Below are 72,089 nucleotides of genomic sequence, written 5' to 3' on the forward strand. Positions count from 1 at the left end.
CTATTCGAAGAAAAGCACAGAAGTTCTTCTGGCTGACATTTATCTATCGACCAACACTACCCAAACAGATTGAGTGCAAGTGCTGCCCCTCTAGAGAAGGTGGCAAAAACAATCGCCCACGGTTCCCACACCTGATTGCTACCCAGTGCCCCTGCCTGAAAGTGTATCTGTGACTGAGTCGACTGCGGTGCCCCTGAACCTTAAGAGACTGTCAACACTCAATGTCAACACTCAATGTCAGCACTCAATGTCAACACTTAATGTCAGTACTCAATGTCAACACTCAATGTCAACACTCAATGTCAGCACTCAATGCCAGCACTCAATGCCAGCACTCAATGTCAGCACTCAATGTCAGCACTCAATGTCAACACTCAATGTCAACACTCAATGTCAGCACTCAATCTCAACACTCAATGTCAGCACTCAATGTCAACACTCAATGTCAGCACTCAATGTCAACACTCAATGTCAGCACTCAATGTCAACACTCAATGTCAACACTCAATGTCAGCACTCAATGTCAGCACTCAATCTCAACACTCAATGTCAGCACTCAATGTCAACACTCAATGTCAACACTCAATGTCAACACTCAATGTCAACACTCAATGTCAGCACTCAATGTCAGCACTCAATCTCAACACTCAATGTCAGCACTCAATGTCAACACTCAATGTCAGCACTCAATGTCAACACTCAATGTCAGCACTCAATGTCAACACTCAATGTCAACACTCAATGTCAGCACTCAATGTCAACACTCAATGTCAACACTCAATGTCAGCACTCGATGTCAACACTCAATGTCAACAGTCAATGTCAACACTCAATGTCAACACTCAATGTCAGCACTCAATGTCAACACTCAATGTCAACACTCAATGTCAACAGTCAATGTCAGCACTCAATGTCAACACTCAATGTCAACACTCAATGTCAGCACTCAATGTCAACACTCAACACTCAATGTCAACACTCAATGTCAACACTCAATGTCAGCACTCAATGTCAGCACTCAATCTCAACACTCAATGTCAGCACTCAATGTCAACACTCAATGTCAGCACTCAATGTCAACACTCAATGTCAGCACTCAATGTCAACACTCAATGTCAACACTCAATGTCAGCACTCAATGTCAACACTCAATCTCAACACTCAATGTCAGCACTCAATGTCAACACTCAATGTCAACACTCAATGTCAACACTCAATGTCAGCACTCAATGTCAGCACTCAATCTCAACACTCGATGTCAGCACTCAATGTCAACACTCAATGTCAACACTCAATGTCAGCACTCAATGTCAACACTCAATGTCAACACTCAATGTCAGCACTCGATGTCAACACTCAATGTCAACAGTCAATGTCAACACTCAATGTCAACACTCAATGTCAGCACTCAATGTCAACACTCAATGTCAACACTCAATGTCAACAGTCAATGTCAGCACTCAATGTCAACACTCAATGTCAACACTCAATGTCAGCACTCAATGTCAACACTCAACACTCAATGTCAACACTCAATGTCAACACTCAATGTCAGCACTCAATGTCAGCACTCAATGTCAACACTCAATGTCAACACTCAATGTCAGCACTCAATGTCAACAGTCAATGTCAACACTCAATGTCAACACTCAATGTCAGCAGTCAATGTCAACACTCAATGTCAACACTCAATGTCAGCAGTCAATGTCAGCACTCAATGTCAACACTCAATGTCAACACTCAATGTCAACACTCAATGTCAACAGTCAATGTCAGCACTCAATGTCAACACTCAATGTCAACACTCAATGTCAGCACTCAATGTCAACACTCAACACTCAATGTCAACACTCAATGTCAGCACTCAATGTCAACAGTCAATGTCAACACTCAATGTCAACACTCAATGTCAGCAGTCAATGTCAACACTCAATGTCAACACTCAATGTCAACACTCAATGTCAGCACTCAATATCAACACTCAATGTCAACACTCAATGTCAGCACTCAATGTCAAGTCACACTTATGGCCACTTGGATGAGGAGTCAAAGGTCAGCCAGTTCTCATTGAAGCGTATCCCAGGAAGGAGCCAACATCTTCAGGAAAGTAAGGGGGAAATGAAGTTACATTGTAACATAGTCATGTTTTGGACAGGAGACGACCATTAATCCTCCCATTAGTTTCCTCATTGTGATGCAGGAACGAATAGCCTTGTATCTCCATTCCTTTTTAAAAATACCTGCCATGGTTTTCCGTACCGTCATTCCTGCTAATTAAGAAGATGAAAAAAAAAACAAAGGAAAATAAAGTTTGCATAATGTGCCGGGTGGTGGAGGTGCAATACACTGTACCACCGAGCACTCGGACAAGACATCCCGTTGATGATAGCCCACACTGCAAGCTCCGAATGCTGTCAGGAGGAGGCAGTGAGTGGAGGCCAGGCGTCCTCCCAGAAGGAGCGCAGCTGACATTCTCCAAAGGGTTCTCTCACACACAGTTCCCGGTGTATTGGTTACATCGCGGCACTGGCATGGGGTTGTGCATGGTGCAGACAGGGTTTGGAAAGTAGAAAGGGGGAAAGATGTGAGAAACAAGGTGTTGATGCAAGAAATAAAATGGATTTAACTGAATTCACCCGAGGAGGCAGCTGTGGGTTTTGTTTTATTTGTTCCTGGGATGTGGGCGTCGCTGGAAGGCCAGCATTTATTGCCCATCCCTAATTGCCCTCGAGAGGGCAAGCCACCATTTCAGAGGGCAGTTAAGAGTCAACCACATTGCTGTGGGTCTGGAGTCACATATAGGCCAGACCGGGTAAGGACAGCAGATTTCCTTCCCTAAAGTGAACCAGGTGAGTTTTTCCGACAATCCGATAGTTTCATGGTCACCATTACTGATACTAGCTTTCTATTCTAGATTTGTATTTAATTAACTGAATTTAAATTCCCCAGCTGCCGTGGTGGGATTGTGAACTCACATCTACCAGATCATTCGGTCCTACTGGATTCTTCTTCTTCTTCTCTTCTTCTTAGGCAGTCCCTCGGAACCGAGGATGACTTGCTTCCACATTAAAAATGAGCTCTCAGGTGACTGATGAGTCCAATGCGGGACCTACAGTCTCTGTCACAGGTGGGGCAGACGGTGGTTGAAGGGGCGGGTGGGTGGGGTTCTTGGGTTGACGTGCGCTCCTTCCACTGCTTGCGCTTGGCTTCCGCTTGCTCCCGGCGAAGAGACTCGAGGTATTCGGCGCCTTCCTGGATGCTTCTCCTCCACTTTGTGCGGTCTTGGGCCAGGGATTCCCAGGTGTCGGTGGGGATGTTGCACTTTTTCAAGGAGGCTTTGAGGGTGTCCTTGAAGCGTTTCCTCTGCCCACCTGGGGCTCTCTTGCCGTGTCAGAGCTCCGAGTAGAGCGCTTGTTTTGGGAGTCTCGTATCGGGCATGCGGACGATGTGACCCATCCATCGGAGCTGATCGAGCGTGGTCAAGGCTTCAATGCTGGGGATGTTGGCCTGAGCAAGAACACTGACGTTGGTGCACCTATCCTGCCAATGGATTTGCAGGATCTTGCGGAGGCAGCGTTGGTGGTACCTCTCCAGTGCTTTGAGGTGCCTGCTGTACATGGTCCATGTCTCTGTTCATTACTAGTTCAGTAACATAACCACTATGCTACCGTACCCTTTGCAGCAGTGAGCCTCACAGCCCCCAGATCTGGGGTGTGGAAAAAATAAGCACGGTTCCCAGTCGATACGACTATCCAGTGGCCTCTGCTGGAAGTGGGCGTGTGGCCATAGAGTGAGAACTGATTCGGGCCATGCTCGAATCGTCCTCAGACCCTCACTGCTGAGACTCAGCCTTGAAGAAGGGCCACTTGGGAAAAGTAGCGGCAGGCAAGCAAACAGTTCCAATGGAGCGGCACCCCGGCAAGGAGTTAATGCCTCCAGAAGATGAGGGAAGGAGGGAAGATTGGCGAGAAAGTAAAGAAAATTTAAGTATTGTGCAGCGTCAGGCCTGGTTGGCCATGTGATGACATCATTACATTGTTGACCAAGTCAACTTGACCTCCACTGTATTCAAATGCTACATAAAGAAAAAACAGCTCGCCTTTAATCAGAATCCAAGCTGGATTTTGGCCCACGGGTTTCTGGTTTTGGATATGGGAATCTCATGGTCCGCTTCCTTCGTACTGAAATTGTTCTTCAAACATAGCTGGAGATACTGGGCTTGCCATTTCCCCTTACGGTTGAGTTCCCAATCTTGGTCCCCGCAGTATAGGAATTGGAAAAAAATGGAAGGAACGTCACCTCTAGCCACTCTCCTGTGCGCCCTGGTTCAGTAGAAGAGTTGGCAGAGGCTGTGGGAGAGAATCGAAAACTGACCTTCTGCCTGCTCACTTGGCAAGAACGTGCTCTGTGGGAGGAAGGGAGAGGGAAAACCTTAAAAGTTAAGGAGAAAGTAATATTTAAAATGTCAGCGGGTAGGAGGGAAGCAAAAAAAAATATACAAGCAAATACATGTCACTTATAGTTTTGCATTACCTGTGCTGGTATAGGGACAAAAATCAAACCCATCCAAACTCGGCAATAACTGCACAATAGAAAATGTTAGCAATGGATAGCAGGCCCCTCAATATCTGAACGAGAGACCTAAGTATTTGTTCGGGGAGGGGGGTGGAATTGAAGATTTTTAAAGAGATATTAATAGAACTGCCTGCCTTTTTACAGGAAGTAAAGGAACTTGATTTGGAGATTTTCCATGTTGCTGCTTTCAACACATATCGGGACCAAATGTCGGGAAATTTTGCATCCTCAGTCTTTCAACAGATGGAAAATCAGGGGCTGGGGGTGTGGACTTAGCCTCTATGCGCTCCCGGCAAGTACTGGGAGTGCTGGAATGTAAAGTCTCTCCTTCAGTGGTGGTTAAAGTAGGAGATCACCAGTTGCGCAAAGTGTACGTTGAGTGGGGGAGTCTGCCGGTGAGGCTCAGTAGCATCGACCAGTGAATATCCAGATGCAAATGCAGCAAATGCCAGGATGGTGGAAAAACCCTTTCCCTGGTTCTGTATCACAATATATATTAATGATCTAGACAAGGGAATTAGATGTAATATCTCCAAGTTTGCAGACGACACAAAGCTGGGTGGGCGTGTGTGCTGTGAGGAGGATGCAGAGAAACTCCAGTACGATTTGGACAGGTTGGGCGATTGGGCAGATGCATGGCAGATGCAGTATAATGTGGATAAATGCGAGGTTATCCACTTTGGTGGCAAAAACAGGAAGGCGGATTATTATGATAGCAAAATACTGCAGATGTTGGAAATCCGAAATAACAACAGAAAATGCTGGAAAAACTCAGCAGGTCAGGCAACATCCGTGGAGAGAAATTTGAGTTGACGTTTCGGGTTTGACCCTTCTTCAAAACTGGAGAGAAAAGGAACTAGATCGAAGGCAGGGCTGCGATCGGACAAAAGAATAAAAGACCCAAAAGAAGTAAAAGAGATTAGAAGCTAGACAAGATGGTAATATGCTGGGATTAGGTGTAAAGTGTACTGGCAGGGCGAAAGATAGCTGCCAGGTGTGAGAGAGAAACAAAAGGAAAGGGGGGGGGGAGGAAAGGAGTGGAAAAATATAAGTAAAAATGAAATAGGGGCCGAGGTTATGATCTGAAATTGTTGAACTCGATATTGAGACCGGAAGGCTGCAGAGTGCCTAATCGGAAGATGAGGTGCTGTTCCTCGAGTTTACGTTGAGCTTCCGTGGAACAGTACAAGAGGCCAAGGGCGGTGAGGTCCGAGTGGGAATGGAGCGGTGAATTGAAATGACAGGCGACTGGAAGCTCGGGGTCACCCTTACGGACTGAACGGAGGTGTTCCGCAAAGCGGTCACCCAATCTGCGTTTGGTCTCCCCAATGTAGAGGAGACCGCATCGTGAGCAGCGAATACAGTATACTAGATTGCGAGAAGTACAAGTAAATCGCTGTTTCACCTGGAAGGGGTGTTTGGGGCCCTGGACAGTGGGGAGGAGGATTATTATCTGAACGGCAATAGATTGGGAAAAGGGGAAGTGCAACGAGACCTGGGTGTCCTTGTGCACCAGTCACTGAAGGTAAGCGTGCAGGTGCAGCAGGCGGTTAAGAAGGCAAGTAGTATGCTGGCCTTCATAGCGAGAGGATTTGAGTACAGGAGCAAGGATGTCTTGCTGCAGTAGTACAGGGCCTTGGTGAGACCACACCTTGAGTATTGTGTGCAGTTTTGGTCGCCTTATCTGAGGAAGGATGTTCTTGCCATGGAGGGAGTGCAGCGAAGATTCACCAGACTGATACCTGGGATGGCAGGAATGACGTATGAAGAGACATTGGGTCGATTAAGTTTATATTCGCTAGAGTTTAGAAGAATGAGAGGGGATCTCATTGAAACTTATAAAATTCTAACAGGACTAGACAGACTAGATGCAGGAAGGCTGTTCCTGATGGCGGGGGAGTCCAGAACCAGGGGTCACAATCTAAGGATAAGGGGTAAGCCATTTAGGACTGAGATGAGGAGGAATTTCTTCACCCAGAGAGTGGTGAACCTGTGGAATTCTCTACCACAGAAGGCAGTTGAGGCCAATTCATTAAATATATTCAAGAAGGAGTTAGAGATATTTCTTAAGGCTAAGGGGATCAAGGGATATGGGGAGAAGGCAGGGACAGGGTACTGAATTTGGATGATCAGCCATGATCGCATTGAATGGCGGAGCAGGCTCGAGGGGCCGAATGGCCTACTCCTGCTCCTATCTTCTATGTTTCTATGTGTCGAGAGGTTGGTTAGGATATTGCTGGAAAGTTTGCGGAGATGGCCAATGAACAGCGTTAGAGCATGGAGTTCCTCCACTAATACAGAGGGCAGCTGGGCTTGCAGCTCCTCATATGGATGGGCTGATTCTTCACTTAATCCTCTGGAAGGCTCCAGATATCTGAAAATAAACACTCTGATGCATTGGAGGTGGTAAACACACTGCTGTCTGATTTCATCTGCTTCAACACATACGCTGTTAGCATGTCCAAAGTCACGTGAACTAGTCTTTGCCAAGCCTTCTAAGCGGCTGATCTGCTGCCTGAGTGTGATGAAATATTCCATTCATCACTCATTGGTATTCTCTGCCTGTGACTGTGGTTGGTTTCAGTTTCATTTCCCTTACTTCAGTTCCATTTCCTCACCATTGTATTGTACTGTGTGTAGGGCTCCGCCCATACCTGGCCCCTATGTAAGCTGGCCCAGCCTGCATCACATCCAGTACGGCAGACCTCTGGATGGAAGATACCTCTCCTCTGTGTGTTACCTTCTAAGTCAGTAAAAGCCTTGTTTTGTTTCGCTAACATCGAGTCTCGGATTTATTGAGGCACATCACTGAGTAAGCCAAACAGAAGTTTAAGAGATTCGATGAGCGCCATTACAGTCACCCACTGAAAACCAGCAATATCCGCTGTGTCACCTTCATAGCCTCTTCCTTTCCCACTCCAGGTTTTGCTGGGTTCTGAGGCTAGTGTTCTGGAGTGGGACATTAACCCTCCTGATGTTGGGTAACCCAGACCCTTGCCAAATTGCAGGGATCGGGGTCAATCGCAAAGGCGGGTGCCTTTAAAAGTGTGCAACAGTGACGCCTTCCCTGAGCCACTGGCTCATGGCTGCTTCTCTCGGGGGTGGGGGCGGGGGGCGGTGCGAGCCTCTAGGCCTTTCCCAGACCAAAGTTAGAGATGTCTTCAGCTCCAAAGGGAGCCTACGGGGCCAATTACCCAAACCCAGATTGGGGTCTGGGGCTTTCCTGAAGCCTCCACGGAACTCACGGCACCTCTCAGTTAGCAAGAGTTCAGTTATGGCCCGAAAGGACGAACCAAGCAGCGTTCCCAGGGTAGCCTAGGAATTCAGCAGACTCGCCCCCCGCTTAATGTAGGATGGAGGGCACCCCCTGCTCTACCCCACACACTGGAACTTAAGATGGGACTTGAATCGGAGCAGAATCCCAGTGGAATCTGGTTCCATCCCCAAATCCCAGTGCCTCCCCACAGGTGTGTCCCCCCTCCACCAGTGGGCCCGATCGGAATTTCGAGCCAAGCCTGTTTTTATTTGGTTTTTTTTTCAGCATTCACAGTTTTACCTCTCGGAAAGGCTTTGAATTGGCCTGAGTTTGTCTCATTTAGATTTGCGATGAGATTTGGCACTTGACCTGAGCAAGACTAAGTTTCAATCATAAAATATCGACCGAAATTATATTCTGTGGAGCTCTAACGATTAAAGGAATGCTACAGGCTGCATCTTGAAATAAGAGATAATAATTCAAACAAATCTGCCAAGACCCATAAATGCTTATTGTTCTCTTTTGCTGCTAAAAACGGCACTTGAGGGTATAGCGTGTCTAGATTGCAACTGCAGTGGTTGTTAAATCCTACCGACACAACTTATCACACTTACCAGATGACAGGAAGGCTCCTAGTAATTGTTTGCTCTCCCTCCCCTGCTGAATTCCTGGTCCATGGCCTAATTTCTTCAAGGTCCATCTTCTCTCAAGCTCTCCTAGCTGTCCCCTCTGCCCCAACTATCCACAAGCTTCAACTCCTTCAAGGTTCTGCCGGCTGTGTCCTCACTCCTACAAGGTTCCATCCCCCCCTGTCCTCTATGAGCTCCCGTGCTCCAGCAAGTTGGCGTCAAGATTCTTGTCTTGGCTTTAGAATCCCTCCATTGCCTCACCCCACTATGAACCACCTCCAGCCTTCTGTCCCTGTACTTCACCGCCAAGGTCTGACCCACCATGGATCTCCTCCAGCCTTCTGTCCCTGTACTTCACCTCCAAGGTGTCACCCCACCATGGATCTCCTCCAGCCTTCTGTCCCTGTACTTCACCACCAAGGTCTGATCCATCATGGATCTCCTCCAGCCTTCTGTCCCTGTACTTCACCACTAAGGTCTGATCCATCATGGATCTCCTCCAGCCTTCTGTCCCTGTACTTCACCACTAAGGTCTGATCCATCATGGATCTCCTCCAGCCTTCTGTCCCTGTACTTCACCTCCAAGGTGTCACCCCACCATGGATCTCCTCCAGCCTTCTGTTTCTGTACTTCCTTCCAAGGTGTCACCCCACCATGGATCTCCTCCAGCCTTCTGTTTCTGTACTTCACCTCCAAGGTGTCACCCCACCATGAATCTCCTCCAGCCTTCTGTCCCTGTACTTCACCTCCAAGGTGTCACCCCACCATGGATCTCCTCCAGCCTTCTGTTTCTGTACTTCCTTCCAAGGTGTCACCCCACCATGGATCTCCTCCATCCTTCTGTCCCTGTACTTCACTTCCAAGGTGTCACCCCACCATGAATCTTCTCCAGCCTTCTGTTTCTGTACTTCCTTCCAAGGTGTCACCCCACCATGGATCTCCTCCAGCCTTCTGTTTCTGTACTTCACCTCCAAGGTGTCACCCCACCATGAATCTCCTCCCGCCTTCTGTCCCTGTACTTCACCTCCAAGGTGTCACCCCACCATGGATCTCCTCCAGCCTTCTGTTTCTGTACTTCACCTCCAAGGTGTCACCCCACCATGGATCTCCTCCAGCCTTCTGTTTCTGTACTTCACCTCCAAGGTGTCACCCCACCATGGATCTCCTCCAGCCTTCTGTTTCTGTACTTCACCTCCATGGCCTTGCCCTTCCATAGACCTCCTCCAACCTTACATCCCTGGACTTACCCTTTGCTCCTCTAGCATTGGGCTGATCTTGTCCCCTGCCAACTCCACTCGACCACTGGTGACTACTTGTTCACCAACAATGCCCCTGCCTTCTGGAACTTCCTGCCCAGTTTCCTCTGTCTTGCCACCTTCTTCCCTGCTTTTAAAAACCTCCTCAAAACCCTTCTCTTCAACCGTGCTCGTGAATCTCCCCGCTGCCCTGTAGTTTTCCACTAACCCCTTCGACTCGCCATCCATTGTTTTGCCCTCCTGAGCACTATAGGTATTCAAGTTGGCGGTGGATGAAAAAATCATTAAAATGCACTTAAAATAAAAACAATTCAATGGGCACTATGGATAATTCTTCATTCACAGCACTATCTGATTTTTCAGGGTCAAACACCGAGTTTTGTTAAATTGCAGCCCATTTACTTTTGGCAGAGCAGTTGATAGGCCCTTGGCCTCAATCCATGGCATTCCCTTAGTTCTAAGTATCCGTGTGCTGTGATGAACAAGCCGTTTGGAATTGCTGGGTGGTTTCGGAGAACAAATGCTTTGATTAGGTCTCTTTGATCTCAATGGAGCCACAAAACAGGACTCTTTGCCCTCAACCAACACCAGCTGTGAGTGAGCGTCGCTGATTCACACTTGGCTCTCGCAAGGGCTCGGATGGGCTGAATTCCATTGAAAGTTGGGGGTGGATGATCAGAACCGACAGAAATGCCGACTTTGCTTGGAAAATGCAAATTTTGCAGATCTTTTCGAGACTTCCTCATCTCCGTAGGATCTTCTTATGGCAGAAATGATGGAAAGAAAGACTTGCATTTTTACAGCGCCTTTCACAACCTCAGAACGTCCCAAAGCGCTTTACAGCCAATAAAATACTTTTTGAAGTGTAGTCACTGTTGTAATGCAGGAAATGCGGCAGCTAATTTGCGCACAGCAAGCTCCCACAGACAGCAATGTGATAATGACCAGATTATCTGTTTTAGTGATGTTGGTTGAGAACATTGTGATATAAAAAGACTACTAATCACTTGGTTTGAGTATAAAACAAGGCTTTAATCAACTGTTTCACAACCATGAGATTCTAGTTACATCACTAGTTCCTGGTTACAGAAACATCCTGAGCAAGCTGGGCCCACGCCCGAGTATTTATACTCCTTGGACGGCGCCACCAGCTGGCCGCCCAGTGTTATTTCATGAGTCATGATAAGATTCATGACACATTGGAGGTCAGGACACTGGGGAGAACTCCCCTACTTTGTCATGGGATCGTTTACCTCCACCTGCCAACACTCACTATGAAAGTTCACACGTAAAGAATCGCTTCTGGGTTGAGGTACTGGAGGATGAGCAGGGTCAGTGGAGTCGCAGCCCAGGACCAGTCAGCAGCCTCACAAGAGAAGGGGACAGGAACAAGAGAAAACAAGCACAACTGCGATATTACGCAGCATGCGATCAGATTCGTCCTAGCTCAGTGGACCACCAAGATGAGAAGACACACATACACAGCGTACACACATGCACAAGTGCACACTTACACACACACGCCCGCACACACATGTGCATATACACATACACCCGCACACACATACACACCCGCATAGTATAAAGATTTTTAAACTATTAATCAATCAATACAGTCCAGTTGCTGACACCAGTAGCCAATACCATGGACATAATCACTGCGACCAAATATCACCAGACTGATACCTGGGATGGCAGGAATGACGTATGAGGAGAGATTGGGTCGATTGGGCTTATATTCGCTGGAGTTTAGAAGGATGAGAGGGGATCTCATTGAAACTTATAAAATTCTAACAGGACTAGACAGACTAGATGCAGGAAGGATGTTCCCGATGGCGGGGGAGTCCAGAACCAGGGGTCACAGTCTAAGGATAAGGGGTAAGCCATTTAGGACTGAGATGAGGAGGAATTTCTTCACCCAGGGAGTGGTGAACCTGTGGAATTCTCTACCACAGAAGGACATTTAGGCCAATTCATTAAATATATTCAAGAAGGAGTTAGATATATTTCTTAAGGCTAAAGGGATCAAGGGATATGGGGAGAAAGCAGGGACAGGGTACTGAATTTGGATGATCAGCTATGATCTCATTGAATGGCGGAGCAGGCTCGAGGGGCCGAATGGCCTACTCCTGCTCCAATCTTCTATGTTTCTATGTTTCTATATCCCATTGTGCATGTGCCTTTAAGAAAAAAGGCCCAACCAGATTCCAGTCACAATCTGAACTCGAACAACAACCGAATTCGATATAAAAACTACCTGATTCAGATCCAAATTCCAACCGTAGCTCATTCCAAATCTTTCCTCTTTCACACGAGAGGTTGTGTAAAAAGGGAAAAAAAGTAACAATTTTTGTCAAAATTAATAAGTAACCAATATTGTAAAGAACAATATAATTGCATCAATGAGTTTTTCTCATAGAGAGCCAAACCCCATGAGCTGCCCCGTGATCTGGAGCAGTTTGAAATGTCAACAGCTGTAAAACTGATTTCTCTTGTTATCCTGGGCAGCGTAACCTTCCTCTGAGTCAGAAGGTTGTGGGTTCGAGTCCCACTCCAGGGACTTGAGCACAAAAATCCAGCTGACACACCAGTGCAGTGCTGAGGGAGCGTTGCCCTGTCGGAGGTGCCTTTCAGATGAGACGTTAAACCGAGGCCCCATCTGCCCTCTGAAGTGGATGTAAAAGATCCCATAGCACTATTTCGAAGAAGAGCAGGGGAGTTCTCCCCGCTGTCCTGGACAATATTTATCGTCAATCAACATCACTAAAAAACAGATTATCTGGTCATTATCACATTGCAGTTTGCAGGAGCTTGCTGTGCACAAATTGGCTGCCGCGTTTCCCACATTACAACAGTGACCACACTTCAAAAAGTATCTCATTGGCTGTAAAGCGCTTTGGGATGTCCTGAGGTCGTGAAAGCGCTGTAAAAATGCAAGTCTTTCTTTTCTTTCATTCGACCACCGATCAGTGGATGACACTAAAAAGGGACAAACAGCAAATGTTGGACTCCGAAATAAAAAGGGAAAAATGCTGGAACCACACAACAGGACGGACAGCGTCTGTGAAAAGAAAGGACAGATTGAGAAGTTTCTGATGTATCCTTTCATCAGAGGAGATTAGATGGGCATACATTTCTATTGTGGGAACTGGCTGTGTGCAAAACAACTGCTGTATTTACCATCATCGCAACTTCAAAGTAATTCATTGTATGTGACGCACTTTGAGACATTTCTCAGATGAGATAAGAGACTGTATAAATGCAAAGTTTTTTTTAAAACATGGTCCAGTTTTAATACGGATAATAGAGCACGGTGGCCATCGTACTAACCTTCGAGTCCGAGAGTTACAGGTTCGGCTGTGCAGATGGCAGAGCCCATTTTTCCCAACATTTGTGATCGTGAATATCCAATCCCAACAGGAGTGGATTGGGAAGGGATTTGGTCCACTGGAATTCTATACAATGGGAGTGAATGGGAAGGAGTCTAATCCGTTAGAATTCTACGCAATAGAAGCAAATAGGAAGCGGTTTGGTTCATTAGAATTTTGTACAATGGGAGTGAATGGGAAGGGCTTTGATCCATTGGGATCGTGTAAAATGGGAGTGAATGGGAAGGGCTTTGATCCATTGGGATTGTATACAATGGGAGTGAATGGGAAGGGCTTTGATCCATTGGGATCGTATACAATGGGAGTGAATGGGAAGGGCTTTGATCCATTGGGATCATGTACAATGGGAGTAAATGGGAAGGGCTTTGATCCATTGGGCTTGTGTACAATGGGAGTGAATGGGAAGGGCTTTGATCCATTGGGATTGTATACAATGGGAGTGAATGGGAAGGGCTTTGATCCATTGGGATCGTGTAAAATGGGAATGAATGAGAAGGGCTTTGATCCATTGGGCTTGTGTACAATGGGAGTGAATGGGAAGGGCTTTGATCCATTGGGATTCTGTACAATTGGATTGAATGGGAAGGGGTTTGATCCATTGGGATTGTGTACAATGGGAGTGAATGGGAAGGGCTTTGATCCATTGGGATTGTGTACAATGGGAGTGAATGGGAAGGGCTTTGATCCATTGGGATTGTGTACAATGAGAGTGAATGGGAAGGGCTTTGATCCATTGGGATTGTGTACAATGGGAGTGAATGGGAAGAGCTTTGATCCATTGGGATTGTGTACAATGGGAGTGAATGGGAAGGGCTTTGATCCATTGGGATTCTGTACAATGGGAGTGAATGGGAAGGGTTTGATCCATTGGGATTCTGTACAATGGGAGTGAATGGGAAGGGCTTTGATCCATTGGGATTGTGTACAATGGGAGTGAATGGGAAGGGGTTTGATCCATTGGGATCATGTACAATGGGAGTGAATGGGAAGGGCTTTGATCCATTGGGATTCTGTACAATGGGAGTGAATGGGAAGGGCTTTGATCCATTGGGATTGTGTACAATGGGAGTGAATGGGAAGGGCTTTGATCCATTGGGATCGTGTACAATGGGAGTGAATGAGAAGGGCTTTGATCCATTGGGATCATGTACAATGGGAGTAAATGGGAAGGGCTTTGATCCATTGGGCTTGTGTACAATGGGAGTGAATGGGAAGGGCTTTGATCCATTGGGATTCTGTACAATGAGAGTGAATGGGAAGGGCTTTGATCCATTGGGATTCTGTACAATTGGATTGAATGGGAAGGGGTTTGATCCATTGGGATTGTGTACAATGGGAGTGAATGGGAAGGGCTTTGATCCATTGGGATTGTGTACAATGGGAGTGAATGGGAAGGGCTTTGATCCATTGGGATTGTGTACAATGAGAGTGAATGGGAAGGGCTTTGATCCATTGGGATTGTGTACAATGGGAGTGAATGGGAAGGGCTTTGATCCATTGGGATTGTGTACAATGGGAGTGAATGGGAAGGGCTTTGATCCATTGGGATTCTGTACAATGGGAGTGAATGGGAAGGGTTTGATCCATTGGGATTCTGTACAATGGGAGTGAATGGGAAGGGCTTTGATCCATTGGGATTGTGTACAATGGGAGTGAATGGGAAGGGGTTTGATCCATTGGGATCGTGTACAATGGGAGTGAATGGGAAGGGCTTTGATCCATTGGGATTGTGTACAATGGGAGTGAATGGGAAGGGCTTTGATCCATTGGGATTGTGTACAATGGGAGTGAATGGGAAGGGCTTTGATCCATTGGGATCATGTACAATGGGATTGAATGGGAAGGGCTTTGATCCATTGGGATTGTGTACAATGGGAGTGAATGGGAAAGGGTTTGATCCATTGGGATCATGTACAATGGGATTGAATGGGAAGGGCTTTGATCCATTGGGATTGTGTACAATGGGAGTGAATGGGAAAGGGTTTGATCCATTGGGATTCTGTACAATGGGAGTGAATGGGAAGGGCTTTGATCCATTGGGATTCTGTACAATGGGAGTGAATGGGAAGGGCTTTGATCCATTGGGATTCTGTACAATGAGAGTGAATGGGAAGGGCTTTGATCCATTGGGATTCTGTACAATGAGAGTGACTGGGAAGGGCTTTGATCCATTTGGATTGTGTACAATGGGAGTGAATGGGAAGGGCTTTGATCCATTGGGATTCTGTACAATGAGAGTGAATGGGAAGGGCTTTGATCCATTTGGATTGTGTACAATGGGAGTGAATGGGAAGGGCTTTGATCCATTTGGATTGTGTACAATGGGAGTGAATGGGAAGGGCTTTGATCCATTTGGATTGTGTACAATGGGAGTGAATGGGAAGGGCTTTGATCCATTGGGATTGTGTACAATGGGAGTTCACTGGAAGGCTGCACTTGGATTACAATACTTGAGCTAGTTGCACTGTAGCACACAATTAGGTTTACAGGGTGTGCTCCACTCTAGGACGAATTATAGTGGGGCGTGTGCTGGTCAGCAGTACAATTACCACATCATTGCTGTCAAAATCATCGTGACCTAATGATTAAATATAGAATAATAGATACCTGGCAATGATTGCAAGACTGTAATCTAATCAAAGAGATCAGATGACAACGTAAAGCACAAGAGAAAGGCTCAACATTTTATCACAGTTCTCAGAGTCTGAGATTAGATTACTGCTTTTGAAATCACTCCCTGGTATCTGTTATCATTTATAATATATACTGTTTCAGTTTTATAAGCAGGTTTATTGTGGTTTTGGTCAGGTTGTGCTGGCAGCTGCTAGCAGTGTGGATTTTGACAGCCTGTGGGTTCAATGTACTTGACGTGTGATGAGATTCAGGCAAAGCTTCCCCCAAAGTAATCTGCAGTTGATTCTAAGGAATTTCTACATCCAGTGTGCACCACATGGACCGCTTGCATTCTGCTTCGAGAGGGAAGGCTCCTTTGCTCTTTCCGGTTTCCACCCCTCCTTTCCTGAAGGCGCTGACGCTTGTGGGCAGACACAGCCTTCAGTTACCTTGCCCAAGTGGTCATTCTTCTCGTGTGAGCCTAGACTGTGAGTGCCAGCAGGTCATTTGGTCATCTAGGGCATCATAGCTGAGCCCAACCATGCCCCCTCACACTTTGCACACACACGCACGGACATGCAAAACATAGAAACATAGAAGATAGGAGCAGGAGTAGGCCATTCGGCCCCTCGAGCCTGTTCCGCCATTTAATGCGATCATGGCTGATCATCCAAATTCAGTACCCTGTCCCTGCCTTCTCCCTATATCCCTTGATCGCTTTAGCCTTAAGAAATATATCTAACTCCTTCTTGAATATATTTAATGAATTGGCCTCAACTGCCTTCTTTGGTAGAGAATTCCACAGGTTCACCACTCTCTGGGTGAAGAAATTCCTCCTCATCTCTGTCCTAAATGGCTTACCCCTTATCCTTAGAAAACACACACACATTCCTGCTGGAGGGCAATGGGAACCATAGAATGATACACCACAGAAAGAGGCCATTCGACCCATTGTGCCGGTTCTTTGAAAGAGCTCTCCAATTAGTCCCACTCCCCCCTTGCTCTTTCCCCATAGCCCTGCAAATATTTCCTTCTCAAATACTTATCCAATTTCCTTTTGAAAGTTACTATTGAATCTGCTTCCACCGCCCATTCAGGCAGCGCATTCCAGATCACAACAACTCGCTGCGTAAAAATAATTCTCCTCATCTCCCCCTCTGGTTCTTTTGCCAATTACCTTAAATCTGTGTCCTCTTGTTACCTGCCAGTGGAGACAGTTTTTCCTTATTTACTCCTTCAAAACCTCTCATAATTTTGAACACCTCTATTAAATCTCCCCTTAACCTTCTCTGCCCTAAGGAGAACAACCCCAGCAACAAACCCGGGCTGATTGTTAACCATGAGGTGGTGAGGTCAATTGTAGTGTCCCAGCTGAAATCAACCAACTCAGCAGTGACTGCGGAACCAGCCTGGCACCTTCTGGTTTGTATTGCTTCTATCTTTATCCACAAGCCCATTGGGGATTGTAGGTCCACCCGTCACTCACTAACAGCAGTTATTATGAGTATAAAGCAGGGGATTCCAGAGAAACCTGCCAGTGTCTGACCCAGCCATAATTCAGATCCAAACACAGCATTCCAAAGACAAGGACCACTTCAAATTCCCTCATCCATCTATTTATCCATCCATCCATGTCTTGTGGAAAGTGCGTGTCACATTTTAAATTTGTCGATAGCCCAAGACAACTGTCTTGCTTTGCTGATTGTGAACTGTGCCATTTGCTGAAATGTCGACAGGCAGGGCACGTCACCAGTGTCTGTACTGTTTCCACGGCCGTCCTGCTTATACCCGCTACATATAATATGCTTAACATTGTCAACACGAGAATCCTGAAGAACAAATACAAAGCTTACCACTCCGTCACATCTTATTGTACATTCCCCAGCTTTGGGCACCTTTCCGCTCCATTCCTGATGCTCCCATTATTCTCCTCGTCCTGCACCACCACACTAGCTCTGTATCCTTTAAGACGTTCCTATCTTTTTGAGCAAGTTTTTGGTCATCTGCCCTAATATCACCTTACATGGCTCGGTGTTTGATAATCGCTCCTGTGAAGTGCCTTGGGACATTTTACTATGTTTAAGTCGCTATATAAATGCAAGTTGCTGTTGTTGTTGTCCCTCAATGTTGCCCTTGCGATGACCCCTTGCTGCCTTTTGTGCCGAGGGTCTCATGGGACCTTTGACCCCTCTGTTCACGTGCACTCTGAGGGCCACGTCCTGACTGCAAGTCACCAATGTCTTTACGCCTATTGTAAGCAATACAAGAAAGGAAAGACTTGCATTTCTACAGCGCCTTTCACAACCTCAGGATGTCCTAACACGCTTTACAGCCAATGAAGTGCTTTTTGCAGTGTAATCACTGTTGTAATGTAGGAAACGCAGCAGCCAATTTGCACACAGCAAGCTCCCACAAACAGCAATGTGATAATGACCAGATCATCTGTTTTAGTGATGTTGGTTGAGGGATAAATATTGACCAGGACACCGGGGAGAACTCCCGAGCTCTCCTTCTAAATGGTATCTTCTACGTCCACCTGAGAGGGCAGACGGGGCCTCAGTTTAACGTCTCATCTGAAAGATGGCACCTCTGACAGTGCAGCACTCCCTCAGCATCAACTTAGAACGTGTGCTCAAGTCTCTGGAATGGGACCTGACCCCACGACCCCCTGACTCAGGGGCTAGAGTTTTACCCACTGAGCCACCTAATGCCACATGAGGTCATCCAGTACTCAATAGAATTCTTGATCCAAGTATAGAATCATAGAATGGTTACAGCACAGAAGGAGGCCATTCGGTCCGTCGAGCCCGTGCCGGCTCTCTGCAAGAGCACTTCAGCTAGTCCCACTCCCCCGCCCTTTCCCCGTAGCCCTGCAATTTTTTTTCCTTCAGGTACTTATCCAACTCCCATTTGAAAGCCACAATTGAATCTGCCTCCACCACCCTTTCAGGCAGTGCATTCCAGATCCGAACCACTCGCTGCGTAAAAAGGTTTTTCCTCACATCGCCTTTGGTCTTTCTGCCAATCACCTTGAATCTGTGTCCTCTGGTTCTCAACCCTTCCGCCAATGGGAATGGTATGAAATATTCCTACAGTTTTTTAAATGTTTATCACACATTAATATTGTTGATTACTGTCAAATTTAATCTATTGACACCTACTGATTGTATAAGGCTAATAAATCTTGTACATAATTTGCTATTTTGTTGTTTTATTTCACATTGAGTTATTGAGTGAATGATTAATTGAGCTATTGTATAAAGTTGCAAATTGGCTGTTTTTCTATCTACAGATGATATGAATCCAGATCTAAGTGCAAAATTACATAGAACTACATAGGATATACAGCACAGAAACAGGCCATTCGGCCCAACCAGTCCAGTTTATGCTCCACTCGAGCCTCCTCCCGTCTTTCCTCATCTAACTCTATCAGCATAACCCTCTATTCCCTTCTCCCTCATATGCTTGTCCAGCCTCCCCTTAAATGCATCTATACTATTCACTTCAACCACTCCCTGTGGCAGCGAGTTCCACGTGCTCACCACTCTCTGGGTAAAGAAGTTTCTCCTGAATTCCCTATTTGATTTCTTGGTGACTATTTTATATTGATGGCCTCTAGTTTTGCTCTTCCCCACAAGTGGAAACACTCTCACTGTATCCACTCTATCAAAACCTTTCATCATTTTATAGACTGCCATCAGGTCACCCTTCAGCCTTTGCTTTTCAAGAGCAAAGAGACCCAGCCTGTCCATCCTTTCCGGACAGGTATACCCTCGCATTTCTGGTATCATCCTTGTAAATCTATCAACAAACTAATTACTCATTTACCAGGACTCGGTCATATTCCAACGTCGTCAAAAGTCCCTTCAAAGGCTCGTTGGCAGAAATCCCACCACAAGCTTTGTTCCCTAGCCACCGACGCTATCCCCCTCCCTGGCCACTGTCTCAGGTTGAACCAGATGTTTGCAACCTCTGCGTCCTACTCGAGCCCAAGCTGAGCTTCTGACCCCATATCCCCTCCATCACAAAGACCACCTACTTGAACCTACAAAACTTTCATCCACACCTCTCTCACCTCCAGACTCGACGACCCCAATGCTCCCCTAGCTAACCTTCTATTCTCCATGTTCTATAAACCTCAACTCGTGTAAAACTCTGCTGCCTGGAGTCTATCCCACACCAATTACCGCTCACCCATCACTCCTCTCCTTGCTGACCTAAGTTGGTTCCTGGTGCCCTGTAACGCTTCAATTTAATATTCTCATCCCCACATTTATATCCTTCATGGCCTCACCTCATCAGCCCTATAATCCCCTCAGAACTCTCCGTTCCTCTGGCCTCTTGTACATTCCACTCTCCCTTCACTCCACCTGTGTCAGCCGTGCCATCAGCTGCCTAAGCCCCAAACTGGAATTCCCTCCCTCAACTCCTCCACCTCTCTACCTCACTTTAAAGCCCTCCTTAAAACCCAGCTCTTTGACCAAGTTTTTGATCACCCATTCTAATATCTCCTTCTTTGGCCAAACACCCACTTCCTCTGATTATACCTCTATGAAGCACCTTGGGACGCTTCTCTACGCTAAAGGCACTACATAACTGCAAGTTGTTGATGTATCTTAGTCAAGTTGTTGTTGTTGGCCTGCGGTCTGGATCTTCTGGCTGGTTGATGGGATGCCAATTCAGATTAGCAGCTTAGCTTCCTGCGAGTTAGTCTCACCAGAGAGCTATACCTCTCATCCTGTGTTCCTTTCAAAATGTCAATGAGAAGTTACTGGAGCACAATCCACACCAGGAGAGACATGGAACGAGCTAGATAGACAGGGGGGAAGAGAAAGATGGAAAGAAACAGAAAGAATGACAGAGAAGGAAGAGGAAAAATAGAAACAGCAATAAAGAGCGAGAAGGAGACAGAGGCATTGATTGATTTTCTTTGCCTCTTTGCAGGCGTTATCATTAACAAGTTTCAGCTATGTCACACTGTCACAGATGGGAATTTTGCCCAGCTTAATCAAAGTCACTCAGACACCAGCTGACAGGAGATGCAGTTGAAGCAGGCTGGGATGATTTTCACTCCGTCAGAGAGCTAAATACTTAACGGTGCTTTATTTTAGGGCCAGTGAAACTCACTCTGCCAAAGCATGTAAGTTGATGAGGCCCTGAGACTCAAGTTATGAGACTGATCTTTAATGGCTCTTCATCCTGTGCACCATTTAAAAGTAGCTGACTACACAAATCCAATCACCTTTCATAGAATTGTGGAATGATACAGCACAGAAGGAGGTCATTCGGCCTCCAATTAGTCCTGCTCCCCCCTGCTCTTTCCCCGTAGCCCTGCAAATATTTCCCCTTCCAGTATTTGTCCAATTGCCTTTTGAAAGTTACTATTGAATCTGCTTCCACCGCCCTTTCAGGCAGCGCGTTCCAGATCACAACAACACGCTGCGCAATTGTTTTTTTCCCACATACTGCCTCTGGTTCCTTTGCCAATGACCCTAAATCTGTGTCCCTCTGGTTACCGACCCTTCTGCCACTGGAAACAGTGTCTCCTCATTTACTCTATCAAAACACTTCATAAATCTGAACACCTCGCTCCAGTCTCCCCATGACCTTCTCTACTCATCCAAGTGCTAGTGGAGTCTCCCTAACAACACAGCAACATTCTTTTTTCCTATCCACACAATAAAATATTGAAGTGCAGTCTATAGTTTGAACCTCGGCAGAGGATGATATAAAAACAATGTATCGCTATGGTTACCGTAACTTTGAATCCTCTTGTTGTTAGTTCAATCTCCAGCTCTTCAGCCGCCCAATCACTGGTCCTTTCACCAGCTGCAGCATTACACGCACTCTGAAATTCTCAGAAGGAGTTCTGATTAAAAGGTCATCGGCCTGAAACGTTAACTCTGTTTTACTCTCTCCACAGATGCTGCCTGACCTGCTGAGTGTTTCCAGCATTTTCTGTTTTTATTTCAGATAGAGATATAGATGCATTTAAAGGGAGGCTAGATAAGTATATGAGGGAGAAGGGAATAGATTGCGTTAGATGAGGAAAGACGGGAGGAGGCTCGAGTGGAGCATAAACGCCGGCATGGACTGGTTGGGCCGAATGGCCTGTTTCTGCGCCGTATATCCTATGTAATATGTAAAACTTGAATTTATATAGCGCCTTTAACGTAGTCAAATGTCCCAAGGCGTTTCACAGGAGAATTATAAGACAAAAAATTTGACACCGATCCACTTAAGGAAATATTAGGGCAGACTTGGTCAAAGAGGTAGGTTTTAAGGAGCGTCTTAAAGGAGGAGAGAGGCGGAGAGGTTTAGGGAGCACATTCCAGAGCTCGGGGCCCCAGGCAGCTGAAGGCACGGCCGCTAATGGTGGAGCGATGGAAATCGGGGATGCTGAAGAGGCCAGAGTTGGAGGAGTGCAGATATCTCGGGGGGGTGGGGGGTTGTAGGGCTGGAGGAGATTAGAGATAGGGAGGGGCGAGGCTATGGAGTGATTGGAAAACAAGGATGATCATTTTTGAAATCGAGGCATTGCCAGACTGGGAGCCAATGTAGGTCAGCGAGCACAGGGGAGGTGGGTGAGCGGGACTTGGTGCGAGTTAGGACACGGGCAGCAGAGTTTTGGATCATCTCCAGTTCACCTGACGCTAGCCAGTTACTCGACGTGTTTTTCCACATGAGGAAATCATCATTTTGACAGCAAAAGTCTGGTCTGGTATCCACTTGTGGAACCAAGTGGAACCCTTTACTGTGTAATAAGATTTCAGTTCCTACATGACACCTTTCCCACGTCATGGCCGGGATCTTCCCGTACATTACAATTTTTCTGTATTTCTTTGGCCGTTTTCTTCTGTATTTTTTTTTGTTCACAAGACTCAAACGATGTCAGGGGAAGTATACCGATTAAATTGTTAATCAATTTGAGGAATAGCGAAGAAAAATAACATTGGCTGAGGCTAGTGAATCCCTCGAGCCCTCGAGTGCTATTGTGGGCCCATGCATTGGAAAAGATAGGGTTGGTCATGGCTGCCTTTGTCTCAGACTTTGCCAGATATCCTTTCCTGAATCTGTGTGTAGGTCACTTTCTCTGAGGAACTCCAAGGAATGCTGTTAATACGGTACCAACTGATGAAGCAAAACAGTAATCGGTGGGTTATTTGTTAACCATCATCGAGTTGTTATTGAGCTGTAGTAGAGCTGGGAAGAGCCAAGGGTCTAAGTATGCTTCCGTTCGACGCATGACTAGAGATACAAAGTTGATAAGGAGCCAAACCAGCTGCGGACACGCAAAATATATTGTACTTTTTTTAAATTGAGGGACCAGGTGACAGTCCAAGGCCAAAGATCTGTCACCACCGAAGCTGCAAAGACAAGTGAGTCAAGAAGTAATAGTTAGGTGAAACCAAACTTGAGCTTTAAAAGCCTGAAGACTGGAGGAAAAACTAAGGGAGGAAACAAATTCCACAGTTTTGAGATCTTGGGGAAAGAATGAATTAGAGTAGAAGGCAGTTCTGGTCACCACATTTTAGGAAGGATGTGAAGGCCCTTGAGGGAGTGCAGAGATTTACCAGAAAGGTTTCAGGGATGGGGGATCTTAGCTACAAGGACAGGTTGGAGAAGCTGGATTTGTTTTCATTAGAGCAAAGGAGGTTGCGGGGTGATTTGATTGAGGTGTACAAGATTATGACGGGTTTGGATAGATTAGACGGGGAAAGGCTGTTCCCACTAGTTGATGGTACAAGGACTAGGGGGTCACAGATTTAAGGTTTTGGGCAAGAGATACAGCGAGTGATGATGACCGGGAACTCGCTGCCGACGGAAGTGGTGGAAGCGAAGACACTCAATGTTTTCAAGGGGAGACTGGATAGGCACTTGAGGAAAATAAAGTTGCAGGGCTATGGGGATAGAGCGGGGGAATGGGACTGACTGGATTGCTCTACAGAGGGCTGGCATGGACTGAATTGGCCAAATGGCCTCCTTCTGTGTCATTATGACTCTATGACTCTATCACTGACTGATGAGTCTCGGGGGGGGGGGGGGGTTGGTTAGGGGGTGATATTTAAGCGGCCAGTAATTGAAAATTGAAAATCAGGGTTGGACACTCCATTGACACCCAAGGTCCACCTGCTGCAAATAGGGGTCCTACGCTGGTTGCCAGACCCCGATTGCCATTTCCAGGTACAAATGATGGAGCGCGCACTCTGCCAGGCGTTGAATGGCCCCACCAGGGGTCCTTAAAGGGATGGGTTGCCGTCCCTCATAAAAATAGCCCTGGGAGCTTTCAAATGCTTTTCCTGGTGGGCCCAGCACCTCCTGGACCACCGCCGCCCCCCCACCACCCCATAAAACCTCCACCCGGCCCGCTCAAGGGCACCCTACCCCCCCACCCCCGGATTCCCACCCCTCCAGGGCAACCCATCAGGTGGATGTAAAAGATCCCATGGCACTATTTCGAAGAAGAGCTGGGGAGTTCTCCCTGGTGTCCTGGGGCCAATATTTATCCCTCAACCAACATCACTAAAACAGATTATCTGGTCATTATCACATTGCTGTTTGTGGGAGCTTGCTGTGCGCAAATTGGCTGCCGTGTTTCCCACATTACAACAGTGGCTACACTCCAAAAAGTACTTCATTGGCTGTAAAGTGCTTTGAGACGTCCAGTGGTCGTGAAAGGTGCTATAGAAATGCAAGTTGTTGTGGTTGAGAGAACCATCATGTATTTCATAACAAGCTGTACTTGCAGTGAAGCTGTTGTTGATATTTCATTTCATATTTGACATTTGAATAATTTATCAAATTACTTCTTTATTGAATTACACTTGTATCAGGTGTCAGCCATGGCTCAGTGGGCAGCACTCTCTCTCGCCTCTGAGTCAAAGGTCGTGGGTTCATAGTCCCCACTCCAGGGGCTCGAGCACAAAAATCGAGGTTGACACTCCCAGTGCAGTACTGAGGGAGCGCCGCACTGTCGGAGGGGCTGTACTGAGGGAGCGCCACACTGTCGGAGGGGCTGTACTGAGGGAGCGCCGCACTGTCGGAGGGGCAGTACTGAGGGAGCGCTGCGCTGTCGGAGGGGCAGTACTGAGGGAGCGCCGCACTGTCGGAGGGGCTGTACTGAGGGAGCGCCACACTGTCGGAGGGGCTGTACTGAGGGAGCGCCGCACTGTCGGAGGGGCAGTACTGAGGGAGCGCTGCGCTGTCGGAGGGGCAGTACTGAGGGAGCGCCGCACTGTCGGAGGGGCTGTACTGAGGGAGTGCCACACTGTCGGAGGGGCTGTACTGAGGGAGCGCCGCACTGTCGGAGGGCAGTACTGAGGGAGCGCCGCACTGTCGGAGGGGCAGTACTGAGGGAGCGCCGCACTGTCGGAGGGGCAGTACTGAGGGAGCGCTGCGCTGTCGGAGGGGCAGTACTGAGGGAGCGCTGCACTGTCGGAGGGGCAGTACTGAGGGAATGCTGCACTGTCGGAGGGGCAGTACTGAGGGAGCGCTGCACTGTCGGAGGGGCAGTACTGAGGGAGCGCCACGCTGTCAGAGGGGCAGTACTGAGGGAGCGCTGCACTGTCGGAGGGGCAGTACTGAGGGAACGCCATGCTGTCGGAGGGGCAGCACTGAGGGAGTGCTGCACTGTCAGAGGGGCAGTACCAAGGGAGTGCTGCACTGTTGGAGGGGCAGTACTGAGGGAGCGTCACACTGCCGGAGGGGCAGTACTGAGGGAGCGTCACACTGTCGGAGGGGCAGTACTGAGGGAGCGTCACACTGTCGGAGGGGCAGTACTGAGGGAGCGCCGCACTGTCGGAGGGGCAGTACTGAGGGAGCGCAGCACTGTCGGAGGGGCAGTACTGAGGGAGCGCTGCACTGTTGGAGGTGCCATCTTTTGGATGAGACGTTAAAACTGAGGCCCCGTCTGCCCTCTCAGGTGGACGTAAAAGATCCCATCGGACTAATCGAAGAAGAGCTGGGGAAGCTCTGGCCAATATTTATCCTCCAGCCACCTCACTAAAACAGATTATCCGGTCATTTATCTCACTGCTGTTTGTGGGAGCTTGCTGTGCGCAAATTGGCTGCTTTTTTTGCCTACGTTAAACAGTGACTCCACGACATTGGCTGTGAAGAGCTTCGGGACACCCTGAGCTTGTGAAAATGCAAATCTTTCTGATAATTAGATAATCATTCTGCAATTAAGCAAATAATGCAATGATTAGACCTCCCATCCCCAGCATTGAAGCTTTGACCACGCTCAATCAGCTCCGATGGACGGGTCATATTGTCCGCATGCCCGATACGAGACTCCCAAAACAAGCGCTCTACTCGGAGCTCCGGCACGGCAAGAGAGCCCCAGGTGGGCAGAGGAAACACTTCAAGGACACCTTCAAAGCCTCCTTGAAAAAGTGTAACATCCCCACCGACACCTGGGAATCCCTGGCCCAAGACCGCACAAAGTGGAGGAGAAGCATCCGGGAAGGCGCCGAATACCTCGAGTCTCTTCACCGGGAAGCAAGCGGGAGCCAAGCGCAGGCAGCGCAAGGAGCGCACGTCAACCCAAGCACCCCACCCACCCGCCCCTTCAACCACCATCTGCCCCACCTGTGACAGAGACTGTAGGTCCCGCATTGGACTCATCGGTCACCTGAGAACTCGGTTCCGAGGGACTGCCTAAAAAGAGAAGAAGATTGCTTAAGGGGGACTCTCCCCCGCAACGCCATTACTTGGCATCTCCATAAACTAACTAAAGAAGAACCGCAATAACAACAGAAAATGCTGGAAAAACTCAGCAGGCCCGGCAACATCCGTGGAGAGAGAAACAGAGTTAATGTTTCAGGTCGAAACCCTTCGTCAGGACTGAAAAAACACAGGAAATGAAACAGATTAAAAGGCCAGTTTGGGGGCTGGGAAATGGGGATGAGAGAACAAAAGGGAAGTGAAGAGACAATGGGGGAGAAATTGGGTGAGTAGCGCCACTTGTTAGCGCCTAAAGAGGCAGTCAGTGGCTGTAGCGCCACTGGCTGCGCCTCCCGCGATATTCAGTAGGGGCGCTAATGGTGGCGTTAGGCATTTGCGCTGTGCCGCCACCGATGACATCATCGGTGTGTGCAGCACCCCATTCGTGCCCCGTTCGCGATATTTGGTAGCGAACGCCGCAGTTGCGCCGCTCGCTACCCGCGCCCGGTTCACGGGGCCTTACTGTGCCGGCAGCGGCGCAAGTTAAGGTGGAGGTGCGGGGTGGCCGCTTTTTCGGCGGCCGCCTGCCAGCACCTCCGTCCCCGGCCTCCTAACCCCCCCCTGCGGCATTGCCGGCTGTTTACCGAGAGCCCGGCACTTCTCCTTGGTGCCGGGCTCATTTGCCGGCACTCGCGAGCGGGGATCGCGCTGTTGCAGGCACCTCCCCCTTAACAGTGGGAGGAAGGCCTGCAGTACCGCAGCGTGCCGTGCCGCAGCGTGTGGCGCTGCGGCACGTTGCGCTGCGATAATCAGTTTCAGCGCTCTAAGAGGGACATGGAGTGCCTCGAGCCTCGCCCCGTGTTCCTCGAGCGGCACTGAAACTGAATTTCTGGCGATCGGTATCACTCCGATCGCTGCGCTAAATCCTGCGCTCAGGCAACTTTTGTGCCACTTTGGCGCCCCAACCCAATTTCTAGGCCATTAAGAGGTATTCAAGACGAGACGAGATGGTGATAGGACTAGTGGAGAGAAAAAAGACGGCTCTAGATGAGGTGTGAAATGCGCTGGCAGAACGAGAGACAGCTGCCATGTGGGAGAGAAAAAAAGGGGGGAGGGTCAAAACAATGGTGTGGATAAAAAATATATATAAAAATGTAATGGGGGCCGAGGTTATGATCTAAAATTGTTGAATAAAGAAGAACCGTGTACACTTTAACCCCCCCCAGAGGCTCAGTAGGTAAATGCCCCACCCAGTGTGGTATGGAGCCAGGAAGGATCACGTTTGCCCCTCCGCTTGCTCCATGTTTATTGATCTCACCTGGAGTGGTGTGCAAAGGCTACAAACGATCTCGTTATGTCTGAACTATGAAAAAAAAACAAAGGCCACACACCTGAACATTATCCAGTAACTACGCATGGGCGAGCGGGATCTTGCCTAGCTGTGATGCCTCTCCCGGTCAAATACCATGCTGATATAAATTTGATATATGATAAAAGAATCTTCAGCTGCCTGGGGGCCCTAAGCTCTGGAATTCCCTCCCTAAACCTCTCCTCTACCTCTCTCTCCTCCTTTAAGACACTCCTTAAAACCTACCTTGGACAAGAATGGACAAGACACTAGGAAGTGCTGCAATCAACACCTTCAGGAGTGGAGGCAATTACAGGGAGAAAAACAGAACAAACCAACAGGAATCCATTCAGTATGATCTTTTTCTCTCTCACTGCAATCACAAGGTCATCTCAAACATTCAGACCACTGGGTTAGGGTTAATTTGGATAATTACTAAGCGCTCATCTACATAATCCTACAATTTAAAAACCTCTCATTTTTTACAGTCAGGGTGAAATTAAACAACACCTTTCCTCTTCTGCAGCGTTGTGATAGCGGGTCATAATTACCCTTATATATTATGCACATAATTACGCACATAATCTCTCCAAAATATTTAGCGACACTAAGTCTAATGGTGTTTATCTAAAGCTTGTCGTGATTCAGTCGCCAGTGCTTTTCCCGCTTCCTGCTTCTGTGAAAACAGGAGAACGCAGACCTTCTCGCTGCTGCCTCATCACACTCAAAATTGCAAACTGATTGATGTTGCACGATGCATGCCAACAGTTTCACTGACTTATCACTGACTTCACCTGACGAAGGAGCAGCACTCCGAAAGCGTGTGATCTCAAATAAAGCTGTTGGACTATAACCTGGTGTTGTGTGATTTCTCACATTTATTATAACTACATCGCCCATCCAATTCTTTCCATCCATTCTCTCTGCAAACCTAACTGGAGTTAGTCGCAAGCCCGAGTTCCTCAGTAGATGTTTCAAATCCTTCTCAGACACAGCAGAGACAGCTTCAGTGGGACAGCTGGTCAATATAATAAACAATGTTTCTATTGACACCAATTGTGTCAGCCAATGAGTTGGAGGTGGGCGGGATTTACGGCAGGACATACAACAAACAGAGTCTATTTACTCAGCAAACAGAGTCTATTTACTCAGCAAACAGAGTCTATTTACTCAGCAAACAGGGTCTATTTACTCAGCAGAGTCTATTTACTCAGCAAACAGGGTCTATTTACTCAGCAAACAGGGTCTATTTACTCAGCAAACAGAGTCTATTTAAACAGTCTCTGCGAACTACAGCAAACAGAACTCGTGACTGAAACTACAGCAAAGTCTCCTGATAAAAGCAGGGTTATTTCTCCAGCAAAATGCAGTGAGTGGGGGATAGTTACACAATACAAATGATGTGCGTAAAATCAATCCCAGTTACTCACAGCAGTGCGGTCTCTAGGTGTGATTGATGGGGGAATTACCCAATCGTCTCCATTCTGGCCGGGACTTGTGGTGTTACTGCATGCCGCCTATAATAAAAATGGGAGCTCCGCTGGTACCTAGCCAGTGAAGGGGTTGGCCATTGTGGGGAGCTAAACTGTACAGCACAGGAAGATGCCAGCAGAATCAGCTGATCAGCCTTAAAGGAGAGAGAGGTAGAGAGGCAGAGAGGGTTAGGGAGGGAATTCCAGAGCTTAGGACCCAGGCAGCTGAAGGCACGGCCGCTGATGGTGGAGCGATGGAAATTGGGGATGTGCAAGAGGCCAGAATTGGAGGAGCGCAGAGATCTCGAAGAATTACTCATTGTGGCACGTAATCCAGAGTCATGTCCCTGGAAATATATGCGGACAATCAACCAAAAAACAACACGTCTCCACAAACCGTCGAGATCCAGCTTGCATTTAAAAGCTGTGCGTGCTCTTATTCTTCTCATGCCAGCATTTCATTGTTGGTTGATTTTCACATCATGCTAACTCACTGGGCGTGCTGGTTAGTGAGGTTTGCTTGGGGTCACTTTGACCTGCCCACTGATTGGAGCCAGAAGCTAAGCTGACGCTCGGTCACAGACCCAGTAATCTGATCTTCGAGTCAGTCTGGTGCTGTAGATGGTTGGCTCACTGGGACCAGGATTGAATAGAATCTTCCCACTTGACTCCATATAAACCTGCAAACAACGCCCTATTGGGTAGGGTGTCCATGGCTGGTCATGCAGCGAGAAGCAATAATGCTCATAACCATGTGTCCAATTCCACAAGGAGATCTGAATGATATCACAATTGTAATCAGCCCCATGATTGGCCATCGAGGTTGGATTAGCAGCTCTGTTGATTTCCCTCCTCCCTTTGAGTTTGGCTTTGGGGTAGTGGTTGCTGTTGGAGTTGGGGCTAGCATTAGGGTTGGAATTGGGGTTGGGGGTTGAGATGGGTCTGGGGACCCCCCACACCAATGAGGGAGTCTTTTTTGTTTCCCCTGGCTAGAGAGTTTAGAACGAGGGGGGCATAGCTTCAGGATAAGGGGTCGGCTATTTAGGACCGAGATGAGGAGGAATTTCTTCACTCAGAGGGCGGTGAATCTTTGGAATTCTCCACCCCAGAGGGCTGTGGAGGCTCAGTCATTGAGTATATTCAAGGCCGAGATCGATAGATTTTTGGACTCTAGGGGAATCAAGGGATATGGGGATTGGGCAGGAAAGGAGATGAGGTAGAAGATCAGCCATGACCCTATTGAATGGCGGAGCAGACTCGAGAGGCCGAATGGCCGACTTCTGCTCCTAATTCTTACGTTCTTATGTTCATCTATTCATTCACAAGTTGGGTCAAAGTCACCAAATCTGAGTCTAACCAACAGGAATAGCACAGGCAGCCCTGGGACCTGAAAACCCACCACCTGTTTTTGGCAGTTAAATGCTCCGACCACTCACCATGTAACAAGCCCTCGTGTAATGTATTTTTTAACAGCACTATGCTTCTTCAAATGAAGTTTCCTAAGCTTCTAAATGATGCAATTGAATCTGTCAGATCAGTAACCATGAGCCAAACTGATATTAACACAGGCACATTTACTTGTGCTGAATATTTGCCATTTATTTTGTTTGTTTCTGTTTTTTTACTATCGCGTTGCTTTCCAATTGCAAGGCAAAGGTGACAAGTACATCCAGCACTTACATAAAAAGCACATTAAAAATTAGTCTAAGCCGTTAGCACACAATAGTTGACCAGATGGTTCTGTACTGAAGTGTTTTCTGAAGCTTAATTTTTCACACATGAATACCCGGCACTGATATGTTCATTAACCGCGCTCCACAAAGTGCCGCAGCTCTGCTGTCATCTCATTCTGCACCACTGACTCCTGCACTGCTTTGGCAGATGCGTCATGACAACCTTTTCTCGTCACGCCAGGCCTGATTTCCTCACAGCGCTGTCAATGAAAGTCACTTTCGGCGATTGTCTTTGTTCACAGAAGCGCGTTTAAGCAGCCTGTTCTGTGGCGCTGAATTTAATTCTGCTACACTGTGCTTCATTCTGTTGGCCGCTTCCCCCCTGCTCCCTCCTCTCCACCAGTAAGGGGGTGCGGTGGGGGGGGGGGGGGAGTGGGGTGGTGGGGGAGCTACGACCTCCCACCAATGTTCTCTGTAAGTTGCGCTTTGCTCTGCCCGGCCCGTTTCTTTCAATGCCCTGCCATCATAATGGGACGGCAGGAATGGCGTATGAGGAGAGATTGGGTCGATTGGGCTGTTGTTTGAATTTCTCTGTAACCTCCTCCAGCCCGGCAACCCTCCGAGATCTCTGCACTCCTTCAATTCTGGCGTCTCGTGCATCCCTGATTTTCCTGGGATGGCAGGAATGACGTATGAGGAGAGATTGGGTCGATTGGGCTTGTGCTTGCTGGAGTTTAGAAGAATGAGAGGGGATCACATTGAAACTTATAAAATTCTAACAGGACTAAACAGACTAGATGCAGGAAGGATGTTCCCGATGGTCAGGGTGTCCAGAACCAGGGGTCACAGTCTAAGGATAAGGGGTAAGCCATTTAGGACAGAAATGAGGAGGAATTTCTTCACATAGAAAGTGGTGAACCTGTGGAATTCTCTACCATAGAAGGCAGTAGAGGCCAATTCATTAAATATATTCAAGAAGGAGTTGGATATATTTCTTAAGGCTAAAGGGATCAAGGGATATGGGGAGAAAGCAGGGACAGGGTACTGAATTTGGATGATCAGCCATGATCGCATTGAATGGCGGAGCAGGCTCGAGGGGCCGAATGGCCTACTCCTGCTCCTATCTTCTATGTTTCTATGTTTCTATGTCCCCTTTAAATTTCTGCGCCTGCGCGGTGTTTACAGTGTAACAACCGGTGAGCGGCCCACGCGGGACCCTGCAGGTTACCGCCCGGCCGCGCGCGCGCGCACCTTAGCGGGAACGTTGCCTTCCACCCAATCATTTCGAGGTCGGCCAACGCGAAACCCTCCCTCCCCTGCCCCGTCAGGTCAACCAAACCTGGCACGGCCACTGCTCTCCATTGTCGCTCCCCCCACTCCCATTTATACCGCAGGAGATGGCAAGGGACACTCTCCTATTTCAGGGCCCGCACCTCCTGCACTGGCAGCTCGCTGAATGAATGAGATGCTAGCCTTCTTTTGCCAATCACCTTAAATCAGTGCCCTCTGGTTACCGACCCTCCTGCCAGTGGAAACAGTTTCTCCTTATTTACTCTTATCAAAACCCCTCATGAATTTTGAACACCTCTATTAAATCTCCTCTTAACCTTCTACTTTAAGGAGAACAACCCCAGCTTCTCCAGTCTCTCCAAGTAACTTGAAGTCCTGCATCTCTGGTACCATTCCAGTAAATCTCTTCTGCGCCCTCTCCCAAGGCCTTGACATCCTTGCTAAAGTGCGGGGCCCACAACTGGCCACAACGCTCCAGCTAGGGCCTAACCAGTGATTTATAAAGGTTCAGCATAATAAGAGTAATAGTGCTCTAAGTGGCAGCAGGCAAATTTCCTTCAATTCCTCTTGTCTTTACTACTCGGACCCCTCTGCTGCAGTCAGCGGAATCAAATTTAAATAGTAAAAGTTTTAAACACTTTGGGCAGGATTTTCATTGGGCCGTGGAGGCGGGATTGGAGGCATGTGGGGGGTTAAAATCCCGAAATCGGAGGGCATGAACCCATCCCGCCCCCAACCCGCCCCCATGCCAGTTTCAAAGGAGGCGGATACCCGAGCTGCGCTGGGACCCGCCTCCCCGAGGCGGGAAGGGGATTAGTGCCAATTAACTGCCTGTTAACAGGTAGTTAACAGGCAGTTTTTAGCCTAATCCCTATTTTTATTGCTGAAGTGTGGGATTCCCGACGGCTCCAAACCACGTCAAGTTAGCGAGGCGGGCCGTCGGGATGAAGGACTTGGAGGGGTTGAGATGTCGGTGTTCAGGTGAGTGATGGGTGCATGAGTGCAGAGGTAAGTGTGTTTGGTGTGTGTAAAGTGTTTAAAGAAGTTTAACTTACCTTTACAGCCTTCCTTCCTTCAGGTCTCGGGAGTCCCTCATCTCACCGGCAGAGAAAGCAGAATGGCCGCAAGCTGTCAAAAGTTGCAGCATTCAGCTTTCTGTTCCGGGGAGATCTCTAAATCAGCCTGAGAGGAAGGAATTAACTTGGAGTACAGATTGTCAGTGTTTGACAGCTTCAAAGAGCTGTCAAACGCTGATATTTCATCTGTCAAAAGCCCTTGACAGATTAAATGTCAATCTGTGACGTCACCTGTTGCCGGGTGGCCCTTAATTGGCCTGCTGAGCCCACTGGGCGGACTCAACAAGGTCAATCAAGTGAAAATCGAGTGGGTTGGCCACAACTTGATGGAGGCGGGGCTACAACCCCGAAAGTTGTAGTCCCGCCTCCTACACGCCTCCTCAATGAAAATCCAGCCCTTTCTTTCTCCTTATCCCGTTGACCCCTTTACCCCTATTCCTTATTCTTTCTGTTTTCATTTTCCTAGTTTCTTTTTTTCTGCCTCATTGATCCATTCAACTTTTTTACTTTCTTTTAAAATCTTTTTTTAAATTCATTCATGGGATGTGGGCATGGCTGTCGAGGCCAGCATTTATTGCCCATACCTAGTTGCCCTTGAGAAGCTGGTGGTGAGCTGCCTTCTTGAACCGCTGCAGTCCGTGTGGTGAAGGTACTCCCACAGTGCTGTTAGGGAGGGAGTTCCAGGATTTTGACCCAGTGACGATGAAGGAACGGCCGATATATTTCCAAGTCAGGATGGTGTGTGACTTGGAGGGGAACTTGGAGGTGGTGGTGTTCCCATGCGCCTGCTGCCCTTGTCCTTCTAGGTGGAAGAGGTTGCAGGTTTGGGAGGTGCTGCCGAAGAAGCCTTGGCGAGTTGCTGCAGTGCATCTTGTAGATGGTACACACTGCAGCCACGGTACACCGGTGGTGGAGAGAGTGAGTGTTTAAGGTGGTAGATGGGGTGCCAATCAAGCGGGCTGCTTTGTCCTGGATGGTGTCGAGCTTCTTGAGTGTTGTTGGAGCTGCACTCATCAAGGCAAGTGGAGAGTATTCCATCACACTCCTTACTTGTGTCTTGTAGGTGGTGGAAAGGCTTTGGGGAGTCAGGAGATGAGTCACTCGCCATAGAATACCTAGCCTCTGACCTGCTCTTATAGCCACAGTATTTATGTGGCTGGTCCAGTTAAGTTTCTGGTCAATGGTGACCCCCAGGATATTGATGGTGGGAGATTCGGCGATGGTAATGCCGTTGAATGTCAATGGGCGGTGGTTAGACTTTCTCTTGTTGGAGATGGACATTGCCAGGCACTTGTGTGGTATGAATGTTACCTGCCACTTATCGACCTAAGCCTGAATGTTGTTCAGGTCTTGTTGCATGCGGACATGGACTGCTTCATTATCTGGGGAGTTGTGAATGGAGCTGAACACTACAATCATCAGAGAACATCCCCACTTCTGACCTTATGATGGAGCGAAGGCCATTGATGAAGCAGCTGAAGATGGTCAAGCCTAGGCCACGGCCATGAGGAACTCCTGCAGTCATGTCACTTATTTATTTCTTCTCCCTTCACTCCTTCTCTGAAGACATTGCCTCCTTGCTGCGGCACGAACGTCCCCACAATATCAAAGTGACCATCCGAAATACAACGAAGTTCAGCCTGGTGCCTACCTCCTCTGTCTCGGAACCAACACATCACGGTCAATTGGGCCATTTGAACAGTGAAGCTAACCTTAGACGGGTCCCAGTATTAATTTGCAGTCGTACAGGATCAAAATGACTTGAGAGATCAATTTACCTAGAAATGCGTAGAAGGTGTGTTTTGTTCGAGCGCAGGAGGTTGGCCTCCTACATTGGACCTCCATGACCCCATTTTCTTCCTGGAAAACGGGGACAATAAGGTCTGATTTCACCCCATCCCCCCAGGACTGTGGCTTTAAGCGGATGTCTATTCAGTTTGCTTGAGGTACGTGCTGGTTATGAGCCTCCCTGCTGCTCAATTCCAACCCCTAACTGATTTATCATCTTGATTATCTGGCCACTTGCTGTTAGCTCCATCTACTGACAGCATGCAATCCAGACACCAGGTCCAAGTCACCCATCTGCCTCACATCCAACGCATTTGCAAATGTCGCTCCGTAAAGAAACATAGAAACATAGAAGATAGGAGCAGGAGTAGGCCATTCGGCCCCTCGAGCCTGCTCCACCATTCAATGAGATCATGGCTGATCATCCAAATTCAGTACCCTGTCCCTGCTTTCTCCCCATATCCCTTGATCCCTTTAGCCTTAAGAAATATATCCAACTCCTTCTTGAATATATTTAATGAATTGGCCTCAACTGCCTTCTGTGGTAGAGAATTCCACAGGTTCACCACTCTCTGGGTGAAGAAATTCTTCCTCATCTCTGTCCTAACTGGCTTACCCTTTATCCTTAGGCTGTGACCTCTGGTTCTGGACTCCCCCGCCATCGGGAACATCCTTCCTGCATCCAGTCTGTCTAGTTCTGTTAGAATTTTATAAGTTTCAATGAGATCCCCTCTCATTCTTCTAAACTCCAGCGAGTATAAGCCTAATCGACCCAATCTCTTCTCATACGTCATTCCTGCCATCCCAGGTATCAGTCTGGTGAATCTTCGCTGCACTCCCTCCATGGCAAGAATATCCTTCCTCAGATAAGGCGACCAAAACTGCATACAATACTCAAGGTGTGGTCTCACCAAGGCCCTGTACAACTGCAGCAAGACATCCTTGTTCTTGTACTTGAATCCTCTCGCTACGAAGGCCAACATACCATTTGCCTTCCTAACCGCCTACTTGGCTCGTGCGGTGGACAGCGATTCGCTGAATTCCTCCAAGCGAGAGCTGGACCTGTTTCTGACTGGGGCAGAGATCATCTTGTACAAGAGGTGGGTACCGTATAACATTAACCACTCACTCCTACATTACAACAGTGGCTACACTTCAAAACTTGGTTGTAAAGCGCTTTGGGGCGTCCTGAGGTTGTGAAAGGCGCTATATAAATGCAAGTCTTTCTTTAATCAGGGTCATAGTGATCTCCTGGACTAGTTTCAATTGCCTAAGGGGGTCGGTGAGGAATTCCCCAGATTTCTTCCCCCCAAATTGGCCTGGACCCAGGGCCCAGCTTCTCGCTCAGTGTTTCTGTCGTCCACCGCTTGCTGCTGTTTCCCAGAACTGTCTAGAGAAAGGTAGTGGCGGTAACTCCCTGAATTCTGCAGGTGGAGCCAGCAGAGGCCTAGTAGAAGCCTCCTCTCCCTCTCCCAGGGACTAAACCAAGGCCTAGGTGCGGCCTCCACGCCCTCTCCCAGGGACTCGACCAAGGCCTAGGTGCGGCCTCCACTCCCTCTCCCAGGGACTAGACCAAGGTCTAGATGAGGCCTCCACGCCCTCTCCCAGGGACTCGACCAAGGTCTAGATGAGGCCTCCACGCCCTCTCCCAGGGACTAGACCAAGGTATAGATGAGGCCTCCTCTCCCTCTCCCAGGGACTAGACCAAGGTATAGATGAGGCCTCCTCTCCCTCTCCCAGGGACTAGGCCAAAGCCTAGGTGCGGCCTCCACTCCCTCTCCCAGGGACTCAACCAAGGTCTAGATGAGGCCTCCACTCCCTCTCCCAGGGACTCGACCAAGGTCTAGATGAGGCCTCCACTCCCTCTCCCAGGGACTCGACCAAGGTCTAGATGAGGCCTCCACTCCCTCTCCCAGGGACTCGACCAAGGTCTAGATGAGGCCTCCACTCCCTCTCCCAGGGACTAGACCAAGGTCTAAATGAGGCCTCCACTCCCTCTCCCAGGGACTAGACCAAGGTCTAGGTGTGGCCTCCTCTCCCTCTCCCAGGGACTCGACCAAGGCTAAAAAACTGGTAGGTTTCTTCGTCTTAGGGATTCTTCTGCCCCTTTAACGTCCCTCTCCGCCTCTCCAGGTGCTGGAGTGGCGTTCCTGTTGCATCATCGCTCTTCTGCAGTGGCGGGCTCACTCTTGGTGGCTGGAGTCTCCCCCCCACCAGGAGCCCACCCTGCATGGTCAGTCACCTCGACCCTAGAAAACGCAAGGTTGGCCCAAAGAGCAGAAAATCCCACCTTTTCATGGCGTCCCTAGATTGTTTCCCCATCTATCCTGAAGGCGCTGACTCTTGCTGGGACACGGTGTCCACACGAGCTGCCTACACTCACCCGAGTGGCTGTCCTCATTGGTCAGCCTAGGCAGCGAGTTGGGCAGGCTATTTGACAATGGGAGCGTCACAGCTGAACCTGTTGTCACCCCATGCCCACATACACGCACTTCCTAGCAGGAGGAACATCCTGTGCCATCCAGGTCAGTAAGTGGCACAAAGAGGCATCGTCTTGGCCACGGGGCCACTTAGTGCCCGCAGGAGATGCTTCACCTGCTCCGAAGCGATCTTCCAATGTGCTTTTCTGAACATACCTTTTCATAGCATCACAGACAAGTGGTGGCATAACGACTTTAGCGTACTGCTGATTGCCACCGTGCCCCCTTATATTTCCAAACCTGGTGAGGTATCTTGTAAGGCATGTCTCCAGCCTGGGACCCATCACCCCTTGAGCTCGCTGTCCTACATTGGCTCTCGGACCAGCAACGGCTCAATTTAAAAATTCTCATCCTGTTTCTCAAATCCCTCCATGGCCCTCGCCCCCTCCCTATCTCTGCAACCTCCTCCAGCCCCACAACCCTCCCTATCTCTGTAACCTCTTCCAGCCCCACAACCCTCCGAGATCTCTGCGCTCCTGCAATTCTGGCCTCTTGCGCATCCCCGATTTTAATCGCTCCACCATTGGCAGCCGTGCCTTCAGCTGCCTGGGCCCTAAGCTCTGGAATTCCCTCCCTAAACCTTTCCGCCTTTAAGACGCTCCTTAAAACCTACCTCTTTGACCGAGCTTTTGGTCACCTGTCCTAATATCTCCTTATGTGGCTCGGTGTCAAATTTTGTTTGATAATCACTCCTGTGAAAAGCTTTAGGATGTTTTACTATGTTAAAGGCGCTATATAAATACAAGTTGTTGCTTGGGACACCAGGAGCAAGAGGACATTGGTGGGGGCAGCCTTTCCTGAAACAGGATTGTTGACTTGTCTTATCTCCCTCACTCATGGTTGCACGGGTTGCCCCATGAGACCTTGGACAGCAAAGCATTCATCTCTTTAAATGCCTGAGTCCTGCCACTGTTTCTTAATTAGTTCTCAAGATGTGGGTAACTCTGGAAAAGCAGCATGTTTTATTGCCCATCCTTAGTTGCCCCGAGAACCGTCACAGTCCTTGCGATGATGGTGCTCTCACAATGGTCTTGGGTAGGGGGATTCCATGATCTTTGACCCAATGTCGATGAAGGAACAACGATATACGTATGTACCTCAGGACTGCGTGACTTGGAGCTGATGGTGTCCCCGTGATATTGCTGCTCTTGCCCTGCTGGGTGGCAGAGGTCACGGGGCTGGGCGGTGCAGTTGAAACAGGGAGGGGTAGATGCTTTACCTGCCTTGCCTCTTCTACTGTCCTGGTCATGTGTGATGCTATTTCATCACTGGGTGAGGAAGGAGGGAAGGGGAGGAGGGAATCACAACCGAACTCCATTCCGACCTCACCCAGTATTCCGCAGACACACTTTGGACAATCAAGAGTGGGGAATGGTGCCGGATTTTCCCTCTCTCAGGCCCAGGGGTTGCTGAGGCCATGTGCAGTCCGCCAAATGCTCCTCTGGGTGAGGTCCGCTCTCACAGCGCAAACTGCAACATGGGATCTTCCTAGCCTGTGTTCTAAGCTGCTACACCTGCCAGTTCTGTAGAAATATTAACTCATTAGCCAGTCACAGCACAGCGCACTCGAATCGTGTTTTCTTGTTTGGAAAGTCCTGTTGATTGTTGAATACAATTCAGCCCTTATCAGATATTCACTGTAGTGCAGTGAGCTGAAACCTTCGCATTGCTGCAAAATCTCTGTTGTTTGAATTTCTCTGTAACCTCCTCCAGCCCGACAACTCTCCGGAATCTCTGCACTCCTTCAATTCTGGCGTCTCATGCATCCCTGATTTTCCTGGGATGGCAGGAATGACGTATGAGGAGAGATTGGGTCGATTGGGCTTATACTCGCTGGAGTTTAGAAGAATGAGAGGGGATCTCATTGAAACTTATAAAATTCTAACAGGACTAGACAGACTAGATGCAGGAAGGATGTTCCCGATGGCCGGGGAGTCCAGAACCAGGGGTCACAGTCTAAGGATAAGGGGTAAGCCATTTAGGACAGAGATGAGGAGGAATTTCTTCACCCAGAGAGTGGTGAACCTGTGGAATTCTCTACCACAGAAGGCAGTGGAGGCCAATTCATTAAATATATTCAAGAAGGAGTTAGATATATTTCTTAAGGCTAAAGGGATCAAGGGATATGGGGAGAAAGCAGGGACAGGGTACTGAATTTGGATGATCAGCCATGATCTCATTGAATGGCGGAGCAGGCTCGAGGGGCCGAATGGCCTACTCCTGCTCCTATCTTCTATGTTTCTAAGTTTCATCCCGCCCACCATTGGCGGCCGTGCCTTCAGCTGCCTGGGCCCGAAGTTCTGGAATTCCCTCCCTAAGCCTCTCCGCCTCTCCACCTCCTTTAGGACACCCCATCAAACCTACCTCTTTGACCAAGCTTCTGGTCGCCTGTCCTAACCGTGTTGTGAGGATGTGATGCGATATTATGTAAAGGAAAGTGCTTTATTTTCCCTCTTTCTCTGACACTTCGAAGCCGGGGGCTACTAGCTCAGTTGGGAAGAGCACCGCTAAGTGTGCGACTGAGCCAAGCAGACCAGGACGGTCTCACGTTCAATCCTCAGCAAACGCCAAGGGATTAATTACATTTTTATATATATTTTTATCCACACCTTTGGTTTGTGCCCTTCCCCCTTTTTCTCTCTCCCACACGGCAGCTGTCTCTCATTCTGCCAGCGCATTTCACACCTAATCTAGAGCCGTCTTTTGTCTCCACTAGTCCGATCATCATCTCGTCTGGTTTTGAATACCTCTTAATGTCTCTTCACTTCTCTTTTGTTCTTTCATCCCCATTTCCCAGCCCCCAAACTGGCCTTTTAATCTGTTTCATTTCCTGTGTTTTTTTCAGTCCTGACGAAGGGTTTCGACCCGAAACGTTGACTCTATTTCTCTCCCCACGGATGTTGCCTGGCCTGCTGAGTTTTTCCAGCATTTTCTGTTGTTAAACGCCAAGGGAACTCGCTTCTGCTGGGGTGGGATCAGGGCTCCAACAATCGGCCTCAGCGGCCCATGCATTGGGGTGGAGGATGCTGGGGGGAGTCAGGGTTTGCTTCCTGGCCACTCCTGCTGGAGAGTGCACCCGTTGGCGAAGACAGCAATGGGCTCACTCCATGGTTGATTAGCCTGCCAAGATCCAACAACAACAACGAGACACAAATTTACACCGCGCCTTTAACGCAGTAAAACGTCCCAAGTCGCTTCACAGGGAGCGTAAATCAGACAAAATTTGACACCGAGCCACATGAGGAGATATTAGGGACAGGTGGCCAAAAGCTTGGTCAAAGAGGAAGGTTTTAAGGAGCGTCTTCAAGGAGGAGAGAGAGGCGGAGAGGGATAGGGAGGGAGTTCCGGAGCTTAGGACCCAGGCGGCTGGAGGCACGGCCGCCAATGGTGGAGCTAATGGTCTAAGCTCACACATATGAAGAACGGCTACTTGTTACCATAGGGCAGCTGGCACTGATAATATCCCAGCCTGAGTTAAAGCCTCGAGGAGGGGAGAGCGAAAGAAAGACTTGTGGATAAAACCTCATCTCAGCTCAAAGTGCTTTAAGTTCTAATGCAAGTAAGGCAATACGTGCTGACATGAATCAGTCATTCATTTTTTTTTTCAATTTCAATTTTTATTTGTCACGTAACCAAATACAACAAGTGAAATCCAGTCAGTGAAATGCTTTTTTCTTAACGAGCTGAGCGCACCAAGCAGCAAAGGACACTTAGCTGCCTGGTATGCACGGAGCCCGCAAGGACGGCAGCCATCTTCATCGGCGCCATCACAATAGGGACCGCTCTCGCCTCACTCCGCCTTTCCCGCACTCCTGCCCGACAATCTTCAGCCGCCGTGGTACCGACTTATGAAATAATACTGAGCGGCCTATGGGTGGCGCTGTCCAGGGAGAGTATAAATACTCGAGCATGGGCCCAGCTTGCGCAGGACATTATTAACAGGAACTAGTGAAGGACACAACTAAACCTCCATGTTGTAAAACAGTTGATTTAACACTTAGACCAAGTGCCTGGTAGTTTTCTTACGTCACGTGCATTTAGATAGATCCTTATCACATCTCTCAGAACAGCTCAGAACACTTCATACAGCTTTGAATACAGTCACTGTTGCTATGCAGCGGCGGTGTTGCATACAGCAAGATCCCATGGACAGCAATGAGATGAACAACCAGTTAAATTGTTTCCTGCTGGAGTTGGTTGAGGGAAGACTATTCCGGTAGAATTCTTGGAAGAAGAAACAAGCACACTATTAAGGCAATTAAACAATTTACTATCATCCAAAACCCTGCTGCCCGTATCCTAACTCACCCGTTCACCCATCACCCCCCACCCCTCCTGTGCTCGCTGACCTACATTGGTTCCCGGTACGGCAACGCCTCAATTTTAAAATTCTCATCCTGGTGTTCAAATCCCTCCATGGCTTCGCCCCCCTCACTATCTCCATAACCTCCTCCAGCCCTGCCAATGCGGGATCCACCAATGGCCTCAGCACTGACTCCTCTGGCCCTCTACCGGTGATACCTTGCCGTGTCAACACATCTCCATTCACAACCATGCTATCATTTCTCCGGTGTAGTCAATTTTCAACCCAGCTCAAACGTTAGCCTCCTATACCGTGTCTTCCTACCTCGCGGTCATCCAAAACTCTGCCGCCTGTGTCCTAACTCGCACCAAGTCCCGGTCACCCATCACCCCCTGTGCTCGCTGACCTACATTGGCTCCCGGTCCGGCAACATCTTGATTTTTAAATTCTCATCTTGTTTTCAAATCCCTCCATGGCCCTCAACCCTCTCTATCTCTGTAATCTCCTCCAGCCCCACAACCCCCCAAGATCTCTGCGCTTATATTCGCTAGAGTTTAGAAGAATGAGAGGGGATCTCATTGAAACTTATAAAATTCTAACAGGACTAGACAGACTAAATGCTGGAAGGATGTTCCCGATGGCGGGGGAGTCCAGAACCAGGGGTCATAGTCTAAGGATAAGGGGTAAGCCATTTAGGACTGAGATGAGGAGGAATTTCTTCACCCAGAGAGTGGTGAACCTGTGGAATTCTCTGCCACACAGGGCAGTTGAGGCCAATTCATTAAATATATTCAAGAAGGAGTTGGATATATTTCTTGAGGCTAAAGGGATCAAGGGATATGGGGAGAAAGCAGGGACAGGGTACTGAATTTGGATGATCAGCCATGATCTCATTAAATGGCGGGGCGGGCTTGACGGGCCGAATGGCCTACTCCTGCTCCTATCTTCTATGTTTCTATGTTTCCTCTAATTCCACCCTCTTCAGCATCCTCGATTTTAATCGCTCCACCATTGGTGGCCGTGCCTTCAGCTGCCTGGACCCTAAACTCTGGAATTCCCTCCCTAAATCTCTCCGCCTCTCTCCCCTCCTTTAAGACGCTCCTTAAAACCGACCTCTTTGACCAACCTTTTGAACATCTGCCCTAATTTCTCCTTACGTGGCTCGGTGTCAAATTTTGTTTGATAATCGCTCCTGTGAAGCTCCTTGGGACATTTTACTACATTAAAGGCGCTATATAAATGCAAGTTCTGTTGTTGTGGATTCATTGATTATGTGGCACAGCGCCAAAATATCTCGCCAAAATCTAAATATAAGACATCCGCAGAAATTCTACTGCCAACAAAGTCTGTCAAATCATCGAAGAGCTCGGGTCAATTTGTCAGGCAAGACTCCCCGACCTCCATTCCCCCCTCACATAAATCCTTGCTAACCTTGTTACCTTAGCATAATTGCTCTCTTTGTGTGAATTTAGCAGGAGATTAACCAGTTAAAAATAAATGGATTAGCCCCACTGCTAGATAAGCGGAATGAGGAGTTCTGTCTGGTCAGTTCACCGCCTGCTCACACACAGAATCCCACAGCGTAATCTCAGGCCCAGCGAACAAAAAAATTAAATCCTATCGGGGGATATTTTAAAAGAAAACGTCACCTTCAAACAATGTTAAATCCCAGTTTACATCCAATTGGAAAAGGTCAGAGAGCATCGCCACTGTTTTGTTCTAATGGTACCTGCTTCCAGCTTGGGTGTTTTCCAACTGCACATAAACAAGATTTGTCACATAACCGCTTGGGAGCTTTCTGTCTCAGCTGATGTTTACCTACCAGCCCATCTGCCTCTCGCCAAAGGAAGAGTTAATTAGCCACATGCCCAAATTTATTATTCAGGATCAATTGAGTTTAGCCAAGACAATGAGCACCTACTTGTCCAGCAAGATAATCCCAGTGTGGCTGACAATGCTAACGATCGGACGACGCGCTGGAGCGTGGCTGATAGTCCCGGGCAGATCTAGTCAGAATTGTAATCACCTTTTTTTTTGCAGTGTTGCCTCATTAATGGAGACAGCTTGAGCAAAACATCGGGCAATTGGTGGAGCAATTAGAATATAGAGAGAGAAAGAAGAGCAGCGGCCGCCTGTCTCTCCTGTCCTGCATTGGCGCTCCTGTCAGGGCGGCCTGCGGGCCCTTGTTATTTTTCAAACCGAGCTATCCTGGTTTCCGATTCTTTTTAGTAGCAAAATGAAGAGAGGCGCTTGGCAGAAAATAAATCACTGCTGCGGTGCAATATTCCCTTAGCCCCGGCTGAGAGGCACCTCACACTAATTATATCATGTGTGTCGGAGTCTGTCTTCTCCCCCACCCCGCCTCGCCTTCTCAAGCGACCAATCAGCACTCGGAGTTCTGCGGCTGGCTTCACCATCTTCCGCCATCTTTCTCTTGGCCGCTCCGCAGCCACGTTCTGTGTTTGCTGGCCCAAGTTGGTCTGTTGATTGTTGCACAGTCCTTGCCAACGGTTTCAGGAAGCTGATACCTACGGTGCGTTGGGTTGGTAAATCCTACTGGAGCAAATTACAAAAAACACAAAAAACTCCCCGATGGATAAAAGCAGCAACAACAACTTGTATTTAACGCAGCAAAAAACCCATCCCAAGGCACTTCACAAGAGCGTTATCAGGCAGAACCTGACACCGAGCCACAGAAGGCGATAGCGTCAGCTGTGGCTCAGTGGGCGGCACTCGCGCATGCTGAGTCAGAAGGTCGCGGGTTCAAATCCGCACTCCAGGGACTTGAGCACAAAAATCCAGGCTGACGCTCCCAGTAGAGCGCTGCACTGTCGGAGGTGCCGTCCTTCGGATAAGACATTAAACCGAGGCCCCGTCTGCCCGTGGCACTATTTTGAAGAAGAGCAGGGGAGTTCTCCCCGGTGTCCTGGGGCCAATATTTATTCCTCAACCAACATCACTAAAAACAGATTATCTGGTCATTATCACATTGCTGTTTGTGGGAGCTTGCTGCGCGCAAATTGGCTGCCGCGTTTCCTACATTACAACAGTGACTACACTTCAAAATAAAAGTACTTCATTGGCTGTAAAACGCTTTGGGATGTCCGGTGCTCGTGAAAGGCGCTATAGAAATGCAAGTCTTTCTTTCTACTCGGACGGGTGACCAAAAACCTTGTTAGGTTTTAAGGAGCATCTTAAAGGAGGGAGGGGAGAAAAACTGTGAAGCTTAGGGAGGGAATTCCAGAGCTTAGGGCCTAGGCAGTTGAAAGCCCCGCCTGGGGCACAGCATCGAATTCCCGCTCCACGTTGGGTTAGCTGACCTCAGGAGGGGGGCAGTGCAAGCGGTCGCAGTGCCCCTTGTTGCTGGGGATCTGTAAAACCAGCTGGCGCTCCTAGTCTCGCTTGCTATCCAGTGACCCCCTGCTGGGATGTGAATACGTTGGCTGGGGACAGGATCAAGCTCAATCGTGCTGCCTTTTGTGGTCAAATAGCCCGCTGATCCTCACTGTCTAGGCTCGCACAAGATTGACAATTGCAAACCAGCTGCTGTGTTTGGCTACACAAGTAACGGTGATTGTACGTCGAAAAATAATTCATTGGCTGTGAAGCACGTTGGAAAGTGGCAAGAGCTATAAAAATGCAACATCTCCTTTTAATTCATTCCAAGGTTTGTATTAAGAAAGCCAGAAAGGACTTGGAACATAAGAACATAAGAATTGGGAGCAGGAGTCGGCCATTCGGCCCCTCGAGCCTGCTCCGCCATTCAATAAGATCATGGCTGATCATCGACCTCAACTCCACTTTCCCGCCCAATCCCCAAATCCCTTGATTCCCTTAATATTCAAAAATCTATCGATCTCTGTCTTGAATATACTCAACGACTGAGCCTCCACAGCCCCCTGGGGGAGCGAATTCCAAAGATTCACCACCCTCTGAGTGAAGAAATTTCTCCTCATCTCAATCCTAAATGGCCGACCCCTTATTCTGAGACTGTGACCCCTGGTTCTAGACTCCCCAGCCAGGGGAAACATCCTCCCTGCATCTACCCTGTCAAGGCGGTCTGGATTTAAATCCATATCGGCTTTTATTTGCTCAACAAACATCCACCACCATTCAGTAGCCAAGGAAGTAACAACAACAACTTGTATTTCTATAGCGCCTTTAACGTAGTAAACTGTCCCAGGGTGCTTCACAGGAGCGATTATCAAACAAAATTTGACATCGAGCTACATAAGGAGAAATTAGGGCAGGTGACCAACGGCTTGGTCAAAGGGGTAGGTTTTAAGGAGCGTCTTAAAGGAGGAAAGCGAGGCGGAGAGGTTTAGGGAGGGAATTCCAGAGCTTAGGGCCCCAGGCCACAGGCACGGCCATCAATGGTGGAGCGATTATAATCAGGGATGCTCAAGAGGGCAGAATTAGAGGAGTGCAGATTTCTCCGGGGGTTGTGGGTCTGAAGGAGATTACAGAGATAGGAAGGGGCGAGGCCATGGAGGGATTTGAAAACAAGGATGAGAATTTTGAAATCGAGGCATTGCTTAACCGGGAACCGATGTAGGTCAACGAGCACAGGGGGTGATGGGTGAACGGGACTTGGTGCAAGTTTTTAAAAAATCGTCAAAAAAACACTTGTGCTCTCCACTTTTCATTTCTCCATTTTACCAACAAACTCACAGACAAGGTTAAAGTTCACACACACGTGTCGTGCAAATATGAGTATTGGGATTTCCATCGCTCAACCATTGGTGGCCGTGCCTTCAGCTGCCTGGGCCCTAAGCTCTGGAATTCCCTCCCTAAACCTCTCCGCCTCTCTCTCCTCCTTTAAGACGCTCCTTAAAACCTACCTCTTTGACCAAGTCTGTCCTAATATCTCCTTCTGTGGCTCGGTGTCACATTTTCTTTGATAACGGCTCCTGTGAAGCGCCTTGGGACAGTTTCCTACATTAAAGGCGCTATATAAATGCAAGTTGTTGCTGTTGAGATCACAGGTCCAACGACAGTGTCTGTTGCTCATTTTAAATTTTGCAAATCAGAAAAGCAATTAGCAACAGCTGGGCTCCCAACTAGCCACATGTGGCCAGTGGCTAACGTGTTGGACAGCACTGAACTAGAGGAGGGAGTGCTTAGCACTGAAAGCACTACTCTGAAAAACAGAAAATCAGTTGAGGCGAAGAGCAGAGATGCATTCAAGGGGAAGCTAGATAAACACACGAGGGAGAAAGGAATAGAAGGATATGATAGCAAAATACTGCGGATGCTGGAAATCCGAAATAACAACAGAAAACGCTGGAAAAACTCAGCAGGCCAGGCAACATCCGTGGAGAGAGAAACAGAGTTAATGTTTCAGGTCAATGACCCTTCGTCAGAACCGGAAAAAAGCAGGAAAAGGAATAGATTGTGAAGCAAGTTAGGGGCTGGGAAGAGGGGGAGGGGATGAAAGAACAAAAGGGAAGGTCAATGATAGGATAGAAAGCAGGAGAGATTAAGAGACATTGAGAGACATTAAGAGATATTCAAGGTGAGCGGAGGTGGTAATAGGACAGGTTAAGGAACAAAGGATGGCTCTCGATGGGGTGTGAATTGCGCTGGGAGAATGAAGGACAGCTGCCATGTGGGAGGGAAGAAAAAAAGAAGAAAATATATATATGTGATAGGGGCCGAGGTTATGATCTGAAATTGTTGAACTCTATGTTGAGTCCAGAGGGCTGTAGAGTGCCTCATCGAAAGGTGAGGTGCTGTTCCTCGAGCTTACGCTGAGCTTCCGTGGAACAATGCAAGAGGCCGAGGACGGTGAGGTCCGAGTGGGAATGGAGCGGAGAATTAAAGTGACAGGCCACCGGGAGCTCGGGGTCCCCCTTACGGACTGAATGGAGGTGTTCCGCAAAGCGGTCACCCAATCTGGGTGAGATGAAGAAGGGTGGGAGGTGCCTCGTGTGGAGCAGAATCACCGGCACAGACCAGTTGGGCCGTATATTCTATGTAATTCTATGTAATCCCGCATCACTTTTTGTGTTGATAACTCCTGCTAAACAATGAATTTACTCGAATTGCCTGTGGCGTGACAATTAAAAGCTAATTAAAATGACGGAATCTGTTTATTTTCCCCTCCCCTTACTGGAGACAGAAGTCTTAAATGAATCGCTTTCTAATTCCTGAAATTATTCCAATGTCTTTTGTTCCTTGACAGTGAGGTTCTGCACCAAAAAGGAATTAAATACGTCAGACATCAAATCAGTCATTGACAAAAGCACAGGCACATTACCAAATGATAATTATAATTAATTTGCCGCCAGTATTGTGACAGCAACATATCATTAATGTAATAAGATGCTGTTTTGAAAAATCAGAAATTTGCATGTATTTAACATTAATTTAATGCCGGTTTTATGATAGCAAGTGCATTGTTAATGTAATAGACACCATCGCTAATTCAGGAATTTGCATTTAATTAGCCAGTTAACAGTTGTAATCAGACACACTTCTGAACTGCATGCATGTTTATTGTTTGTTGTCACCCATCTGAATGTGTTAATTAGACAGGATACGATGGCAAAGTTACACAGGGGCAGAGAGGCACAGCAAACAAGATGCGAAGTTCTGTGTCTCCTTAACCGTAAATTCCCCAGCTCATTAAGTATGCAAGCAAGAACAAATTTATATCGTGCCTTATCACATCCTCAGGATGTCCCAAAGACTTCACAACCAGTGAATTACCCCTGAAGTCATAGTTGTTATCACAGAGGCTAGAACGCATAATCCAGGCCGACACTCCCGGTGCAGTACTGAGGGAGCGCTGCACTCCCGGTGCAGTACTGAGGGAGTGCTGCATTGTCAGGGGCAGGACTGAGGGAGCGCTGCACTCCCGGTGCAGTACTGAGGGAGCGCTGCATTGTCAGGGGCAGGACTGAGGGAGTGCTGCACTCCCGGTGCAGTACTGAGGGAGCGCTGCACTGTCGGAGGGTCAGTACTGAGGGAGTGCTGCACTGTCAGAGGGTCAGTACTGAGGGAGAGCTATACTGTTGGAGGGGTAGTACTGAGGGAGTGCTACACTGTCGGAGGGTCAGTACTGAGGGAGCGTTGCACTGTCAGGGGCAGGGTTGAGGGAGCGCTGCACTGTCGGTGAAGTACTGAGGGAGCGCTGCATTGTCAGGGGCAGGACTGAGGGAGTGCTGCACTCCCGGTGCAGTACTGAGGGAGCGCTGCACTGTCGGAGGGTCAGTACTGAGGGAGTGCTGCACTGTCGAAGGGTCAGTACTGAGGGAGTGCTGCACTGTCAGAGGGTCAGTACTGAGGGAGAGCTATACTGTTGGAGGGGTAGTACTGAGGGAGTGCTACACTGTCGGAGGGTCAGTACTGAGGGAGCGTTGCACTGTCAGGGGCAGGACTGAGGGAGCGCTGCACTGTCGAAGGTGCAGTACTGAGGGAAAGCTGTACTGTTGGAGGGTCAGTATTGAGTGAGTGCTGCATTGTCGGAGTTGCAGTACTGAGGGAGTGTAGCACTGTCAGAGGGCCAGTACTGAGAGAGCGCAGCACTGTCGGAGGTGCAGTCTTTCGGATGAGATGTTAAACCTCTCAGGTGGACGTAAAAGATCTCATGGCACTATTTTACACAATTTTCTCACAAATGGGTTACACACACTAGGTTATTCTCTCCTCTCCTCTGCCAAAGACCTCGATTGACTGACTGGAATGGAGAACCACAGGCTGCAATGCCTTCCCAAGTGACCAATCTTCAGCTTTGGACCATTAATAATCTATTCAATGATGGGTGGGATTGCAGACTGTGTCTCTCAGCTGGAGTAAGGGGATAGTGATTGGGAATGGAGGCATTAGCTGATTTTTATTCCTGCCCTAAGTTAGGGTGCTCCCCTTGGCAATAGTGCCTCCTGGTCAGAGAGGGGGCAAAGTCAATTGGGGTTCCTGCTCCTCATTGTTATCCAGCAATCACAGCCAAAAGGCCTAGCATGGAATCAACTCCCGCAGGGCCAGAGGAGAGGGGACAGCCAGGCAGAGAAACAATTGTCAGGGAAAAAAAGAGAAATAACAGCATCTTATATTTATATAAAGCCTTTGATTTCGAAAGAAGTCCCAAGGTGCTTCACGGGGGTGGAAGGAAAATGGATGCCAAGCCAAAAATGGAGAGATTGTGAGGAGTGTGAGGTGGGTCCTAAGGTGGGTAGAAAGGAGGAGAGGGAGGTGGAAGACTTTAGGGAGGAAATGCCAGAGAGTGTGACCTAGGTGGTTGAAGGCACGACCGCCGATGGTGGAACAAAGGGAATGGGAAGTGCACAATAGGCTGGAGTCATAGTAACTGAGCATTGGGAGGGGTCTGTGCAAGGTTAAAGACAGTCATAGGGCAGGATTTTCACTGGGCCGTGGAGTCGGGTTTGGAGGCGTGCGGGGAGTTAAAATCCCGAAATCGGGGGTCCCGACCCCATCCCACCCCCAACCCGCCTCCATGCCAGTTTCAAAGGAGGCAGGTGCCCACCCGCACTGGGACCCGCCTCCCCGAGGCAGGAAGGGGATTAGTGCCAATTAACTGCCTGTTAACAGGTAGTTAACAGGCAGTTTTTAGCCGAGTCCCTATTTTTAATGCTGAAGTGTGGGATTCCAGATGGCTCCAAACCACGCCAAGTTTGCAAGGCGGGCTGTCGGGCTTGGAGGGTTCGAGATGTCGGTGTTCAGGTGAGTGATGTGTGCATGAGTGCAAAGGTAAGTGTGTTTGGTGTGTCTAAAGTGTTTAAAGAAGTTTAAATGACCTTTTCTTACCTTTTCAGCCTTCCTTCCTTTAGGTCTCGGGAGTCCCTCATCTCACCGGCATAGAAAGCAGAATGGCTGCGAACTGTCAAAAGTGACAGCCTTCAGCTTTCTGTGCAGGAGAGATTTCTAACTGAGTCTGTGGAGAAGGACTCAGGTTAGAAGTAAGACTGTCAGTGTTTGGCAGCTTCAAACAGCTGTCAAATGCTGATATTTCATCTGTCTAAAGGTCTTGACAGATGAAATGTCAGTCTGTGATGTCACCTGTTGCCGGGTGGCCCTTAATTGACCTGCTGAGCCCGCTGGGCGGGCTCAACAAGGTCAATCAAGTCAAAATCGCGTGGGTTGGCTAGAACTCGATGGAGGCGGGACTACAACCCCGAAAGTTGTAGTCCCGCCTCCTACCCGCCTCCTCAATGAAAATCCAGCCCATAGAGTTATACAGCACAGAAAGAGGCCCTTCGGCCCATCGTGTCCACGCCAGCCATCAAGCCCTGTCTATTCTAATCCCATTTTCCAGCACTTGGTCCGTAGCCTTGTATGCTATGGCGTTTCAAGTGTTCATCTAAATGCTTCTTGAATATAGGGGGACACGAGGCCACAAAGGGCATTAAACACGAGGATGAAAATGTGTTAAGTGCGAATTGACGTGGGCTTTCCTAACCCAGCTCAAAAGTCCAATCTCAGTCGAAATATGCGGAAATATTAACCTCGTTACCATATTACAGTTAACCACTGATAAAGCTGTAATTAATTTGCCAGGAGAGACTACCTTTGGCTTAGGATTGAGATAAACTCCAGATAAAAAAAAACACACAACTAATTTGTCAATTTCTGTTTCAGGTTCCATTTAATTATTGGAGAGTCGAGAGCACACACCCTTCCCTGCGCCACTTGCCGCGCACTCCCCATTAAAACAGAGCTGGGTTTTTGATCGTGTGGCCCAGCATGACAGAGGGAAGCGTAAGGCTATTTGCGCCTTGCACTGCGTCACGATCACTGCTCCACCAGCAATCAAATTCGGGACACACGGCTGGTGCAGCAACGCCGAGGGCTTAAGTTCATCTTTGGTTCGTGTTTGTACGACGAAAGCCCTTGGACTAATAAGGATAATAAATGACTGCAGCTAGTCCGTAACCGCTAACACCGACTGCAAATTCATTTGGATCCTTCATCATTATCTTTGCACTCTAATTAGGTTCCATGGCACCGAATGTTGGTCGTGAGTACCACAGAGCAATTTGTTTCCCGCTAATGAATTCTCCTGGTTCATAATGATCGTTAGCAGGACGGCTGTGTGCAAAGGGCAACCCATTTTTAGAATGAGACGCAGTCAGCGCCATTTCTCTCCCTTAGCCTCCTTCCCGCCAAGGGTTGGGATTGAGCAAGCCAGCCTGCACCCTGACAGAAAAAGGCCATCCTTCTCTGGAACTCAGAACCGGGTGCAGCGCGTAGCCTGGTAACTGGTTGGTTGTTCAAGCTGTCCCCCTGGCGGCACTTTCCAAATGTTGCTGTGTGGCTCGTGACTCAGCTCCTCCGACTGTACGCCTTTCAAGAGGCAGTAGCTCTGGTTTCAGGGAACTTTTCCTGCCAATAGTGCAGGAGTTCCGCACAAGCCAGCGTGCTTCCGTTAGTGCCAGGCTGTTTTTTCGGTGTCCCCCTTGCAACGCTACAAGGCAGAGATTTGCAAACGGTAAGGGAAATCTAGGTGAAGGGCCAAGACACATCATGCCGCACATCACCAAGGTTGATGAGAGTAGGAAAAGAAAGTCTTGCATTTCTATAGCGCCTTTCACGACCTCAGGACGTCCCAAAGCGCTTCACAGCCAATGAAATACTTTTTGAAGTGTAGTCACTGTTGTAATGTAGGAAACGCAGCAGCCAATTTGCACACAGCAAGATCCCACAAACAGCAATGTGATAATGTCTAGATAATCTGTTTTTAGTTATGTTGACTGAGAGTTAAATATTGTCCCTGGACACCGGGGATAACTCCCCCTGCTCATCCTTGAAATAGTGGCCATGGGATCTTTTACGTCCACCTGAGAGAGCAGACCGGGCCTCGTTTTAACGTCTCATCCGAAAAGCAGCACCTCCGGCAGTGCAGCACTCCCTCAGCAGTGCACTGGAACTCCCTATCCTGACAACATTGTGGGAGCACCTTCACCAGGTGCCCTGCAGCGGTTCGAGAAGAAGGCCCACCACCATCTTCTCAAGGCAACTAGGTGTCGACAGTAAATGTGGTCTTGCCAGCGGCGCCCACGCCCCGAGATCATTAAAGAAAAGGGAGGCCATTCGGCCCATCATGCCTATGCTGGCTCTCTGAAAGAGCTATCCACTTCGCCCCATTCTCCTGCCCTTTCTCCTTACCCTCCCACATTTTCTTTTACAAAAACGTATGCACTTTCCTCTTAGAAGCTGTTATGGATTCTGTTTCCAGCCCTGTTTCTGGTCGGACATGTCTAACAATCCTCTGGTTAATAATTTCTCCTAATCTGTCCCTTAATCTTTTGGTGATGATTTTAAATGTCTGCCCTCAAGTTACAGACGCACTGAGCAGTAGAAATGATTGTTCCCTACTTACCTTATCAAAACTTTTTTCATAATTTGGAACATCTCTATCAGATCTCCTCTTAACCTTTTCTCCCAGACAAAGTAAGGCTTGCCGACACTTTTTCATGAAGCTAATCCCTTATATATAAAAGAAAGTCTTGTTCCCAGTTGCCGCCCTAAACTAGAGCAGCAGTGGAAATGCCAAGAGCTATTGACGTTATACTGGAACAGCAATGATTGATTTACTGCAATATACGTTCGTGTGATGGTTTATTTTTGGTAAACACCAGCTATTGCTAGGCACTAGAGCAATCACAGGAGCAAGAAAGAGTGCTCATGGAATTCCAATCATACAGCACTCTGGAGAGACAGAGATCAGGGAAGAGTGTGTTTAGAACTTAGATTGAGGGTTGATCTGATTGAGGTGTTTAAGATAATTAAAGGACTTGATAGGGTAGAGAGAGAGAAACTATTTCTTCTGGTGGGGGGAGTCCAGAACAAGGGGGCAGAACCTTAAAATTGGCGCCAGGCCGTTCAGGGGTGATGTCAGGAAGCACTTCTTCACACAAAGGGTGGTGGAAATCTGGAACCCTCTCCCCCAAAATGCTGCTGAGGCTGGGGGTCAACTGAACATTTCAAAACTGAGATCAATAGATTTTTGTTATGTATGGGTATTAAGGATTCTGGAACCAAGGCGGGTAAATGGAATTAAGATACAGGTCAGCCATGATCTCATTGAATGGCGGAACGGGCTTGAGGGGCTGAATGGCCTACTCCTGTTCCTAATGTTCTTCATTGTGATGATATGGATTGCCAAAGAGAGAAGGAGAGCGAGAGACAGAAACAGAGACAAGGAGAGACAAAGAAAGCAAGGAATGTTGCAGTTGGAGCTACAGTCATGTGAAACTCCACAATGTGAGAGGAACACAGACGGAGAGGGAGGCAGGGGGCAGACTAGAAACAGCAAGGTAGAGGCACAACAGAGAGAAGGGTTCTTGTCGAAACAAGCTTCACTGCAGACTGCCAGGAGTCCAGCCTCTTGCTCATCACGCAGAGCACCCTGAGGCATCATTCCTGGTGGCCCATTTAAGAACTGCCAAAGCTCATGATTAGTGTGTGTATTAATAAACGTGTTAATAGACAGGACATGCCTACAGTGTGTTTTTCTTTAATATCGGTGAACCATCAACACACACGGATTGGCAGCGTTCCACCGGCTTTGAAAAGAAAAGGACGTGGCCAATTTTTGGGTTGCCAAAGTTTCTCCGCCTGCTAATTTGTTTTCATTTTTTGTAGTCTCATCTTTCCCAGGCAGAAGGAGTGGAGGTATTCAGGTACTTAATGAGAGAGGGAATGTAAGCCTGAAACAATATTATCAGCTACACCAAGGTAGCAGAACAAGATGGGACCGGCTCAGAGTTGTAAAGGGGTAAGTTTAGCACAGATACCAGGAGGCACTTCTTGACACAGGAGCTGATTTACAGACGGAACGGAGTCGCCGGTAGGGTAGTTGAGGCCAGTATACGGGATTCTTTTAAGAAGCAGCTACTGCAGGCTTGGTATTCTGGAAGGATTGGATCAAATGGGCAGTAGGGTCTTCATGGGAATTTATCTTGTGAATACAGGCAGGCTACAGGAATGTAGATGGTTGATTTCCTTTCCATGGGCTTTTATATTTAGTTGATCCAAACCTTGCACAGCTGTGAATCTCAAACCCCAATTAGTCCAAGCCCTGGCTTTAACTCAGGCTGCGAGTGCGGAGAGGGGGGGGGTGGGGGTGGGGGTGGTGCAGGGCGATTGTCAAGCTCACACGGCCATGTTGTCATGACACCCAAGTACAGGGAACGTAACAAGTCAAAGTGATCGTGATCTGCTTCCTGTCGTTCTTCGCGACAATTAAAACCTTGTTTGTGCCAATTCTTTTAAGATGGCTTCTTCCCTTTTCTCACAACCCTGTAACCATTCATTTATCCAACTTCTGACCCGCCCACTCAAACACTTCTATCACTGGGATGATTCCCATATTTCATGGAGTGAAGCACTGGGTAAGGAATTCCCAAGATTGTTTGATTACACTCGCTGGAAGCATCTCAAGTCTTACGAGGGGCGACGGGTCCCCGGGTTTAGCATCTCACCCGAAAGACGGCACCTCCAACAAGCGCAGTGCTCCCTCCCTCTTCCTGAGGTCATGAAAGGGCCCGCATAGATGCAAGTCTTTCTTTCTGTTAAATCTCTGGAGTGGGACGGTGAACCCACAACCTCCTGACTCAGGCGAGCATGCGACCCATGAGCCACAGCTGACACCAGTGGGATGGGGCTGTTGTCGACATCTGCCCTTGTTGACAGTAGGCTCCCGAGGTATGGAAAGTGGTCCAACACCGCCTTCAGTGTGCCAGTGCAGCCTTCGGTCGCCTGAGGAAGAGAGTGTTTGAAGACCAGGACCTCAAACCCGGCACTAAGCTCATGGTCTACAGAGCAGCAGTGATACCTGCCCTGCTGTATGCCTCAGAGACATGGACCATGTACAAGCAGGCATCTCAAAGCACTGGAGAGGTACCACCAATGCTGCCTCCGCAAGATCCTGCAAATCCATTGGCAGGATAGGCGCACCAACGTCGGTGTTCTCGCTCAGGCTAACATTCCCAGCATCGAAGCTTTGATGGACGGGTCACATTGTCCGCATGCCCGATAAAAGACTCCCAAAACAAGCGCTCTACTCGGAGCTCCGGCACGGCAAGAGAGCCCCAGGTGGGCAGAGGAAACGCTTCAAGGACACCCTCAAAGCCTCCTTGAAAAAGTGTAACATCCCCACCGACCAACACCTGGGAATCCCTGGCCCAAGACCGCACAAAGTGGAGGAGAAGCATCCGGGAAGGCGCCGAACACCTCGAGCCTCTTCGCCGGGAGCAAGCGGAAGCCAAGCGCAAGCAACGGAAGGAGCGCACATCAACCCAAGCACCCCACCCACCCACCCCTTCAACCACCGTCTGCCCCAGCTGTGACAGAGACTGTAGGTCCCGCATTGGACACATCAGTCACCTGCAAACTCATTATTAATGTGGAAGCAAGTCATCCTCGGTTCCGAGGGACTGCTGAAGCAAGAGAGAGAAGGGGCTGTTGTAGAACCACATTTCCGTACACAGCAGTCACTGCACTTCAATGTAATTCACTGTGTGAAGAACTTTGAGATGTTTTGATGTGTTAAGATGCTCCATAAATGCAAGTACTGTTATTAATTTAGTCATTACTCTTTATAACTTTGATACTTAGAATGGCATTGATACTGTGATTCCGACTTTAATTATGGAGATTCATTAAGAACATCAATCATCACAACCCTGACCTACACATTTCCACTTATTATCGAATCTGTGAGAAATTGTCTCCAATAAAGCTTTTCAGCAATTAGGAAATACAATTCCTGAAATTACAGGAAGTCTAATAGCTTTCCCTTTGGGAATATTTACCTAGAACGCACACAACTGCCAACAAAATCTAATAAACAGCGCGATCCTGAAACAAAATCCCAGCAAAACCTAAAAATATATGTTGCATGGCCCAAATCAAATTAAATATTACAGCGTTATAATTGATTTTAGCTGTGAGATTAAATTTCTTTCTGCTTCACCAAGTAAGATTTAGATTTATCTAATTGCTTGTGGTTTACAGCAGGACTTGATTCATTACACCACTGCACAGGCCTGGGTACTTGATGCATCGTAAACCCTCCTCAGATACAATAATTAAAATTACAAAATACTAAATCTTGGAACTAATCTAATGCCTGTATTAAATGGACGAAAAATTGCTTGTTAGATAACAACAGATTATCTGAAGAAAAGAAAAGGGGGAAGGGGATTAAAAATGATTTGACTGCTCTTTCCTACTTTACGTCGATGGGCCTTGCTTGCTGTCTGCAGAGGTCGCTCCCCCCAGAGACTGCGATCCTCTGCCGTGCGAGGGAACGTCACGGCAGAAGCAGAATGCCTGCCACGGACCCGCCAAGATCGGAGAAATCGCGGCCTGAGTCTTCAGAGTGGGAGATTGTTCTTACATATTTCATTATGAAAATATTTGAGAAAAGGGTAACCTTTGCAGCATAATGAAGCTGCACCAGTGGCTGTTCCTCGTGAGCCCCTCCACTGTACCAAAACAAACGTAAATAACATACAACTGATTGTATGTTAGTTGAGTCTATTCAAGACAGAGATCGATAGATTTTTGGATACTAAGGGAATTGAGGGATACGGGGATTGGGCGGGAAGGTGGAGTTGAGGTGGAAGATCAGCCATGATCTTATTGAATGGCGGAGCAGGCTCGAGGGGCCGAATGGCCGACTCCTGCTCCTAATTCTTATGTTCTTAAACAGCCAACAATTCCAAATTACAATGATGGGCTTACTCCCAAAGGCTCAGTTGGGGGAATATAGCTGAACCAAGCACATCAGAAGGTCCCAGGTTCGATTCGCAGACTGTGCTGGGCTAGCAGGTCTTACGTGGAGCAGCACGAGTGATGCTACCATAAGCTTTCAGTGTCCCTCAGCTGAGATGGGGAAAAGGCAAGGCTCCCATTCTTAATCGCCATCCAAAGATGCTCCGCCGAAAAGTGCCAGTGCGGAGACGGTCAGGTAAGGAATGGATTAGGCTCAGCCTGTGATTGTCCCCCCCGCTACAGTGCAATCACCTGGCAACATTCACTGTCGGGGGCGCGTGTGAAGAATGTCTCTTTGAATGAGGGTGGGCAATGCCGTGGTACTGTAGCCTGGCAGAGCCAGTGCCTACAGGAGAAGAGGCGGGGATGGAATTACTGTAGCAGCAAAAGTGAGGCACCGCTGGTTACACTATCCCACGGGCAGAATCGTTATCCAAAATCAATGTTCATAGAGTATATTTCTGGGTGTCAGACAATGACAGTACGGCTATTGATTTGATGATGATCAGCTGTCCAATCGATACTTTTCTTGATGTTGCTGTTTGAGCTCCTATTGTTATGCTGCCAAGATATAGGATGACACAGAACATGGTTATTCAACCAGTGATTGTGGCTAAAACACACACAATCAATTATAATGGAATTTAATCTCTTAAAATGTATTTTCAAACAATTAGAGTTTAACGGCTGTCTCCCACTTGCTAAAAAAAAAACAACTCTGCATTGCAACAACAATTGCCTCTGTCATTTTTTTTGCCCTACTTTTATTTTGATGATTTTGGAACTACTAGTAGATCTCACATTGCATTGATCACAGTACGTCAGACACTCTTATATAAGAATTTACAGCCCCTGTGCCCAGAGATGGTGAGAATGTGGAACTCGCTACCACAGGGAGTGGTTGAGGCGAATAGCAGAGATACATTTAAGGGGAAGCTCGATAAACACATGAGAGAGAAAGGAATAGAAGGAGGTGCTGATAGGGTGAGAGGAAGTACAACTCGCTGCGTAAAACAAATTCTCCTCATTTCGCCCCTGGATTTTCTTGCCAATGATCTTAGGTCTGTGTCCTCTGGTTACCGACCCTCCTGCCAGTGGAAACAGTTTCTCCTTATTTACTCTAACAAAAGCCCCTCATCATTTTGAACACCTGTATTAAATCTATCATATAAACTGAGCCGAGAGGTATGGTGGAGAGAGTCTTGACATGAATCAAACCGAGGAGAATCATAGGAGGCCTACTCAGGCCCAATATTGCCAAGGCCAGGGGGAATGTACATGCAACACACAATGTATTATTCCGCTACTAAGGGAGTGTTGTGTGCAATTGGCCTGTCCTTTTAAGGCTGTCTGGTTTAATTTCTGAGGTCAATTAGAGGATATTTTCTGTTGCAGAGCTGTTGCTCTGACAGCAGCAAGTGACTGGCGTTTTTAATACTTTCTTTTTTAAGTATGGCACAGATACTAGCATACGTGACAACGTGTGACACCTGGCCTGTGACGGACATGGTCAATACTTTTACATACATTAGTCCACTGAAGCCCTGTGATACAACTGAAACACTTCAGACGTTTTGAGCCAAGAGTCATACCTCTCTCAAAACGGGAAACGAGTCTAGGCCTTCCTTTCTGTTGAGATAGTTAGGCGAAGGTCCACGGCTCATGGGGAAAAACACTGCCACAGTTGAAAGGAGTAGGAGTCTAGATGGGACAAGTCAAGAAGTGGTGATTAGGTGAAGCTAAGTTAGGGTTTTAAGTGCTTGTAGATTGTAGGAGGAAAGTAGGACTGAGCGAGGTGACGAGTTTCACAATTTTGAGGTCCTGACAAAGAATGGCTTAGTGTCAGCTGTGGCTCAGTGGGTAACGCTCTTGCCTCTGAGTCAGAAGGTCATGGGTTCAAATCCCACTCCAGGGACTTGAGCACAAAAATCTAGGCTGACCCTCCCAGTGCAGTGCTGAGGGAGTGCTGCACTGTCGGAGGTGCCGTCTTTCGGATGAGACGTTAAACCGAGGCCCCGTCTGCCCTCTCAGGTGGATGTAAAAGATCCCACGGCACTATTTCGAAGAAGAGCAGGAGAGTTCTCCCCGGTGTCCTGAGGCCAATATTACTCCCTCAACCAACATCACTAAAAACAGATCATCTGGCCATTATCTTATTGCTGTTTGTGGGAGCTTGCTGTGTGCAAATTGGTTTCCTACATTACAACAGTGACTACACTTCAAAAATACTTCATTTGCTGTAAATCTCTTTGGGGCATCCTGAGGTCGTGAAAGGCGCTGTAGAAATACGAGTTCTTTCTTTCTAGTGCAGGAGACGATGCAAAGAGTCTTGATTTCAACAAAGCGAGGATGGAGGGAGGAAGATGAGTAAGTAGAGTGGAATATTTAGCACTTCTTCTTGCAGTTTGTGACTTTAGCAAAGTTTCCAAAGTCATTAAGAGCTGGTTTCTGATGCAGGGCCCCATTGATCTGAGTTCCTCCCTCCTGCTGGTGGAATGGCCAAGGTGGTCATAAACGGTTGACATGGCTGACAAAACAGAGCGAGATAAAGGACACCGACGCACTGCGCATTCAGGAAGTGTGTTTCAGGTTTGTCCTTTTTTTGAAAAGAAAAGAAATGTATTTTAAAGATTTTTGCCTAAGTTATCCAGGGTTTCCTGGATGTGCCTGTGAGTGAGGGTGGGGCAATGCCAAGTTGTGGTGACACGCCAGTGGTTGGACAACCTGCCCATGCTTGAAGAATGGTCCCTTGGCAGGGGTGGCGAGGGGGGCAGACCTACATGAATCATATTGCATCTATTGCTAAGCCTTCACATATCTCAAATACGCTGGAATGGCATGACATGTTCAGCTTGCATTGCTTAAACCTACTCAGTTGTAACAGTTCATTAAGAATCAGTGATAGAATTACTTTCTTCAAGTAATAACTAGCAGCAGTCCAGGCGACAGTAATGGAATCAGTTCTGCATAATTGCAATCTTAATGGTTTCACATTGTTCAGATCAACATTCAGGAACATTTGTAAAGTAAACTGTTTCAAGTATTAAAATTAGTGAGGTTTTTATAATACAAATATAGAGAGATTCTTTACATTGAGAGGTAAAGGAAGAGATTTTGCATTTCTATAGCTCCTTTCAACACCTCAGGACGTCCTAAAGCACTGCACAGCCAATGAAGTACTTGAAGTGTAGTCTCTGTTGCAATATAGCACAGCAAGGTCCCACAAACAGCAATGGATGATGTTGGTTGAGGAATAAATGCTAGCCAACTCACCGGGGAGAACGCCCCTGCTTTTCTTCCAATAGTGTTGTGGGATCTTTTACGTCCACCTGAGAGAGCAGACGGGGCCTCGGTTTAACGTTGCATCTGAAAGACGGCACCTCCGACGGCGCAGCGCTCCCTCCGCCCTGCACTGGGAGTGCCAGCCTGGATTTTTTTATGCTCAAGCCTTCGGAGTCCGACATCACTGGAAGTGACAGAGCAGCTCTCGGAGAATTTTCTTCTCCAGTCCACTAGAGTTATGTGAGGGACCTGGCCCAGGACCTCTGATAATCCAGCTCCACCGCTGGAGAAGGCAGGCACAGCATTAATTTAGTGTCTGATCGGAAGAACAAGGGCTCCGGTGGTGCAGCACTCCCTCGGTATTGCACAGCAACGTCAGCCTAAATCATGGACCCAAGTCTGTGGAGTGGAGCTTGAATCCACAACCTTCTGACGCAGCGATGAGAGTGCGACCAACCGAGCTGAACTGACAGTACAACAAAATGGTGGGACCAGGCAGACGTTCAGTCCAGCAGCATGAATCCCATTTCCATTCCTGATGTGATTATTGGGCTTGTAAGAGCGATGCTTTCTTTCAGTAAATTGATTTACTCCTGTCAGGCCGTGACTGATTTGCTTTCCAGCTTCAAGTGCTGCCTTTGCCTCATGTTCTGTGTGGATCGTTCCTTTAATGAGCTATTAATTTTAGTCTCTGTCGCCTGTCCATAAAAGAAAGCAAATTGTGTCTGTGCCCCTAATTTGTGGGGAAATCCTACGCAGGTTAACTAACAATGGTTAAAGGGCCTCATCTTAAATATTCATGAAAACAAAATACTTTCTGATTAGATACAGGTTTGCTAACTCTCCAGATTGACCCTGAAGTCTCTCAGAATTAAAGATCAGCTACACATAGTCACACCGTAAGTCCCGACCAGAACGGAGATGATTGGGTAATTCCCCCGTCAATCATCGAGGAGGCCGCTCGGCGGTAAGAGACTGGGGTTAATTTTACGCAAATCATTTGTAAAAAGAAAGACTCGCATTTCTACAGCGCTTTTCACGGCTTCAGGACGTCCCAAAGCGCTTCACTGCCAATGAAGTGCTTTTTGAAGAGTAGTCACTGTTGTAATGTAGGCAACGTGGCAGCAAGCTCCCACAAACAGCAATGTGATAATAACCAGATCATCTGTTTCTGTCATGTTGATTGAGGGATAAATATTTGTACGATTGTAACTATCCTCCACTCACTGCATTTTGCTGGAGAAATAATCCTGCTGTAGTCGGGAGACTTTGCTGTAGTTTCGGTCGTGAGTTTGGAGACTCTGTTTGCGCTGTAAAAAAAACATAAGTCCCGCCTCCGCCTCTGACTCATTGGCTGACACAGCAGTGTCAATATTCACTGCGTTAAAGATTAATCTCCCGGACACTCCTGCCAGCAATCCAAGAGTAAAATCAGGGAGTAAAATCATTTTCTTCTCTTGTTCCACTCCGGCCGAACTCACAATGAACAGCAGGGCCGCACTGCACCCGGGATGCAATGCGGCACTGGCACATGTGGCTTCGGTGGAACCATGTGACGGATAGGGCGCTTTCTGTAGCGTAGAGGATTGTGGGTATTGTAGTCGCCATTATTGACTGACTGCGCCTGCAGGCAGACGGCCAATGGCAGCAGCACGAGGGTGGGGCAGTGCAGGGTGGGAGGTCATGTGATGAAAGCTCCCCTGATACACTCGAACCAGAGTTGGCATCCCTAATTAGATAGGCTATTTATGGGTCAGACGAGAGGTCAGTACCATAAAACCCACATTACAAGAGTGAGGCCAGGGGGTTTTTCTTGTCATAAACTGACATAACCCACTGGAACAAGCTTCTGTGACATGTGATGTGTATGAAGTCACTGCAGTCCCTTAAAAGGGAACTTGGTGAGTTCCTGAGTGGAGAGGGCTCAGTTAGAAGGACAAATGGTTAGTTAATTTAGATTGTAATGTGTCACAGAGCTTTAGGGAACCAGAGAGGAATTTCCCACAGTTTTTCCTATATTAACCGCAATATTCTATCTGTTTTTTTCCCCCCTCTCCCGAGAGGTAGCATGACTAGGGGTCAGGATGATGGTGTGAGAGGCGACACCATCTACTGGATGGGGCTAGAAAGAAGAAAGAACTTGTAACCTCAGGACGTCCCAAAGCGATTTACAGCCAATGCTGTACCTTTGAAGTGTAGTCACTGTTGTAATGTAGGAAAAGAGGCAGCCAATTTGCACACAGCGCTTCTTATTGGCCGAGGAAGTGACAACTCCTAGTGTAGGAAGTCCCCAGCCCCGGCCTTACTCTGCTTGACATGGTAGGCCTTCTAAGGGTGGCCAGAAACCCTGCACCTTACAAGGCCGAGTGGGACTTCTCAACTGAGTTTGGGAGCTGGTGTCTCCGGGTCCCAGCCTTTTCCCGAGCTGTTCCACTGGAATTAACGTAGACCTCACGGAAATTCTGCCCCAACATCTGTTGCCTACAGTCCACTTGGTTCCCATGGGTTTGACAACGGTGGGCTTGGGAGACAGGTGATTGTGGAAAACTTCTATCAAAAGGGGCAGCAGTGAGTCTGCAGCGGTTCAAGAAGGCGGCTCACCCCCACCTTCTCAAGGGCAATTAGGGATGGGCAATAAATGCTGGCCTTGCCAGCGACGCCCACATCCCAGGAACAAATTTTAAAAAATTTGAATCTTCGTTATTGGAATTCGGTTACAACAAAACCTGGGACTTAAATTTTATTTAAAAAAACCAACAAAAATGGGTATAAAAAGTAATTAGGCTCTGCATTCCAACTCCTCAGCTTGCTAATGGTTTCTGCAGTATTGGTCACTGCGTAATGTTATATACTTAAGCAGCTGTTTCTGTTTTACTTCAACTTATGAAACACTTGCGTCTAATCACGAGCTACCCTCAAACACCATTCCATGGGATTAAATGCAGCAAACACTATTTCAATGAAAACATACAGGCCACAGACTCCGAGTAATCAAAGTCCCCCCCAACCTCCCACACCCCCTCCAGCCTAATCCAACAGTTCCAATGGACCAAACCACTTCCCGTTGGCCCTCTTTTGTGGATCATTCCTGGTCCAAGCATAACACTGAAATGCATAATCCTTTTGCAAGCTTGGAATATTCCCCAATTATCAGGTTTATCCATTGCTTCGTTGCCAGGTTTCACAGGCAGGGAGCATGAGTTACAAGTCGAACCACTCTGGTGTAACATGTAGGGTTTGATTTAAATTGGGTCACCAAATAAATTATTTAACTGGGTGTGGTGCAAGGATTTGCCAATCGGTTATTTTTAATTCCCTTTAGTTTTTTTTCTCCTTCCCTCCGGAAGTTTCTGTCCATGTTCAGATACAGTTCCACAGGGAATATTATCATCAGAACGTCTTTGAAAGAGGTGGTCCTATTATCAGCCCCATCCCTTTGAAAGAGGGAGGAGCTAGTTTTCAACTTCATTCTTGGGAAGTCAATGGGGTGAAAATCAGACGGGTTCTACAACAGGAGGGGGGCTGATAGTGGGGAATGTCCCTCGGATGTCACTATCAGATCTTCATTTCAAGAATGAGTCTCACTATCAAGACCCCCTTGTTTATTCGTATTACATCAAAGTTTACAGCACAGAAACAGGCCAATCGGCCCATGTCAGTGTTTATGCTACACACGAGCCTTCTCCCACCCCTCTTCATCTCGTCCTGTCAACATATCCTTCTGTTCCTTTCTCCCTCATGTGTTTATCTAGCCTCCCCTTAAATCCATCTATACTATTCGCCTCAACCACGCCCTGTGGTAGCGAGTTCCACATTCTCACCACTCACTGGGTAAAGAAGCTTCTCCTGAATTCTTTATTGGATTTATTAGTGTCTATCTTATATTGATGGCCCCTAGTTTTGATCTCAACCACAACTGGAAACACCTTCTCTGCATCTACCCTATCAAACACCCCTTCATAATTTTGAAGATCTCTATCAGGTCACCCTCAGCCTTCTCTTTTCCAGAGAAAAAAGCCCCAGCCTGTTCAGTCTTTCCTGATAGTTATCACCTCTCAATTCTGGCATTTATTTTTATTCATTACATGGGATGTGGGCATCGCTTGCAAGGCCAGCATTTATTGTCCATCCCTTAATTGCATGGCTCACTAGGCCATCTCAGAGTCAACCCACATTGCTGTGGGTCTGGAATCATATACAGGCCAGACCAGGTAAGGACAGTAGATTTCCTTCCCTAAAGGGCATTAGTGTACCAGATGGGTTTTTACAACAATCCGATAGTTTCATGGTCACCATTACTGATACTAGATTTTTATTCCAGATTTATTTAATTGAATATAAATTCCCCAGCTGCCAGGGTGGGATTTAAACTCATTAATCCAGGCCTACTGGATTATTAGTCCAGTAACATAACCACTATGCTACCATACCCTCTAGAGAAAAGGGCCCCAGCCTGTTCAGTCTTTCCTGATAGTTATAACCTCTCAATTCTGGCATAATTCTTATAAATCTTTTTTTTGCACTTTCTCCAGTGCTTCAATGTCCTTTTTGTAATATGGAGGCCAGAGCTGTGCGCATATAGAGGGAATCAACCATCAAAGAACCTTTCTCTCTGGATCTCTTTCACAGAAGGACATTCACTGGCAGCCCACCCTTTTAAAAGAAGAAGTCTCAGTCCAAATGGGTTCACCTTATAGGGAGGGAGTCTCATGATCGGAACATTTTAAAGGGGGGTGCACTTTTTTTTGGAGTTTTCACGTTAGGTTTCACAACTGCTATAAGTCATGGCGCAGTACTAGAACAGTCCAGTGCCCAAGTCACTCGATAAAAAGATGAACCGTAGTTACAAGCGTTACTGTTTTCTTACACTGTAAACTGGGTAATTCATTGAACAAGTTAATAAATCCCATCTATAAAAACCGTATCAAAATTCATCTTCTCAATCAGGCTCTCAGTTTCTCTTTGCTTTTTGGGTGAGTTATTTTTGTGCTCATCAAGGCAAAGGGACTCAATTGAACATTTCATCCAATTTGGCCACATAAGGACTCTATAGTTTCAGCACCAATCATTCTGAGTCTAGGTATAGTTCAACCAGCGGCAGCAGAACAAAGATTCTCAGGACGTCCCAAAGTGTTTCACAGCCAATTGTTGTGTCTGTGTGTTGATAGAGACACTGAAGACAGGAGTTGGTTTGATAGGTGTTTACTAAACAAAGTCTGGAGGGGAACTAACGGATACAACACAATACTCAGGCTTATATAGCCGAGTGGCCATTACTGGCATTACAGTACACATGGGGTTCTTAAAGGCACATACACTACAATTCCTCCCCTTTTAGCTAACCAGTACATAATATTTTAAGTAATTATTAATTACATGTTACAAGAAAAATCATCTATACATTGCTGCAGTTAATTAATTATAAGTCAGTCTCTCTGGAGGCTGCCTGACTCGGTCAGGATAACGCCTCGGTGGTGTAGTAGTTTCTGGTGGTGTAGTAGGTTCTTCTGGCAAGGCTGATTCGGCTTGAATGCCAGTGTCGGGTTCATCGGGTTCCAGTATCACTGGATCGGAGGTAGATATGGGTATCTCTACTTCATCGTTAGGCGTATAGAGTTGTGGTGTAGGTTGTCCCTTTTCGGATGACTCTATGATTTGGTCAGCATGGCACCTTATTATGCTTTCTCCGATGTCCACGGTATACATCAGCGGTCCTAGTCGTGTGCAGATAGTTCCAGGCTGCCATTTCTCGGTACGGTAGTCCCGGGCCAAAACTTGTTGACCTATCTGGAAGGTTCTAGTTGGCCTTTCATTCATGCCTTGAAGTTGCCAGTTCTCCACGTCCCTTCTGATGTTGGGCTTGATCAAATCCAGCCGGCATCTTAGGCTTCTATTGAAGAACATCATGGCGGGAGTTTGGTTTGTAACCATATGTGTTGCATTCCTGTATGCGAACAAGAAGTTATCCACCTTGTGCTGAAGTTTTATGTCTTCATTACCCATGGCCTTTATGGCCTTCTTGAAGGTCTGGACAAACGTTTCAGCCAATCCATTGGTGGCGGGATGGTATGGGGCGGACGTGTAGTGCTTAACCCCATTGTTTTTTAAGAACTTCCTGAATTCTTCGGACACAAATTGCGGTCCATTATCAGAACAGATCTGTTCCGGCAGCCCATTCCTGGCAAATATGGTCCTTAATACTGTGATGGTTTTTTCCGTGGTGGTGGAGGACATCTTTATTACCTCCGGCCACTTGGAGTGTGCATCAACCGCGATTAAGAACATTGAGTCCATAAATGGACCAGCAAAGTCGATGTGTACCCTTTGCCAGGGAGATGAGGGCCACTCCCATGGATGTAGAGGGGCTTGGGGTGGAGCGTTTTGGACCTTCTGGCATCCTAGGCAGCTCTTGGTCATTTCTTCGATGTCTCCATCGATACCTGGCCACCATACAAATGCTCTGGCTAGGTTCTTCATTTTCACTCCACCCAGATGCCCCTCGTGAAGCTCCTTTAGCACTTTATCCTGGAGTTTGGGTGGAATCACCACTCTGGATCCACACATCAAGGTTCCTCGGCACACTGACAGCTGTTCTCTTCTTTGCGAGAATGCTGGCAGCAGTGGTTCGCCATGTGCTGGCCATCCCTTCACCGTTAAGTCGTAGACTCGTGAGAGAGTCGGGTCATTTCTCGTTTCCTTTTCAATGGCAGAATTTGTTACTGGTAGACATTCCACTATGGTTGAGTGGAACATCTCCACTGGGTCTACTGTAGGTGCCTCTTCTACCGTTGGCAACGGTAGGCGCGATAAACCGTCAGCATTCCCATGCTGTTTTGATCCTTTGTATTCTATGTTGTATTGGTGTGCCCCTAGAAAAAGGGACCACCTCTGTAGCCTTTGCGCTGTCATAATGGGAACACCCTTTTTAGGGTTGAATATGGAGATGAGGGGTTGATGGTCAGTCAACAAGGTAAATTTTTGTCCGTGTAGGTAATGGTTGAATTTCTTCACTCCCCATACCAGGCTGAGTGCTTCCCTGTTGATTTGGGCATAGTTACGCTCAGCTGAGTTCAATGAGCGTGATGCAAAAGCTATCGGCCGTTCCGAGCCATCAGGGAATTTATGCGATAATACTGCTCCTATGCCGTAAGGGGATGCATCGCACGCCAGTCTGATTGGCAGTGATGGGTTGTAATGAGCCAAAACTTCTTTGGACGTGATTAAGTCTTTGCATTTATGGAAGGCATGTTTACAGTCTTCGCTCCATTTCCAAATTACTCCTGTTTGTAGCAGTTCATTAAGAGGGTGTAGAAGAGTTGATAAGTTCGGTAAAAATTTATGATAGTAATTTATTAATCCCAGGAACGACCTTAATTGTGAAACATTTTCAGGTGCTGGGGCTTTTATGACCGCTTCAATTTTTTCAGGTGACTTATGCAACCCTTCCTTATTAATTATGTGGCCACAATGTGATATTTGATTTTGGAAAAATTCGCACTTGGGGCGATTTGCTCGTAGGCCCCGTTCTCTCAGCCGAGTGAGCACCTGCTCCAAATTGGCAAGGTGCTCGTTGTCGTTTTCTCCTGTTACAAGGATGTTGTCTAGGTAGCATTGAGTCCCTGGAATCCCTTGGAGGACTTGCTCCATAGCTCTTTGGCAGATAGCTGGAGCGGATGCTACTCCGAAAACCAGTCGATTGTACTGGTACAGACCTTTGTGTGTATTTATCGTGAGATATTTTTTTAGAGGCCTCTTCAACCTCCATCTGTAGATATGCCTGTGCCAAGTCAATTTTGGTGAAACGTTTCCCTCCGGATAGTGAGGCAAAAATATCTTCTATCCTCGGAAGAGGATACTGTACCGTATGAAGGACCGGGTTTACAGTCACCTTGAAGTCTCCACAGATGCGAATTTTTCTCTGTTCTTCAGATTTATCATTCTTCAATGCTTTCTTCATGACTGGGACGATGGGTGTTGCCCACTCGCTCCAATCTATTTTAGATAATACGCCTGCCTTTTCCAAATTCTCCAGCTCTGCCTCGACTGCTGGACGAATTGCGTATGGCACCGGTCTTGCCTTAAAAAACTTGGGAATTGCTGCATCTTCCACTTTTATTGAGGCGGTGATGCCTTTCAAGGTTCCTAGTTTCTCTTGAAACACTTTCTTGGCGTTGGCCAAGATGTCTTTTAATCGTTCAGGTATGACGTCGTCATCATTTTTTTCCTTACTGGTCACCGTCAGTGCCTGAATGGAGTGCCAGTCTAAACGTATTTTCCTGATCCATTCACGTCCCAACAGCGGTGGACCACCATCTTGTAGAACGTATAAATACAACTTCTGTATTTCCTTGCCGTTGTATACAACAGGCACCCTTATTTTTCCTTTGGGGTATACTTTCTGCCCCGTATATGTTTTCAAGATAATGGATGTGTCTTTTAAAGGTATATGCGGAAATAGCCGCTCGTAATCCCGTCGATTTATGACGGTCAGAGCTGATCCTGTATCTAGCACCATTTTAACTGGGGACCCTGCTATTGTGAGGGTAACCCAAATGGTCTGGTAATCTTCTTTAGCAATTACATTATGTAATTTGAGAGAGCTTAGTCTCTTGTTCCCGGAGTCGCTATCGCTCTTCTGGTCTTCGGAGCAACTGTCCGTCATCATTTGTACCTTTCTGTGCTTTTCCTTATTGATTTTTTTCCTGTTAGTGGATTTTTTGTTTCCAGATCGGCATACACGTGTAATGTGTCCCATCTTTCCGCATTGCCTGCATGCTTTGTCCTTGAACCAGCAGTCCCTCTGGTCATGGGTGGATCTGCCGCAGCGATAACATCTCTCGAAACCCCGTGTCATTTCATGGGTGCCGAAGTCTTGTGGCTTTTGCTGTATCTCTGCAGCTCCTCTTGCACTGAAAGCCTTGTCCAGTGTTAAATCTTTCTCAGAAAGTAGCCTTTTTTGTGTTCCTACACTTAGGAGACCGCAGACGAATTTGTCTCATAGAGCACGGTGGCATAGTGGTTAGCACTGTTGCCTCACAGCGCCAGGGACCCGGGTTCAAATCCGGCCTCGGGTGACTGTCTGTGTGGAGTTTGCACATTCTCCCTGTGTTTGCGTGGGTTTCCTCCGGGTGCTCCGGTTTCCTCCCACAGTCCAAAGATGTGCGGGTTAGGTTGATTGGCTATGATAAATTGACCCTTAGTGTTAGGGGGATTAAATACGTGGGGTTACGGGGATAGGGTGGGATATGTGTTGGTGTAGGGGTTACAGGGATCGGGTGGGATATGTGTCGGTGCAGGCTCGATGGGCCGAAAATGGCCTCTATCTGCACTGTGGGGTTTCTGTGATTCTGTGAATCTGCCAGTCCTGCCTCGAATTGGCAGTGTAGGGTATCAACAATCTCCTTAAAATTCTTGTCCATCGGTTCGGCTGGAGTGATTAAGTTTCGTAACAGCTTGTATGTCTTTGCGCCCATTAGATTTAGAAGTACTGAAGATTTTTTTTCATCGTCTATTCCATTTGCGGTGCAATATACCTCCACTCTTTCCACATATGTGGTCCAATCCTCTATCTCGTTATCAAAAGCATCAATATTGCCAGAATTAGGCATCTTAGAAAAGATATGGCGCTTCCCGCGCTTTTCTTTCTTTTCTGCAGAAAAGATATGGCGCTTCCCGCGCTTTCCCGCCGCTGCTGCCGATGACAACGCTGTTTCCCGTGGTTTCCGTTCTTTTTTTATTTATTTATTTATTTACAGTTGGAGACTCGTTCCCGCCGGACTCTCTCTCTAGGTCTGAACGCCGACCTGCTTGCAGCGCCGGCCGTCTCCCGAGTGCTCCCTCCCCGTCTGTTACTGCTTGCCTCCGCTTTCGCTGCTTGGCCCAGCTGTAGAGCCAGCCGCTGGAGCCCCAGCCTGACGCCCAGGAAGGATTACCACAGTACCTGCCACCAGCTCGGCCAGCTGGTGAAACAACAGCTTCTTTCACTTCTTGATTCTTCTGGACGCCAGAGGAATCGATGTCCTTGAGGTGCTGCCGAATTGTAGGTAAGTCCGTTTCCACTTCGTCGCCACTGTTGTGTCTGTGTGTTGATAGAGACACTGAAGACAGGAGTTGGTTTGATGGGTGTTTACTAAACAAAATCTGGAGGGGAACTAACGGATACAACACAATACTCAGGCTTATATAGCCGAGTGGCCATTACCGGCATTACAGTACACATGGGGCTCTTAAAGGCACATACACTACACCAATGAAGTACTTTTTTTGAAGTGTAGTCACTGTTGTAATGTTGGAAACGCTGCAACCAATTTGCGCACAGCAAGCTCCCACAAACAGCAATGTGATAATGACCAGATCATCTGTTTTAGTGATGTGGGTTGAGGGATAAATATTGGCTCCAGGACACTGGGGAAGAACTCCCCTGCTCTTCTTCGAAATAGTGGCATGGGATCTTTTGCACCCACTTGAGAGAGCAGATGGGGCCTCGGTTTAATGTTTCATTCAAGAAGACGGCACCTTCAACAGTGCAGCACTCCCTCAGTACTGCACTGAGAGCGTCTGCCTGGATTTTGTGCTCACTTCTCTGCAGCGGGACGTGAACCCACAACCTGCTGGACTCAGAGGCAAGAGTGCTACCCGCTGATACCACATAAAGCTCCTTTCACTCTGCCGGGCATGGGAGACTAGGCAAAGCAGTGGTAAAACGGTGCACTGGTCGGGTGAAGCCAATATTGGACGGGGAGGAGCAAACCAAGAGAAGCAGCAGCCATGTTGTTTGGTACCAAGAACTTAATAGTGAGACCACCAAAAAATCCAATGATTCCCACAACTGCGGCCACTTCTGCTGGGACTGAGGGACAAACATCAACGTCACCTCGGCCTGACTGGATTCCCGTAAGGGTTTGAAAGCTGTTCATTTCAGTCGCTTGTAGCGGCAACTGCTAGTTGACGCTCTGGCATCTTTTGACAGCTATCGATCCTTTATAAACAGGGAGACACATTTCCCATCCAATACCTCCGCAGAAACACCTGCTCTCTGCTGATAGGGCTACCAATCCTCCAGGAATTAAAGATTAATCTCCAGGTCACCGCTACGCGCAAAGATCCAGGAGCAAAGTCATAGGGGTAATAAAAACATATTTCAAAAATGTTCATTGAACACTTTTAGTTGTAAGAATATCAGACATGGGGGAAAAGGCTGCTTGACTGACAGTCGAGAATCATCCAATGGAGCAATGAAGGGGGTGATTTTGCCAC

The sequence above is a fragment of the Somniosus microcephalus genome, chromosome 27, assembly GCF_052327205.1.
Source record: "Somniosus microcephalus isolate GS21.2 chromosome 27, FLI_Smic_1.0, whole genome shotgun sequence".
Taxonomy (NCBI): domain Eukaryota; kingdom Metazoa; phylum Chordata; class Chondrichthyes; order Squaliformes; family Somniosidae; genus Somniosus; species Somniosus microcephalus.